We start from the raw sequence: 72,089 nt of genomic DNA on the forward strand, positions 1-72,089 counted from the left end.
AAAATTCCAAAAAAAAAAAAAAAAAATTGCAATTAAAAACAAAAAAACAAACCCTTATAGTGTAGCAGCATAGCAAACCTGTTGTGCATTTTGTGATACAAGCACCAAATTTGGCACAAATGTACATTAATATGTTGCGAACATTTTCAGATATTGGGCCACTTGAAATTCCGTAATTTTTTTTTTCAATTTTTTTCAAATTTCGTAATTTCAAATTTTTCGGGTGACACCGTCACAATTTCGGTCTTCGAGGCCGGCCGATATAGTGGGGCAGCTTAGCCCAAATATTCAAAAGAATTGTGCATTTGTGATACAAGCACCAAATTTGGCACAAATGTACATTAATATGTTGCGAACATTGTGTGGTCAGCAATGAAGACGAGAGTCTGAATTACATGTATGCAAAAGACCTTGTGAACCAGTGAAGCAAATACACGGGTAAGCATGAATTAAATGTAGGGCATGATATAATTTCCATGATGTTTACCTCTACACTCAATGGTGGAAGGAGGTAATGTTTTGATCCCAGCTTGTCTGTATGTCTGTTTGTCTGTTAGTCCACAAAATTCCAGACAAAGCTTGTAGTAGTGGTAGTTGTCAGTGGTAGTGGTGATAACAGAAATTGTTATATAGAACTGAACTTATATTATTATTATATGCAGAAAATAACTTCATTTCTATATGCCCTGCCGTGGACAGGTTAATTGGTTTATGCATTGAAGGGGTCACCCTGGTGTGCACTGCTGTGTTCTGCCTCACTGAGTTGTTCAGGTATGATGTACTCAGCACAAGCTTCCGGTCGGCCCGGAGGTGGGGGTGCGGGGCCTGTCACGGAACGTCAAAACAAACGGCCTGCCGGGGCCGCCCAAAAGTCGGGCGTGAGGGCGCGTCCACTCATGGAACGCCTCTCGCTTCCCAGATCGAGGGCCACGTGGTCAGGAGAACCTCGTCCCTTCCGGTCACACTTTGCCTATCGGCCGGCCTCGAAGACCGAAATTGTGACGGTGTCACCCGAAAAATTTGAAATTACGAAATTTGAAAAAATTTGAAAAAAAAAATTACGGAATTTCAAGTGGCCCAATATCTGAAAATGTTCGCAACATATTAATGTACATTTGTGCCAAATTTGGTGCTTGTATCACAAAATGCACAATTCTTTTGAATATTTGGGCTAAGCCACCCCACTATTAGGACATACCGAAGGGAGAGATATGTGCATACCAGAAGTTTGGCACGATTTCACAAAAGTTTGAGAAAGTAGTTCAGTGACAACACAAGACAACACAACACAACACAGGACAGGACAGACGCCTCTAAAATATATATATAGATATCTGTGCAGTGTCTGTCTTGTCTTGTCTTGTCACTGAACTACTCCCTCAAACTTTTGTGAAATCGTACCAAACTTTCTGGTATGCACCTATCTCTCCCATCGGTATGTCCTCAGGGTATATATATTTTTTAAATTCCATTTGGGGCGGGGGGGGGGGGGGAGGGGGGGGGGGAGGAGCGGGGGGAGGGGGGTAGGGGGGGGGAAATCTTTTTGGGAAATTTTTTTTAATTTCAACTTCAATTGTTTATAAATGTAATATCACGTATATTACAAATTCATTTGTGCATTATGATTGTTTGAATTATGATTGGTTTGTTACCTTGTTGGTAACAAGTAACCAACAATTACTTGTTGGTTTAAACCATGACAAAACAGCAACTCAGGTACAGTCATTTATCTATACTAGGGCATGCCCGTACTATATATAAGCTAGGACGTGCCCGTACGTGGGTGCCCGTTCCTTGCCAAAAAAAAAAAAAAAAAAAAATTTGTGTAGGGGTGTGTGTGTGTAAACATCCTAGGGCGTGCCCGTACGTGGGTGCAAAAAAACATGCGTGCAAACAACAACAACAAAAAAAAACTTTGAAACCACGTGGCAGTAACGACCACAGAACCCCCCTCCCTCTATTTACATGAATGGTTTGGTCCATTCGCAACGACCACAGAACCCCCCCTCTATTTACATGAATGGTTTGGTCCATTCGCAAAGCCAAAGCGAACGACCACAGAACCCCCCCCCCCTCTATTTACATGAATGGTTTGGTCCATTCGCAAAGCCAAAGCGAACGACCACAGAACACCCCCACCCCTCTATTTACATGAATGGTTTGGTCCATTCGCAAAGCCAAAGCGAACGGCGAACGGCTAAATCGCCATAGCTCGGTAAGTACTTGTCCGATTAATTTCAAACCTTGAAAAGGCACATCCTCGGGTCCCCAGCAATATACCTGGCAAGTTTCAAGTATATCGGACCGGTAGTTGTCGAGAAACAGCGGTCACAGACAAACAAACAAACGTACAAACGTACAAACGTACAAACGTACAAACGTACAAACGTACAAACAAACACACAGAGATAACTGGAATTATAGATAGATATCGACACATCTGGGCAGTGTCTGTTGTCACTGAACTACTCCCTGAAACTTTTGTTTCCGTGGTTGTGAAGTGTTTTTAACAACGTGGGGGTGGTTTTGGATCATGTGGTAATGAGGTATTTTGAATTATGTGGTGGTGAGGTGTTTTTAAATCATGTGGTGGTGAGGTGTTTAGAAATTAGTTGGTGATGAGGTGTTTTGAATTACTTGGTGGTGAGGCGTTTTGATTTACATGGGGGTGAGGTGTTTTGGATTACGTGGTGGTGAGGTGTTTTAAATTAGGTGGGGTGAGGTGTTTTAAATTATGTAGGGGTGACGTATTTTAAATTACATGGGGGTGAGGTGTTTTGAATTACGTGGTGGTGAGGTGTTTTGAATTACTTGGTGGAGAGGTGTTTTGAATTACTTGGTGGTGAGGTGTTTTGAATTATTTGGTGGTGAGGTGTTTTGAATTATTTTTTGGTGAGGTGTTTTGAATTACTTGGTGGCGAGGTGTTTTGAATTACTTGGTGGCGAAGTGTTTTGAATTACATGGGGGTGAGGTGTTTTGAATTATTTGGTGGTGAGGTGTTTTGAATTACTTGTTGGTGAGGTGTTTTGAATTACATGGGGGTGAGGTGTTTTGAATTACTTGGTGGTGAGGTGTTTTGAATTACATGGGGGTGAGGTGTTTTGAATTATTTGGTGGTGAGGTGTTTTGAATTACTTGGTGGCGAGGTGTTTTGAATTACATGGGGGTGAGGTGTTTTGAATTACTTGGTGGTGAGGTGTTTTGAATTACTTGTTGGTGAGGTGTTTTGAATTATTTGGTGGTGAGGTGTTTTGAATTACTTTGTGGCGAGGTGTTTTGAATTACATGGGGGTGAGGTGTTCTGAATTACATGGGGGTGAGGTGTTTTGAATTACGTGGTGGTGAGGTGTTTCGAATTACATGGGGGTGAGGTGTTTTAAATTACTTGGTGGTGAGGTATTTTTTTAATTTTGTGGTGGTGAGGTGTAATCGTCCCAAACTTCCAGTCTGCACCTACCCCTCCCGTATGTATGTGCTGAGGGGTTCTTTTTTGAATTTTATATATTTTTTCAATCTAAATCTTCAACCTAAATTGCTTATAAAAATGTAATACCACAAACACTACAAATAAATTTGTGCAAAATAAATGTTTGTATTATGATTGGTGTAAATCATGTCAACACAAAAACTCAGGTACAGTCATTATCCTCAGCTAAAATAAGCCCGTTCCTCAGTAACGACGCGTGGTGAGGCGAGCGCAGCGAGCCGAGCCAAGCTAGTATATACATATATATATATATTGTTGGGGATATGGGAATTGTGTGTGTAATTTGATGTAAATTTTCCCCTTTTGTATGCTGTAAATCTTGTAAATATCACCCTCCAATTGTAAAGATCCAAGGTCGCCCTTAGTTAATCCATCGCACACACGTAGCAAATCATAGATTCCCTCAGTAGTTATGTCCTTAGTAAATGTCAGTATAAGGTTCTGTGGTCCACTAATTAATTGCGTTGCATCAATTAAATAAGATAGATCCCCTTTTCATTCCCATTCCAAAAACCTCCATTTACAACTGCGTCATTGACATTCGCCTTGCCAACTACATTTGCCGCCATTAAGACGAGGTAATCTCGGGGAAGAAAGGCGTGTCTCCACCTCATCATCAAAGGGTGGAGCCAGGAGAGCCCGAACGACCAACCAAGGCTCGGGGGTTTGGCTTGAGAGGGCGGTAAGAGAACGATCGGGGAGGTTCGCGAAGGTTCGGGGGTGTGGTCAATATAACCCGCGGCGGGACGCCCCCACCTTAGATGAGATACGAGGGAGAGAGGAGATCAAACACGGAGCAGATGAGATACGAGAGCTGAGCTTTGACTTCACCACGCAGCTTTGACTCCACCATGCAGCTTTGACTCCACCACGCAGCTTTGCCACCGCCGCAGTTCGAACCGCAGCAGCTTGCATGACCGCAGCTTGGGCTTTGACGGCGGTGCCGACGTGGCCGCGAAGGAACGGCGGCTGCCCGCTCCCGGCCCGACCATGCTTCGGTCCGAGCTGGACCTTACTCTCCCTCCAGCCAATCCATCTGCAATTTCCCCATCGTGTGAGTCTGCCCGTTTGTCCGTCTTTCATGTTGTCTTGGGGTTTATAAGTAAGACTGTATAGGTAAGCTAATAATTGCACTGTGTCTCCTGCTCCTTCCATTGCCTTGTAAATCGTATTTCATTTCTTTTCTGCTTTAGTTGTGTGTAAATAATAATAAATATCTGTTCTTCCTACCTTGTCTTCTTCTTCACATTCGGTCGCTTTAGAGGTTTCCATATTGAGGGTACGTGGCGCGATTCGGCCAACGAATATAAATCGGGTCTAGTCTTGGTAAACGGCTCACGTCGCAGTTCGCTTCGCTCGGCGCAAATCATCCATTACGCTGCGGCCGTGGGCGGGGAGTATTTCCTTGCGTACCGGGAGGCGCTGGTATTTAGGTCATCGGATGGTTGGGCCTAATACCCTACCCAGCGCCGACCGGGCGTGACGTCATACCCCCGGGACCACGTCGGTCACTCATCAGCGAGGGGATTAATCCCCCCTTCTTAAAGGGAAAGGCCGATGCTGGGATCCGTAACAAGTGGTGTCAGGAGTGGGATTCGAACCTGGGACTAAATTTATTTCGCGCAAATTTTGGACACCAATTGTACTATTGGCCGTAACAATTGGTGTCGGGAGCGAGATTCGGACCTGAAGCGCGAATAGCGCGCTCAAAATTTCGAGCGGCCAAATTTTAGTTTATATCCAAATTTGAAATCGCGCCATGGATGATCAAGGCGACCGGATGCCGGTGGGGGAATTAGAAGAGGGGTTAGGGGTAACCCAGGACCACAGGGGGGAAATGGAGGAGGAGAGCAATGAAGATGTGGTTGCGGGGGTATCAGGTGTGCAAGATGGCGCCCTCGCGCACGTGGTTGCAGAGGCACAAAATGGCGCCTCGCATGAGCGCGCGGTAGCCGCGCCCGCTGCGCAAATAGGGGGAATTGATGTGCGGGACCTCACGGCGCAGATTAATGCAGCCATACTAATGGGGAATATAGGATTGGAAAACAGAATGGGGGAGCGACTAGGAAGCCAAATCGGGGGGCTCAACGGCAAAATCGGGGGGCTAGAAGCCAAATTTGAGGGTTTAGACAATACATTTGAGGGTTTAGACAGCAAAATTGAGGGTTTAGACAATAAATTTGAGGGGCTATAAGCCAAATGTGAGGGATTAAACAGCAAGGTGGGAGGAGTAGGAAACAGGTTGGGAAGCAAATTTGAGGGATTCGGAAGCAGATTAGGGGACAAACTGGGGGGCATAATTGGCCAAGCCAAATAAATTAATGAGGGGTTGGCGAGGGGGCAGGCCGCATATGAAGGAAGGGAAGCGGAGAGGGACAGAGACCGCAGGATGGGCAAGCAGGTCCCACGGGTGCACGAGGAGGTAACGCGGGTCGAGGAGCAGTGGTTGTGCGAAGTGGAGAAAAGCGCGGGTAAAATGACGGGTATAGAGATCGCGACCCGGGGTATGGGACAGCCGGCGACCGCCGAAGTAGAAGGAATTTTAATAAAGCCAGCGGACGTCAAAGGAAAAGTAGTGGGAATTGAAATTGTAGAGACCGGGGACTTAGAAGAGCAACAATGGGAGGGAGGAATGGAAATTGCTCAAAGTCTGAATACACATCCTGATGCCGTACTTGCTGATCCTTTTAAAGATTTGCAGGTGCGTGTGGAGAAAAGGATCCCAAAGGTGAGTCGTGCTGTGTATGGCGCTAAGAGGTTTTTCGGCAGAGTGTTTGGTGCGAAGAGAATTGTCGCGCGATTGGGATCGCGAAAGCACCCGGGCGTTCGTGGAAGGTCCTTTGTGTGCTGTGTTAAAGCGAATGGCACGCGTGTGAGGAAAAAGTGTGCGTCAAAGAGTGAGCGTGTTATAAAGGGTACGGAGTGTGAAACCGAGTGCGAGCGAGAATGCACGTCGAGGTGTACGGAGTGTGACACAGGGAGTGAGAGCGATACGGAGTGTACGTGCGAGGGTGAGAGTGACCCGGAGAGTGAGTTGGTGGTGGAGCGGGTGCGAGAATGCTCGCTTGGGATGAGTGTGCGAGGAAGCACACCTGAGTTGGTTGTGGCGCGTGTGCGGGAGGGCACATCGGAGTGCGTTAGTGGGTGGATGCAAGAGTGCACGCCCATGGTGAGTGTTACGGAGGACGTAACGGAGGAGAGGTGTGGACCGAAGTGTGCGAACGGCAAGTGTGCGCAAGAGGGTGCGCGAGAGGTGTGGTGTGTAACAGGGAGTGCGGTGGTGGAATGGACGGCGTGTGCGGGATGTATGAGCAACAAACGGAACGAGTGGTGTGAGCATGCAGAGGAGGCATCGACGTTGACCGGGGCAGCGTTTAGGGCAACGGTTAGCCGACGCGAGCACTCGGGGCGCGGTGCGCTTTGTTGGATGCTAGGCCCGGTGTGGATCGGTGCTGCATCGCTTCTCTTCGAAGCGTCGTTGCCGATTCGGGCCTGGCCCGGCCCTGCACGGTCGAGTCCGGGACTAGTCGGGCAAGGCGACCGGTCTGGTTCAAGGGCAAGTAGGAGGAAGCGGAGTGGTGCCCCCTTGGGGGGGTGGGGTTCCGACCGGGCAAGATTGAGCCATCGGGCCGGGGACCGCAAGGTGCCGCGCCGAGATGGTGCGTGGAATCTCGGCCCGACCAAACCCCCCCTTGAACCGAATGCCGAACGGACTCAACCTGCAGGCGACCAAACCACCCGAATTCATTGCTCGGCTGTGCGAAGCCGGACTTTGAAAATGTAACGACGCACCGAGGCTCAAGTTAAAGGACATTTGGTAGGAATAGGGAATTTGTGATTAAAAAAAAAATTTGTGATTGGTTGAAATTTGAAAGCAAAATTTATAGTGAAAGGTACCCGATGTGAGGGGATGGCAACTCTGCCATCCCTCACACAGGGGGCAAAGGAGCAATAGTTTTATGGGGTTTGGCAGTGAAAACTAGCCGAGGGAGGGTTTGGATAATGTATAGGAACCTAGAAATGACCATAGGTAACGGTAAGGTTAAGTAGCAACATTGGACAGGTAGTGGGGACATAGAGAGGGTAGTTGGATTATAATGACGAGGGAGCGCAATAATGTAAGGGGCGACCGGGAAGCGTGAGTTTTAGCAGGGCACCAGGTAGATTAGATGATGCCGTGTGAGTGAGAGTATTGATATCGAGCAAATGAGGAATTGCGGGGCAATGCTCGGGAGAGATGTGTGTGTGAGCGTGGGAAAATCTGGGTGCCTGAGGCAATGGTTTTGAGCATGGAAGTGTATGGATAGAGTATGAGGAACAATTGTGGTTGTGCATTGTGTTGAACGATTGAAGAAACCTGGGAGGAAGGAGGGTGCAGGTGGCACCAGGTGTGATTGCACAGGTGTGCAACTGAACAGGTGTATGGAGCAGTGTATGAGTGAGTAAGGGTGATTGAGTGTTGTGTTGACCAAATGGTCCAGGGAGGAAGGAGGGTGCAGGAAGCACCAGGTGGAGGAGTGATTGCACAGGTGTGCAAATACAGGTGTATGGAGAATGATTGTGTGGAATACATGGAGTATGGAATATATGAAGTATTGAATGGATGGTATGGTGTGAGTATGGTGGAAACTGTGGAGTGGAGTGGATGGCGCGGAGGTGTGTATGGGGAGGATGGACCCCATCATGAATACCCGGGGAGGGTAGTTTAGGAGTTAGGTAGAGGGAGTAGGTAAATTGTGGTTGGATATTGGCATCTGTGGTGCGTGGTGGAAGAATGGTGTTTGGATGGGTGCATTAGTGACGTGGAAATGGCTGGGCGTGTGGCCTGTTAGTGTGTGTAGTTGAATGGGCACTCCGCCACTGTTGGGATGTCGGTCAGGTGAGGCCGCAGGTGGGCTCTGGGAGCCGTTAGAGTTGTGGATGGGGCCCGAGGATCCGGAGGACGGACCCGGGTAGCCCAGTGCCAGAGAGGGCACCGAGTGGGGAGAGCGCCAGAGGGTCTTCCCCAGTTAGATAGGTAGGGTAAGGAGCAGGTAAGCTCGGAGGCAACTACAGTGGTGGAGGTGTGCAGGTGGGTAGACCTGCTGGGAGAGCCACACGACCCAGTCCTGAAATTGTGCAAAGGCACAGGGAGTTGAATCGGGGGAGTGAGACCCCAAATTGATGAAGCACCACCGTTTGGTCAATGGGAATTTGGTTCTTAAAACCGCATAGAGTAAGTTGGCTAATGGATTGGCAGGGAAAGACCCCGGGTAGTGTAAAGTGTGTTAATGTCATTTAGAAGATAGTTAGGATTGAAATCTCCTCGCACCATCCGCATCCACTCACCTGAGGTGACGCTACTCCGCACCATGCCAGGTTGTGATTATTTTTGTTGTGCAAATGTTTGGATTGTGAGATGCATCATGACATGGGTGTGACATTGTGCTTGTTGTTCCATCTCTCCCTCCTTATGAGGATTGATGATGAATTGGTGATGGCAAATTTTGGTCAGAGGGATTGTGGTGACGAATTTGGTATAGGGGAAATATAGTGAAGACGAGACGGTAGCAACGAATTTGTAAATGTGTAGATTTTTGTAAATATGGGGTAAGGGCAAGGGTAGAGTAGGTAACAAGGGGGGGGGGGGTGACATACGGTAGGGACGAGCTTTTCTCCGCTCAGTCTCCAAACGCACCTCACCTTGCATTGCCTTGTTTGATGTGTACCCTTGTGACCTTACCCCTCACTCACCTGTCTTCTGTTCCCCTGTCTCCCACCCGAGGACTGTGCTCTCTGGGCACTGAGGGGAGTGTGCGGGAGTCCGCCATGGTGTGCCAGAACTCCCGCAACCAGCATGCATTGCATTGATGCACCACTTATGGACTGCCGTCTGCGGCCAAGCACCACTTTATGGACCCCACGTTTTGAGGCCTGGCACCTCCACTGGAGCCGGCCACGATGGCCCAGGGCCTTGCTTGCGGACCTCGGCAAGGTGGCACCTATGCCACACAGGTGGACCACCCTTAGTTGGCCCCTGTGGCCCTAAATAAAAATGGACACGTTTTGTGCACTTCATTTTTATTTCCAAATAGGCCGCATGAAGAAAAGAATGAAAAGACGACATCAGGAAGAACATCGGCCCAGCAGGGAAGAGGAAGACCACCACTAGTTGTTGTCTTGTGTGTTGTTATGATGAACTGGTGACTGTTGCACCGAATGGTGCTTTTGGTGCTTTTGGTGATTGGTGCTTTGGTGTATTTGTGCTGGTGCATCGATGCAATGCATGCTGTCTCCTCCCTCCCAACAGGAATTTCTTTTTGTTTCCCCAAAATAAAAATCACAGGTCCTGGGTTGCGTTTTGTAAATAGTCACATAATGTCAATGTAAATAATGCTCCCCCATCGTTCATGTTTTAGTTTGAAAATAATTCCGCAATTCGGTTAGCTGTGGGTGTGAAACTGTTAGGCAGGGTGCAACGCAATTAGCGGGACATATTTATTTGTGTTTTAAAATTGTCGCACTCAGGGTCAGGTTAATTGTAGAGGGAATTACACCTACGTGTCACACTAAAGGTAAAATTTTCGGGCCGGGACGTCCCGTAAGGAAGGAGGGTGCAGTGTTGGGGATATGGGAATTGTGTGTGTAATTCGATGTAAATTTTCCCCTTTTGTATGCTGTAAATCTTGTAAATATCACCCTCCAATTGTAAAGATCCAAGGTCGCCCTTATTTAATCCATCGCACACACGTAGCAAATCATAGATTCCCTCAGTAGTTATGTCCTTAGTAAATGTCAGTATAAGGCTCTGTGGTCCACTAATTAATTGCGTTGCATCAATTAAATTAGATAGATCCCCTTTTCATTCCCATTCCAAAAACCTCCATTTCCAACTGCGTCATTGCCATTCGCCTTGCCAACTACATTTGCCGCCATTAAGACGAGGTAATCTCGGGGAAGAAAGGCGTGTCTCTACCTCGTCATCAAAGGGTGGAGCCAGGAGAGCCCGAGCGACCAACCAAGGCTCAGGGGTTTGGCTTGAGAGGGCGGTAAGAGAACGATCGGGGAGGTTCGCGAAGGTTCGGGGGTGCGGTCAATATAACCCGCGGCGGGACACCCCCACCTTAGATGAGATACGAGGGAGAGAGGAGATGAGACACGGAGCAGATGAGATACGAGAGCTGAGCTTTGACTCCACCATGCAGCTTTGAATCCACCACGCAGCTTTGACTCCACCACGCAGCTTTGCCACCGCCGCAGTTCGAACCGTAGCAGCTTGCACGACCGCAGCTTGGGCTTTGACAGCGGTGCCGACGTGGCCGCGAAGGAACGGCGGCTGCCCACTCCTGGCCCGACCGTACTTCGGTCCGAGCTGGACCTTCCTCTCCCTCCAGCCAATCCATCTGCAATTTCCCCATCGTGTGAGTCTGCCCGTTTGTCCGTCTTTCATGTTGTCTTGGGGTTTATAAGTAAGACTGTATAGGTAAGCTAATAATTGCACTGTGTCTCCTGCTCCTTCCATTGCCTTGTAAATCGTATTTCATTTCTTTTCTGCTTTAGTTGTGTGTAAATAATAATAAATATCTGTTCTTCCTACCTTGTCTTCTTCTTCACATTCGGTCGCTTTAGAGGTTTCCATATTGAGGGTACGTGGCGCGATTCGGCCAACGAATATAAATCGGGTCTAGTCTTGGTAAACGGCTCACGCCGCAGTTCGCTTCGCTCGGCGCAAATCATCCATTACGCTGCGGCTGTGGGCGGGGAGTATTTCCTTGCGTACCGGGAGGCGCTGGTATTTAGGTCATAGGACGGTTGGGCCTAATACCCTACCCAGCGCCGACTGGGCGTGACGTCATACCCCCGGGACCACGTCAGTCAGTCATCAGCGAGGGGATTAATCCCCCCTTCTTAAAGGGAAAGGCCGACGCTGGGATCCGTAACTATATATATATATATATATATATATATATATATATATATATATATATATATATATATACATATATATATATATATATATATATATATATATATATATATATATATACATATATATATATACATACAGGGTCCGTCAGGGAGGTGTGACGATTTTCAGAAAACTCGTACACAGTTATTTTTAGTCGAATTTCAATTTTTATTTTTTTTAAAGACTACATATATAATGCCATGTAATACACTGTAACAAAGACATTTAAAAAATGTAATTCATGTTTGAAAAATGACATCATCTAAATGGCGGCCGTTCTTGTCCAAGCATTCTTGCAGACGCGTGGAAAAGTTGTCCATAGACCTTTCAACCATGGCAAGTGGAATAGCTCGAATTTCTCTGGTGATGGCATCTGAAAGGGTCTCAAGAGTGCGTGGTTTTTCAATGTAAACCTTAGCTTTCAGGTAACCCCATAAAAAATAGTCACAGGGTGAAAGATCGTCGATCGAGGGGGCCACTCCACATCCCCACGGATTGAAATGAGGTGCCCTGGAAAATGTTCTCTTAATAAGGCCATTGATTCCCTTGAGGTATGGCAAGTAGCCCCATTTTGCTGAAACCAAACTGTAGGGAGGTCAATGCGACGTCGTCTCAATTCAGGCAGTAAGAACTCGCGCAACATCGAAACATAACGTTGTGAGTTGACTGTCACAGTGCGTCCACCTTCCTTGAAAAAATAAGGCCCAATTATGCCAAATCGGGCTATTTCGGCCCACACAGTGACTCACTCGCAGTGCAGGGGTCTTTGATGGAGTTCTCGCGGATTTGTTGCTGACCAATATCGGGAATTTTGTTTGTTTACACTTCCCGACAAGTGAAAATGCGCCTCATCACTCATGATGAGAACAGTGTCATCCCTCAGCAGTTCCAGCATTCTTTCTGCGAACGTAAACCGCCGTACGAAATCATTCTGCTGCAGTTCTTGAACCACAATGATTTTGTACGCGTGATAATGAAGGTCCAAGTGCAAAATTCGATGAACTGATCTGTCTGACATCCGTAGAGCGCGAGCATGCCGTACCGCTGACCGACGAGGGCTGGCCTCCACAGCTTGTCGAACCCTTTCGATGTTTTCCGGGTCCTAACGGTTCGATCACCTCCCCGAGCTGCTCCCGGCCTCACAGATCCAGTTGTCCTGAAGTTTTTTACCCACTTCAACATTGTGTTTCGAGACGGAACGGTGCCATGTCGACCAACATTGAAGTGAGTACGAAATCTGCGCTGTGTAAGCACCACCGAACTACCCGTTTGAATAAACGTCTCAACAACAAAGACGCGATGTTCAATCGTCCACAGCTCCATGGCTACTGAAATGGCGCCTAACAACGAGTAACGAACAGCCATCACGCATGCGCTAGACCCCCCCACCTGCATTGTTATACCCAATTCAAACATGAATTACATTTTTTAAATGTCTTTGTTACAGTGTATTAAATGGCATTATATATGTAGTCTTTTAAAAAAATAAAAATTGAAATGCAACTAAAAATAACTGTGTACGAGTTTTCTGAAAATCGTCACACCTCCCAGACCCTGTATATATATATATATATATATATATATATAACTGGTGTTGGCTTAACTGGTTAGGGTGGCTGGCTTAGGACCCTCGGTCCTGAGTTTGAATCCCGGTCAACCATTGAATTCACACCAAGTGGGGTTGACTCAGCCTGTCATCCTTCCGAGGTTGGCGAAATGAGTACCAGCTTATTGGGATGAATGAGACATTCGAGTGCCCAGCGTCGGAGTGGCGACCAGTCCCTGTGTGTCTGTCTGTCTGTGACAATGCTTCCCACCGATTGGTTGGACAGCTGCCCTGACTCCACCCACAATTATCATTTCGATGCATATTTAAGATGCTTCACGAAGAATATTATTAATTTACCATCATTGATTAACACAATTAGGCTTCTAATAATCACATGTTAAAAAATTACCAAGGACAGACAAAGGACCAACCGTAATAATCCAAGACCTGTTGGACATTCAGTTCCTGTTTCAATAGTGCTTTCCTCGTCACCTGCAATGGAATGAGGTAATGAATAAATACATTGTCGCGCAACTGCGATTAACATCAGAGTTGCGAAAGGCCGATTACGAGGCTTTAAACTCCCGAGGCGAAAACTCAATAGCGGATTCCAATCAAGCACTTAAACGCGTGGAATGGCGGGACACAGCGAAAGTCCTGCAACCTTACCTATTAAAATCAAACACCCAGGAAAACTGCGTTCAGATATATACCGAAAATAATACAAGGATTTCTTAATGAAAAGTAAAGACAGTGAAAAAGCACGCGCCTGTAATAACTCTAATAAGAAGCCTAAATTGGGATCCCACACACAACAGATATCAAACACAAAACGAGGGAGATGAATTATGAAAAGAACACATCACGTCGTTCAAAATGTACGCGGATGCGGGCTTATCTGGTCTTTCGTCGTCTTTGTGGCTGCCGTCCAACACCGCTCCTTCCGGCCTGATCGCACACCACAAGGTCCCTCGCTCCAAGTCCCACAAGGCCGAGCACCATGCACCAAAAGCACCACGCGTCGTCGATCTCCAACGCGAGCACAAACTCCAGAACCAAGAGGAATGGCGAAAAGGGGGAGAGAGAGCGCAGGTGCGACTGCACGCTATGGTTCAAATCCGAGTTCGCTTTCTCCAGACCCTTCCGAACTGAACTGGACTGAACTCACACTGGGACTGAACTTAGTTCAGTGCACCTCTGAACCACACTCGAACTCTTGACTCAACTCCCTCAACTCACCTGGCAGCCAACTGCCGAAAATGGCGTCCGGTGCTCCGGTGATCTCTGCTGATGACGTCACATTGGCGCACTCCTCAGCCAATCAGAGCCTCCCACAACTCGCCGGCTCGCCCAGGTCATGCCCTCGGCACCACGGCCGCTCCCGTCCCCGACTCCGTGGTCACCGCACGTGCTATGCGAGGTGGGTAGGCCTTTTGGAGGTGTAAATGGTGGCGGCCAATTGTGGCGATGTTTTTGGCCTGGTTTCCTGTCCGTTTCCTTCCGAAGTCATTGTAAGGGAAAGGAATTATTTATTGTTGTGCTAGGGACCTAACTAATGTTTATGTGGTTTGCAGTGCCATAATGGACAAAGGTTTGACTACTAGGTGAGACTCATCGGGGCGTTATCTTTTAATCCCTATCTAACTATCACACGAATCTCCTGGTAGATCCACAATTATACATATTATCCCGACAAACGCCTAAACATAAATAACTTATTACATGTAGAGTCCCTATCACGACAGTCGAATACCTACCTATACAGATCTACCTAGCTCTAGATTTTGCTCTACTCCCAGACATAACAATATGTTATGGCGATATAACAATTTGCCCTTTCGCTTTGAAAAACGGGAATAAAAGGGGCGAAGAGTGTTATGTTTGGTTGAGAACTTTATGTTGTGAGGGCGTCTGAAGACAGATTTCAATCTTACAGCCGCCATGTTGGTGCTCACTGCTCTGCGAAGGCAAAGACGTCTCGGAATGGTGATATTCACAATCGCCATGCACTCCCGATATGTGTTTCTTCATTTTAAAACGATCAAAGCGACAGTTAAAAGGGTTTTGAGCCGATAGGGGTGATAGGTGCTATGACCTTGTGAAGATTGATCTCAGCGATTGAGATAGCGGTCTGTTAACGTACCCAGCTAACATGACGTTGGGCCAACGTTGGCATTTGGTCAATTGGTCGCAAGCGCATTGTTGACGTCAAAGTGACGTTGTTTGTTGGTTGCAAACGCAACGTCTATTTTCCAATGCATTTTCCATTTTCCAACGGTGAGGCGACCATGATGGGCCATGACTTGCACATGGGCACACGTCTCTTCCGCATATCTCGAGGGATTGTGAGTTGGACAGGCAACCGTGATGGCTGGGGAGGGCTTTGAAGGCTTGGAGTGGGGAGAGGATTGACACTTTAGGGTTGAGAGGGGGTAGGTGAGGACTTGGTTTTCGGATGTGGAGGCTGACTGGTGTTTGTGAGAAGGGCTGGAGGAGTTGAGGGCCTGAAGTCACATTTTATATTCCGTGAAATTTCCACGTAATATGTAAATGTGTTGCATATCATGCTTCCTGATCCGGTGGCAGCCGGAAGTGACGAACAGGCAAGCAGCAGTTGTTTGCGTTGGAAAATGAAGGATTGACAGGGATCCGCAGGTCTCGGGTGTTTTTCCTTTATATACTAAATTGGTGATCACGGCAATGGACGGTCAAGGAGGTACAAATGGCCAACCATTCGCTGGGATCGATCAGCAGCGCCTGTCCATCCCGGTCGCTCAACCAGCTTCTTCCGTGGCAGCAGTTTCATGGTTAAGCTGCCGCCATTCTGGCCTGACGAACACATGGTTTACACAAGTCGTAGCACAATTTGACACCCGGAACATTACTACCGAGGCGACGTGGTTCAATTACCTTGTTGGATCCTTATCACCAGAATATGCGATGTAGGGGAAAGACATTTTAATACAACTTCCAACGAATACTCCATATGCAATTTTGAAGGCTCCGCTTATAAAGGTCACAACCCCTATCTGAGCACCACCACTTTCAACAACTCCTTACAATCAAGGCCATATGCAGCAGCTTCTTGGTGACCACCACGCCACCTTCGACCAGTCGCTCCTTTGAGTTGTTTTTGCAATCATTACCAACCCACATCCGCATGATTCTTGCAGCTAACGCAGATCTGGCACTACCAACGGCTGCGGATCTGGCTGATCATCTCATTGACACTGTTACATAGACCATGGCTAATGTGACACCGCAACCACAGCACGTCACACACTCCAATCCAAAATGGCAGACCTTAAGAAGCGCTTCCTGAAGCTTAATGTGGTGCAACGCCAGTCGTGCACTTCTTCGAGTGTCCCTGGTGGGAGAAATGAGAAAGACTATACCTCGAGCTACTATTTGCCTTCACCCTCTGTGAACACCCCAGCTTGGTGTTGGTACCACGTGACCTTCAGTGATAATGCTTGGCAGTGTAGAGCACCATGCTCGTATCGGCTGCTGGGCAAACGATGAGGCCGCCAACTAATGGTGATGAGTTCACCTGGGCCATATGCCAGTCAGTTGCTTTTCCTTGTGGATCGCACTAGCAGAACTCGTTTTCTTGTGGATACAGGAGCAGAGATGAGCATTGTGCCTCCGTCTGCTACTGATCGGAAAAATCGACAGACATATCCATTACATGCTGCTAACAACGGTGCTATTGCTACTTTCAGATAATGTCTCCTCCAGATTGATTTGGATTTATGTCTCTCATTCTCGTGGGTGTTTACTATTGCCGACACAAGATATTCCACCCTCGGTGCGGAATTTTTGCGTCATTTCAATCTCCTCGTCGACGTCAACCATCGCCGTCTATTAGACGCCTCGACACCTCGACAGATACCAACACAGCTTTGTGTTCTGGTACAGCATCCACCGTGGCGTCGCTAAACATCACCCGTCTTCCATCCACACCCACCTGCCCTTTTCAAAAAGTTATTATGACTTCCACTCCATAATGCGCTCATCAGCAACAATCCAGCCCATGAAGCACCAGATCATGTATAACATCGAGACCACTTGACCACTTGTTTTTGTGGTTGCTTGCCGACTATCACCCGATAAATTATGTATCACCCGCCAGAAGCTTCACTACATTTTTCAAATGCTGAAAACACCAGAGCGCAAGTACAGTGCCTTCGACCGGGAATTGTTCGTTGTATCCCTCTACATGAAGTAGCCTGGTGTTGGCTTAGCGGTTAGGGTGCCGGCTTGGGATCCTCGGATCCTGGGTTCGAATCCTGGTCGATCGCTGAATTAATGCCAGGGGGGTTGACTCAGCCTGTCATCCTTCCGGGGTTGGCAAATTAAGTACCAGTTCACTGGTAATTAATTCCCTGTGTGTCGCAAGAGGCGACAACAGGGTTGGTGGCAGGAAGGGCATCCGGCCATAACACAGTGCTTCAAAAAGGGGACCATGGTGCCCGAAAAAAGGCCAACCCCTGCTCTGCGGGGAAAAATGGCCTCTAAAGGTGGTCATACCTCTCCATCAAGTATTTCTGCCACTTCTTAGAGGCCAGGCAATTTTCTGTCCTGACTGACCACAAACGTTTCACTTTCGCTATGTCCACCCATTCGGACGCGCACTCTCCTTGCACACTACGCCAACTCGGTTATATCTCACAATTCACCACCGACATCCGACACATCAAAGGAATTGTTAACTCTGCAGCCGATTCTCTCTCACTCATCAAAGTTTTCCCGTTGTCTTCAACCAGTACACTGGCCATCAATTTTAAGGCACTGGCAGCAGCAGAACAGGAGGACACAAAGCTCTACAGTCTACAGTCTGCAGCAGGTTTACTTGCATTTCAAGAGGTATCAATCCCAAGGACAGACACTACCCTCGGATAAGATACATCAATGGGACAATCCTGCCCTTTCGTACCTGCATCATACACTCTTCACTCACTCGTGCACCTGGGAATTCGAGCAACCCAGCATCTTATCACTGTGCTAGGTCTGGCTACACATCAACGCAGACGTGCGCTGTTGGGTCAAGTAATGTCTTCAATGCAAACGCTCAAAAATCCAACGTCATACTGTTGCACCACTTGGTAGTTGTCGCACCATTTAGTATATTGTCGGTCCCCCTACCACCCTCAAATGGGAAACGCTATTTGCTGACTTGTATTGACCTCTACACTCGTTGTCCAGAGGCTACACCAACAGCTGACATCACCGCACCATCATCGCCAGGGCTTTTGTCCACGCCTGGATTGCACATTTTGGTGTTTCATCAAAGATCACTACAGATCATGGTAGCCAGTTTGAATTGGCTCTATTTTGCAAGCTGACTCGACTCATGGGTACCGACCATTTGGAAACCACCACTGAGCATCCAGCTGAGCATCCACCATCAACTCCAGTCTTCCCTGAAAGCACATGACAACTCTACACACTGGATGGGCTTGCTTGGAACGCGAGCTGCTCTGAAAGATGTCCCACTTATGCGTGTGGCACGACGCTATCCGGAGACCCTTGCAGCACCCATATGACGGACATTACAAGGTTCTACAAAGCTACGAGAAGACCATAATCATACTTGATATTGTCCTGTGATTGCCCTCGCTGAAGACCGGGAAATCACGGATAGCAATCGAGCTTACTTTGAGGCATTATCCAATTGATGGCGGATGATACGCGAGCAGGAAGAAGAAGAATACCGACTCACCTGTATGGGCCCCACGCAGGCGTCTTCACCCTGCAAAAAGGTAACTCAAACCGAGGCGGAATTTATGTACAAAAATAACACGGCTTTATTGCCGGGCCCCGAGAACAAGAACACAAAGATAAATCTAACCCCCCGATTGAGCGCTCCTACACACAGACTTGCACATGGACGAGGGAAGATATAAAGTAAAAGAAACTTGTGTTCTGTGTGGCACGGCCTATCTCTGTCTGCAGTGTGTGCGGGATCGTTAGGGATTGTCAGACTCCGAGCGCAGTCATCCGACATGACTCCGGTCGGCGGGGAGTAGGCCTCAACGCGTCCCCGTTCACCATGCCTCGACAAGGCCTCTCGCGCCAAACAAGCAAGCGGGCGTGCAACCCACTTCCTCAGCCGTGCAATGTCCTCCCGAATTCGGCATGAGGCTGCGATGCACCCAACGTTCGGGTCAGAAAGGAGAGAAGGTCGAGGTGAAGGAAGGTGTGAGGGCAAGAGGTCAGGACAGAGGAATTGTGAGGGCAAGAACGAGCAAGGTCCAGGCACCAACGTCTATCTCAACGAGCAGGGACGAGAGAGAGAAAATGTCGGTCTACTTCACTTTTTGTCAATGGTTCTTGACGTCATCTCTCTCTGCCAATCCCTCTCGGCCAACATTACGGGTTCAACCCTCCACCAATGGCCGCGTCACTTCCCTCTCATGCCATTCGTTCGATGGCCAATCAGTCTGTCGCTTCCCTTGCTCTTGCTTCACCACTCAGCTAGCTGCTTCTTGCTTTTGCCCTGACCAATTGCTGCCCCTCGTGGCGTGTCCATTGCCTGCCTGCTCGATGTGTGTCGCCATGCCAGCTGATGATGTGGCTGGCTGTGGTTGCATCGGCCGTGCCCCGAACTGGCTTTCGATGAGTTTTATAATAAGGGAGGAATTAATTAATGTGTGCGCTTATGGGGATGGATTCCGAGCTAGTGTCTATGTGCGTTGCCATACAGGACACATGGATTATCACAGGTTTGACACTGTGGGGAATTAGCATAAACCCTATTATATCTAACACAAAGCCATCCTCGTATGACCACAAAGATACACTTAATCCGAATAAACTGCCTAAACAGAACTTATTACAGGTGAGGTTCCCTATCACGACAGTCGAAGCACCTACCTATGCAGATCTACCTCGATCTATATATGCCCTACCCCAAAATTCATAACAATATTAACGGTGGTTGGGAGACAGTCTCCATAGCTCACTTGAAGCCAGCTTTTCTTGATGCAGCACCAGAGCCGACCCTTCCCACGATCGGTGATGTGACGTCTACGACAACGGTGCCCTTACCATCGCATACAACTCGCCTTACATGTCCCGGCACAATAGGCTATTTATGAGTCCAATTTGCTGCCAATCATTACTTGTTTTGGCTGTGACTTTTTGGTACGTTTTGCATGGACAAGCAACACCCATTATTTTGTTGTTTCCTGTAGTTCGAGCAATGCATTGGGAGGGGAAGTACATTAGCGGCATCATTTTGCCTTTAGTATGTAGTAAGTTGTTTGTAAATGTGTTGCATCTCGTGTTTCCTGATCCGGTGGTAGCCGGAAGTGACAAACTGGCAAGGAAGGATTGACACGGATCCCGCAAGTTGCGGGCGTTTTGCTTTTATATGCTAAACAAACAACACCAGTTCATGGGATTTTACCCTGAGGTCATCGTGTCATGAGGAAGGTTACAGCAAACAGGCTCAAGCAACATGATTTTGTTTGAGCGGTAAAACACAACGCAATATTTATTGTAATACATATTTACAATAAACAATGTAATAAGCAATGTAAACAATGTAATATGTAATGCATATATGTAATACACAAACCAATGTAATACATATTTGGATGCAGTGAAAAACGGGGGAAAACCCCAAAAGAAATACATTGCGTTTGAACTTATCAAGCATGCAGGACGTTTATTACATTTTTATGTGAGGCTTTCAAAATGGGCAAAGCGGCACGACAAATCTTGTTAATCATATCAAAGTTGACAGAAGCAGATATTGTAAATAAGTTTGTGTTGATGAAAGCGAGTGAATCAAATGTTGGAATAATGTGCCCCATTTTGGTGTTAATGTAGTGAAAATTCACGTGGGACGTACGATGCTCAATTACTCCGCGATGCTTCGCCAAAATATTATAAATGCTCATATTGATGACTTTCAATCAGATTCAATTTCATTATACTTACTGTGTGGCCACCACTTGGTATTTCAAACTCGTGGCATATCTTTGAGATGCAAATAACTAATAAAATGCTCACACGAGTATTAAATCAAATGCGTGTTGAAAAAGCAAAACCAAATGAAATATTATTCTTCTAAATGCGAAATAATTACAAAATGAAGGAAATGTAGTAACATGGGAAATTCAAAAAAATCAACAAACAACATACTCAAAGTAGTCCAAGACATGCCAATTTTTTCAACAAAAAAATTAATTATTCAAAAATTAACATTTATAGGGTACAAAGCTCCATATTTGGTGTCTCTGTACATTTTATTTATTTATATACAGATGTAGTGGTTCATGGAATATATATATATATATATTGTTGCGGTTTTGAGTTTGTACAGTGAGTTGAATAAAGGTTAAAATTTGCCCCTCATAGTTAGTCACACAAGCAACATGTAGCCTCGCGAAAGTATAGTTATGTCTTTGTATTTGTAAGCTTAGTCCTTTTCCATTGTTAGTTCTGCATTGAGTAGAGCCAAGAGAATAGGCCCTACTGTCACCGACAATCCAGCGTCTGTAGCCTCATGCCCTTTTGCGCTAACGTTGGTTCATTTTGGGCGAGTTAACACGAGGCAGGCTAGGAAGGTCGGGAGGACCGAGGCGGAGCGGCAGAAGCGCTGATGGTAAACACGAGCCGCATAATCAGAGCTCAGAGGTGGTGGTGGCAGCGTGGCGTCACAGGGCATGGTGAGAGGGTTGGAGAGGGATCCAGAAGGTTTGGGGGGCGTAGCTATAAAAACCCGCTGCGCAAAGCCCTCGAAAGGACTGGACCAGCGGTGAAGGATTTGCACGAGGACTCGCGCGGGAACGCTGTTGAACAGAGTACTCGCAAGTGGAGAGCGTCAAAGAACTCGCGTGCACTAACCAGCTCAGAGGATCGAGGAAGAGGAGTTGGCAGCGTGTGAGAACTGTGAAAGACACGCGGGCGAAGCCAGACGCGCATGTACCGATATACAGCGCATCTAAGTCGCACAAGTGAGAACGGCTGAGTATCGCCAGCCACGCTGAGAGTTCCGCCCTTTACCGTTACACCTCATCATCTGCCTTGTTCGGGAGACGCGCTATGAGGTTCCTGCCTTCGCCTGCTACCATCTTCGCGGGACGTGCTGGGGCCGTGGAGAGCAGGACTGGGACCGTCTCTGGGCGACCACGTCGACGCGTTGGGGAACATCTACCCATCTGCAATTCCTTGTGTGAGTGTGTAATGGGCCCGAGTCCAAGGAATAAGTTAAGATTGTCTAAGGTTGCTCTGTGTCTCTGCGTCCCTGATCATTGTACATACGTGTGGGAATAAAGAAACCTGTGTTCTTCCTTTCTTCCATTCGATCGTTCCTGTGGTTTATTCATTGGCTAAGCATGGTACGAATGGGATCGCTCCAATCGGGTTCCAATAACTAAATAAGATTGCACGGACCACATGGTACTCAATCCGCTCGGCGTACTCAAACAACACGTGGCTCATGCGAGGCTTGCTTCCTCGCTTCCGTGGCAGCGCAGGTACAGTCACGGGAAAAAGTAAGTACACCCCATGTAAAGTTTTGACTTTTTCAACATATTTCAACATACAGCTATTTGATCTTCATTTCAACAATATTGATAGATAAAGGTGATATAATATAACAAATATCATGAAACATTTACATTTTGTAGTCCATTGTATAATTTAAATAAACATAAATGCAAATTTCGCATGTGGAAAAAGTAAGTACACCCTTGGCTCTAATAGGTGGTATTGCCCCTTTTGGCAGAAACAACCTCAAGTAGGCGTTTCTTCTAACTGTCTACCAGTCTCTGACATCGACTGGGAAAAAATTTCGTCCACTCCTCCATGCAGAATTCTTTCAGCTGTGCGATGTTTGAGGAGTTTCTTGCATGCACAGCTCGTTTCAAATCCCCCCACAACATCATGATGGGATTTAGATCCAGGCTTTGACTTGGCCATTCCAGAACCATCCATTTCTTTCTTTTCAGCCATTCCTTGGTGGATTTACTGGTATGTTTCGGGTCATTGTCATGTTGCAAGGTCCACCTTCGGCTGAGCTTCAACCTTCTGACAGATAGCCTCACATTATCTTCAAGCACCCTCTGGTACAATGAAGAATTCATCGTGGATTCTATGATGGTGAGCTGCCTGAGCCCTGATGCAGCAAAGCTGCCCCAAACCATAATATTTCCACCACCATGCTTTACAGTTGGTATCAGGTTCTTGTGGTCAAATGCTGTCTTTGGGTTTCGCCAAACATGTCTTCTGGTACTGTGGCCAAATAGCTCGACCTTTGACTCATCTGTCCAGAGCACATTGTTCCAGAAGTGCTGGTCTTTGCCTCGGTGTTCATTGGCAAACTTTAGACTTGCCCTGATGTTATTTCTAGACAGCAAAGTTTTCCTCCTGGCACACCTCCCTTGTAGATCAAATTTGTGAAGCCTCTTTCTCATGGTAGACTCGTGCACTTTGACATCAACAGTGGCAAGAGCTACCTGTAGGTCCCGTGATGATATTCTGGGGTTCGTAGAGACTTCTTTCAGCATCTTGCGGTCTGCTCTCGGGCTGAACTTGCTGGTGCGGCCTGGCCTGAACAAGTTGGCAGTTGTTTGGAATCTCCACTTGAAGATGATCTTCTGGACAGTCGAATGATTGATTTCAAATTGTTTGGAGATCTTTTTAAATCCCTTCCCAGACTCGTAGGCATCTACAACCTTCTTTCTGAAAGCCTCAGAGAGCTCTTTTGATCTAAGCATGGTGACGCCGCACACTTCAACAACAAAGAGCAAACCAAACTAAATGTCTGAGGTTTAAATAAGTCAGGTTCCTCCAAGATCCTCTCTAACGATGTTCTAATCATTTGCACCTGAGCTGGTGCACCTGATTCTAATTTTAGGTATTTGAAGTAATGATAAATGTGAGGGTGTACTTACTTTTTCCACATGCGAAATTTCCATTTATTTTTATTTAAATTATACAATGGACTATAAAATGTAAATGTTCTATGATATTTGTTATATTATATCACCTTTATCTATCAATATTGTTGAAATGAAGATCAAATAGCTGTATGTTGAAATATGTCGAAAAAGTCAAAACTTTAAATGGGGTGTACTTACTTTTTCACGTGACTGTATATACGTACGTGCGAGACTTGGTCCTGAAACCCTACCTTGCGCTTGCCAGGAAGGGACGTGTCAAGCCTCGGTTCCGCCAAGCCCAGCAAGAACAAGGGGATTAATCCCCCCTTGGTAAGGGGAAGTAGGGCGGCGTAGAACCGTAGCAATATATATATATATAAGTTTTTATGCAAATATATATATACACACACAGGGTGGTCCAGAAACCCTGGGCACATTTTGAAGAACCATATCTGCAACAAACAACCAAGTTTATTATTGTTCTTTGGTGCAAAACAAAACATGATAGTAGGGAGATAATGGGGCTTCCAGGACACCCATATATTTAGATGGGACTTTTTCCCAAACTGCCCATTTTTCCCCCGATTACCGCGACACCCCCTTCTCCTTTTACATGTAAGTGAATGGGGGAGTCCTTACTTACCCTCCAAGGACCACGCGACATTCAAAATTCCTCATTGATCCTATGAATATTTGCTCATTTTCTAATTTTTTAAACAACTCCATTCTCTTATGGAACTCATCCCCATCTAGGATATTGATAAACTTTACATCAAGTACCTTTCTCTGTGCGTTTATAAAATGATATGTTTCACGGAGGGACCTGGTCTGTCCTCCTCCCGATCCACATACCATTTTAAAATTATAATATTTATTATCCGGTTGATAACCATCAAAGTTCTCATTCCACTCTAATATATTTTTCTTCCCGCCCTCCATTACCCCACTTAACAAATGAATACGTTTATCCGTCTTGAGGACCTTCTGACCCTCTCAACCTCTCGGATCTGGTATTTCTCACACTCATTATGTTTTCCATTTATATACCAAGGTTGATTACACCTCCACCCTTTAGTCTGGTTAATACTTGGTTCTATCATTTATTTATTTATAAAAAAGGCGGCGGTAGCCCTTAAAATCCCTAACCCCCCTTTTTAACTTATCACTTATATATATATATATATATATATATATATATATATATATATATATATATATATCTTATCACTTATATATATCTTATCACTTATATATCTTATCACTTATATCTTATCACTTATATATCTTATCACTTATATATCTTATCACTTATATACTTATATAACCATAAGGGAGACTATCAATTCCATTTTCTAAAATATATCATTTATCATCATATGCTCCTAGTGCTAGTTTATTTATCTCTTCTGAATATAATTCATGCTTATAACTCCTAATCCGTTTTATCTTTCGATATTGTTCCCCCCCACTCATCAAACATTGATAATAATGACCAAAATTTATACTTTCTTTAATTACATTTTTCTTAATCCCCTTGAGCTTCTGATCACACTTCTCCACATTCCCAACTCTATATTTATACGCATAGGCCTTTGCTCTCAATGCTATGAACTCACTCAGAATATTTCCACCAAGCTCATCCTTGAACTTTCCAATCACCTTTTTATTTTGATTCGAGAACAGCTGACTAGTAGCATCATAGTTGCTTGTATCATAGATTAAAGAATCAGCTTTCATATCATCATAGACGTCATCTGTCTTGATACTCAGAATGAAGCTGTCCGTATCCATATACATCAACATGACGTTATCATCATACTTTGTTTTCAAATTCTCATAATAATATTCATACATCAGTAGTTTTGATAGATCGAGAACAGTAGTACCAATATAAATCGGTTTATCCATCTCAATTTCTTCTTTCATCATATGAACAGCACAAAAGTTTTCTGTAAAGATTTCAACACGCTCAAAGCTCGGTCTGTTGATTAGTTTGGAAGTTTGTTCCCAGGAAGTTGTCAACTTGATATTTTGTCTCTTTCTAACATTTTCCATAGTCTTCCCAAACACCGCGTTATTCATCAACTTGTAAAAATCTTTCTCAAAGTCAGTCTTTCCAAGCGTTCTCTTTCGAGTGTTAAAATCAATATATTTCATTAACCAATAACTCTGTTTGAATTTCAGGACCCGATGAACTTTCTCAACAATTAGGCCATGTTTCACAAATTGTAAAAGATTTCTCTGATGTAGTACATAGTTCTTCTTATCAAAGAATGTTGTTAAAAGTTTTTCTGTTCTTGATCCCTTATCAAACGATTTCTGATATTCACTCAACCACTCTGGGTTTGTCAATTCTTTCTCACACCCGAAAGGAAGATCTTTATGTTTCTCAAAGAGTTCTTTTGGGTACTTTAGATCAACCTCCAGGAAATACCCTTCTTTCCTTTCATCCAACTCTTTTTGTGTTGATCTCAGAATATTTTCTAGAACACCCTCATGATCACTCTCCCATTTCAATCCTCCATAAGGTTGTGCTTGGGACATTGCCCACCCATAGAGGTTGTTGGCGTCATAATACATGAGATAGGAACTATCTTTCTTTGGATCATAATCTGGAAGATATTTGTTATTTGCTTTTGAATATCTTGATGAGCAGACTTGTGAAATTCCCCCTCTCTTTGCTCTCTCTATCATCAGGAGCATATCAACATCGGTTATCAAATCCAAATCTTGTTTAGTCATTTTTAGCATAGCACTCCAAGCAAGACCCGGTGCTGTGAAATAATGAGCAGGGTCCAAGCCATATCCAGAAAGACACACAGATCTAAATGCTTCGAATACATCTGCTAGAAGAAGGACATCAGTCTTGAGATAGAGATCATGATAATCACCCATATTATTGATATTATATTTTTTCCAAACATTTTGAGCATGTACATAATCATCATCTGAAACATTGCTATTATTTAGAATATTATAAAAATCTTCTTTTGAAGGAAGTTTCTTTTCACCAAATCTTTTAAATGAATCCATATAGTCGTACGGGTAAATTCCCTTTTGTGTTAGGAGTTCCGTATCCTCATAATTACTCTCCAAACATGGAAATTTTTTCAAATTTTTAACTAGGTTAGCAAGAGGACTAGCCATGAATTTATATGTATCCAAGAATCGAATTCTTGTAGTTGGTCTTGTTGGAATGATTTTTGTAAAGGAGATGTATTTTTGATCTGTACTTGGAATAGCACTGATACTCCCAGGAGTCTTTGACAACTCTTTAATAAACAAGTGTGTATCATAATGAGCGTTGTTATGAAGAAAGACAGGAATGAACGAGGGGAGTTTATAATTAATATTACAACTTTGATGAGCCGGACCTCCATATTTACCAGTGAGATGACAATGGTCTCTAACCTTTAGACCTTTACCAATTTTCTCCTCACAAATATGACAGACATTGTTTTTTATAAATTCTCTTTTTTCTTTACTTGTTAAGGACATTGGTTTATTGGTTTCTCTCATTATCGTGGTTAATCGAACACAGTCTTTTTCTAGTCGTTTCACAAACTCCTCTGGGGCATTTGAGCCTCTATACTCATCTAACTTGTATATTCAGCACCAACGGATGATTTGATATAATAACAAAATCCGCAAGGAGTATGTTTTTGATACTTATTTGTGTATGATTCTTTTGGATCTGGAGCCGCTGTTGCTATTTTTTCCAAGATACTCTCAAAATCAGCATATATCACAAAAGGATGTTTAATTGTTTTATTTTGATCTTTGAATGAAATTTTAGAACCAGGCTTTGGAAGTGTAATGACTGTTGCTTTCTCATTTGAACAATATTGTTTATGAGTATCCAATCTCTCCTGTGAATGAAATGTATTCAAACACCGACGACATGGATAAACTTTACATTTTCTAGAATAGACTTGTGATTTAATCAATCTTGAAAAGTTCTTGATATAAGCATAATGTTCAATTTCACCAGATCGGAAATACAAGAGGTCAACATGTTTTTCTTTCTCATCATCTGAGATTTGTAAAATCTGTACTTTATTATTTTCAGTCAACCCATAAACATTTATAGAAATATTATTTAACTTTTCAAACTTTGAGATATTATTAAGAGTCATCGGAAATTTCAAATTTCCCATATTCAATTCATTTTCATATTTCATATAATTGCTTACTCTTTCAGCATGTTCTTTTGCTGGATGTAGATGTGCTAGTACAGACCACAAGAAGCACTTGTTATCAGTATTCTGAATATTTACTATAGCATTTTTATCTTTGATGATTTTAGGAAGCTGAATATATGATCTTGCTTGTAGTGGATCAGATTTAAAAATGTGAACATCAACAAACAGAACCTTTTCAACAGTGAGACCGCTTCCAACAATAAGATCATCAATATTATATTCACTATATTTAAGCTCATTAAAGACCTGTTCTTTATTTCTATTATAATCATTTTTATTAAGTACCATGTAAGTTGTTGTATGTAGGTAAAAGTTAAATGGTGGATCTTCCTTTTTACGAAGAACCAATTTAGTCCCCAAATAATATTTACAACTTCCCATTTCAGATATAGTCTTATCAATCTGATCATCTATTCCTTCCTTTGTAAGATCAACAGCAGCTCCCAGAGAACGGGGGACTGGATCTTTGAAACGGAACAATCTAATTTAAATATTTCCTTTGAAAGCACCATCTAAATTTTCAATCTCATAATATGGAACTTGGTGTTTCTTTGTCTTCTCATGACGCTTCCAATCCTTCTTGAGGATGTAGTGTTGACAGCGCTCACAATAGACCTTTGGAAGAACCTTTGGTTTGAGATTCTTCAAATGTTTTTGAGTATCTAAGTGTTGATCATACCCACTTCTCAGAACCCATGTCTTACAAATCTTACAATACTTATTATCTTTACTCTTTAAATGTTTTTGTGTTCTATAATGTTTTTTGATATGTTTGTAGTTCTGCTCACAACTCTCACAGTAAGTAGAATTCGTCATATTTATATAGTAAAAAACTTCACTATTTACTAGTTATCTTTTACTTAAAATAAAACATGAAAAAATTGAAAACAAGAGTCAGGAAACTCAATTAAATTTGGGGCAACTTATTCATATGATTCTTGGTTAGGATGTGATATCTATAACTAGTCTTCTTCATATCCTTATCACAAAGATCACAATGTTTCATCTCTTCTTCTTTATAACCGTTAAGAACATTATCTAAATGGTGCTTTGTTTGTTTATGTTTCCTTTTATCAAGTACTCTAATTAGCTTATTACAAGGTTCACATCTTATCATATTTTTACTCTTATCAGATGTATTGATAGCATGTTTAATGGTCCTGATATGAATATCATATCGATTGTACTGTTTATCACAGGCGGAACAATAACCAGATTTCATGTTATTTATATAGTGAGAAACTTCATATTTCTTCATCACTAAACTCTATATAGTAATCGGAATCATCAATAAAACTACTCTCATAACTATCATTTGAGCACAAACTATTAGCATCATAACTATCATCTGAGTTCAATGAAATACTATCATCACTATCGTCCGAGTTCAATGAAATAGTAAAATCTTCACTGCTGTAATGACTCATATTTAATTAGCAGAAAAAACCTTTCCATCTATACCAATATACTTTCTTTCATTAACGGATTCAATCTCTACATTTTTAATATCAAAAGTTATCTTTAAATAATCTCTAACTATCATAGAACGAAATGACATTTCACCAGAAATATTAACATCATTCATTTTACTTAGATCTACACCCTTTGGATTATTAAAGTAAATACAAATTTCTCCACGAGTATTGTTGATGGACTTATCATTCTTTTTCAAAGTATCGTGGTCAATCACTTTTTCAAGCTTTGAATAAATTGCCAGGAGTAGAGGAGAAACTTTTGTTAGATTTACTTTAATGGATGTCTTTCCAGGTATAGTTAGAGCTCTTCCTTTAAATGAAATAGAGGGGCTCATGTTATTTTCCATAACTGGTTTTACCCAAAAATTTCCATATTTATCTTTGTTCAATTTAACATCTTTGACATATTTTTCTATATCTTTCACCGAAGTAGAGATTGATTGAAATTTGTCTTTTGTGCTTTGAAACATTGTATTTATTAATGAATAAACTTGCGTTTAGTTTAAGTAAAAATTTACCATATAAATATGATATGTTCTGAAGGATATTTAGAATTTCCAGACTCTCCATATGATAAATTAGAGAATTGTCCGGCTTGTGATAGAATAGGGCTTAATAATGAGGGTTCATATAAACAATGTATTTTCTGTGATTTAATTTTAATTAATGATAATAAAAAAAAAAAAAAAATATATAACTCTTTTAAATTAGAACCAAAAATGAATTACTTTACAAGATTAATAAGAGAGATGAATGTTAAGTATTGTGATGATAATACACCATTTCTTTCAAGGGAAGAGACTATTTGTATTGAGGAAATGTATAAGGGTTTAATGATATTTATTATTCAAAATAATTTTAATGGAAATGTTAATACAAGATACTATATAAATAAAATAATGAATTATTTTGAAATTAAACCCGAACTCAGGATAAAATATAGAGTTTCTAAAATAGCTCAAAAAAAGTTAGATGACTTGTTTTCCAAATATATAAATGAATGATTTTTTACCCGTTTGGGAAAATAAGATAAAATTTAATAACCATAAAAACATTCCAAATTCATTGAGATGTCTAATAGTTGGTTCAAGCGGATGTGGAAAAACCTGTTTACTTTTAAAGATGCTCCTTGGTCCTAATTTTTTAGATTATGATAATTTAATAATTTTTACAAAGTCTAGTTTTCAACCCGAGTATCAACTACTCTCACAGGGTTTTAATGCAGGTCTTAAAAAGGAAGACATTATCGGTTTATTTAAACTTCAAAACAAACTAAATGATTATAATATTGAAGATATAATACAATTATTTTGTGATACACAGAAATCAAAATCGAAACCAAAACCCATAACTTGTATTCTCAGTGATAATACGGATGATATACCTTCACCTCAAGATTTAGATAAATCAAAAAAGAACCTCGTCATCTTTGATGATTGTGTTAATGAGAGAAACCAAACAGTAATGGATAGCTACTATACAAGAGGGAGACATTCTTCTTGTAATTGTATATATCTTAGTCAATCATATTGTTGCGGAGATGAGGACTGTATTTTTTTTATTGTGTGCTGTATTATTATGATTATTGTTATTCTGCGCCCCCCTACCTCCGGAGCTGTGTAAAGGTGAAAGGGCATCCAATAATTAGTCCACAAGCATACACGTCAGCCAAGTAATAGAATACCCCTGTTGATAGTTATCTCTTATTCAGTGTTTTAGGGTAAGGCTGTGTCTCCCATTAATTGAAGTACTCCATTGCACCAGTGAAAGAGAATAGATCCCCTTTCACTCCCATCCCCAAAATCCCCATTTCCTTCACATCCCCTTTCGTCATTGCCGAGCCTCGATTGCCCATATTACATCCCCTCTCGTCATTGCCGAGCCTCGATTGCCCATATTACATCCCCTCCAAAACCACCATTGACCATGTGCTCGAGTCGGAGAAGAAAGGCGTGCCCGCCCGTCGTCATCAAGGGCGGAGCCAGAGGGTCACGCGACCAACCAGGGCCGAGGTGAGCACCCCGATGGGCGTGTCCAAAAGGCCGGCGGCTTAATCGCCGGAGGCGCTATAAAAGGCGCGCACGCAAGAAGCAAGGGAGTTGGTCGTGGAGAGAGTCGTGAGGAGTCAGTCAGTGGAGTCGGTGGTCAGTTGGTTGCGTTGGTTGCGGTGAGGAGTCGGTGGTCGTCAGAGGAGGGTCAGTGGTTGCGTTGGTTGCGGTGGTAAGAAGTCGGTGGTGAGAAGTGGTGGCGTCGAGTGGTCAGTGGTTGCGTTGGTTGCGTTGAGTTGTCGATGGTGAGGAGACACCAGGGCCAAGAGAGAGAAGGTGCCAAGGGCCATTACCAGCAGTTGCGCCACAGACGGCAGACGCGCCCTGAGCTGAGCCAGAGAAGCAGCTTTGGCTCCACAAGCAGCGTTGACTCCACCAGGCAGCTTCAACCCGTTACCCCGCGGGGACCAGATAGCGGTGGCATCGGTGGCCGTCGAGGTCCAGCCGACGTCCCGTGCGGGATCAAGCCCGAACCATCTGCCCCAGCTGAACCTTCCCATTCCTCCTTCCAACATTCATTCCATTCCATCCTTCTTGTGTACGTGAGTTTGTTCTGTTTGTTCTGTCCTGGGTTAATTAAGCTGGTATAAGTTAATAATTGCACTGTGTCTCTGATCCTTCTGTATATTATTTTATTATCTTTCCTTCTCCTTGGTTACTTTGAGCATGTAAATAGTAGGAATAAATTTAGTAGTATTTCCAACCTTTTTGTCTTCTTCTTCTTCTTCTTCACATCCGTGTCGCCTTTGTCTTTTCCCTATTGACTAGCTGCGGTGCGATCCGGCCAACGTTTGGGCGGGATCGGGTTCTAATCGGGGAGTAACTGTTCGGACGCGGTAATACCAACCGCTCGGTAAAATAACATCTAAAACCGCGTCTGTAACAATTGGTGTCTGGGAGTGGGATTCGAGGCCCGAACCAAATTTTTAAAAACGTCTAGAAAAAATTTGGTCAAAATTTGGAGCGGCCGAAATTTGTTTTGTTTTACAAAACCCGAATTTTGAAATCGCGCCATGGCTGGTCAAGGCGACGGGATGCCGGTGGGAGAGATAGACGGGGTAGAATCGACCCAGGACCTCGGGGAAATGTATGTGGAGGAAGGAGAGGAGGAGAACATTGGTAATGCGGTTGAGGGGGTATCAGGTGCACAAAATGGCGTGCTCGCGCACGTGGTTGAAGAGTCCCAAAATAGCGGCGCAGTGGAGGGCGAGCTCGCGGTGGCGGCTGGGGACGCTGGGCAAACCGGGTTTGACCTCAGATTATTCTTGACCCAACTGAATGCAAAAATGGATAGTATGGGGGGCCAAATGGGGGCAATGAGGGACGAAGCGAGGGGTACCAATGCCCAAATTGGGGAGTTAGACAAGAAATTTGGGAAGTTAGACAATAATTTTGAGGGGTTAGACAACGGGATAAAAGAGGTGAAAAATGGGTTAACGGGGGTGGAAAATAGAATGGCTGCCCAGGAGAATCAGATAGAGGGGATGAAAAATGGGTTAACGGGGGTGGAAAATAGAATGGCTGCCCAGGAGAATCAGATAGAGGGGATGAAAAATGGGTTAATGGGGCTAGAAAATAGGATGGAGGACAAATTGCGGGAGATAGGGGAGCAATCCGCCAGAGAAATTAAACAAATGGGAGAACAGATAGAGGAGGTAAAAATCGGGGTAGAAACCAAACTGGATGCTCAGAGGGATGAATTGGGACAGATGAGGGCGGCATCTACAAAAGAAAGGGAGGAGATGAAGGAGGAGATACGACGAGGTGTGGGTGAGGAGGTTTCGGGGCTACGCGAGGAGGTAAAGCGAGGTGAGAAGCGTATGGAGAAAGAGGTGAGAAATAATACGGCAAAGTTACAAGGGGGAATAGAAGATCTGACGGAGGAGGTGGAACAGCTGACGGAGGGACAAAAAGAACTAGTGGAGCAGGTTCAAAAGAACACTGCGGTACTAGGAGGGTTAAAGGCGACACAAAAAGAAATTAAAAATGACTTGATAGCGACACAGAGGCAATGTCAGATGGTGCGTGAGGAACTGACAATGAGGGTGGACGAGGTGACAGAGATAATGGAGACAAAGGACCGAGAGGTGAGGATGCACATAGAGACGGTCACGGTAGCCTTAGAGGACGAACTTGAGGAGACGCACCGAGAAATAAAAGAGGTTAAACAAAAATTAGAGGAAGTGGAAGAAGAGGTGAGTGAAATTAAGAAGGGACGGACAGAAACTAAAAGAGAAATCCAGGAGGAGGTGATGGAATATGTGCAAGGTCGGTGCTCAACTCATGATGTGATGCTCACTAACCGAATAAAGAGTTTGCAGGTGGCAAAGGAGGTGCGACGACGAGGTACAGAGGTGAGTGGCAATGTATATGATGTGAGGAAAGCTTCAGTCGGCTTGGGGATTGGTTTGGATCCGGGTGTTCGTGAGAGGCCGTTGGTGAAGTGTGCGACAGGTCTGGTGTGCGAAAAAAGAGGTGTGCGAGAATGTCCGACCATGGGGTGTGTGAGGAAAAAGTGCACGCCGAGGAGTGAGTGTGCTGTCAGGAGCGAGTTGGTCGAAGCGCGTGTGCGAGGGAGCACAGGGAAGCGCGGTGTGGTGAGTGTTACGGAGGAAGTAACGAAAAAGTGTGCGCAAGACGATGCGCGAGAAAGGTGTGTAACGGACGGGTGCATGGGGAAAGCGCATGCTGTCAAGAGTAAGGGAGAATGCACGCCTGTGGTGAGTGTTACAGAGGGTGTAACGGGAGAATGTGCGGGAGAGTGTGCGCGAGAAAGGTGTGTAACGGACGGGTGCATGAGGAAAGAGTGCGCTGTCAAGAATGGAGGTGAAAGTAGTGAGAGTGACACGGAGCGTGAGTTGGTTATGACAGGTGAGCGGGGATGTACACCTGGAATGGAAGGATGCACACCTGGAATGGTAGAGCGTGTGTGGGAATGCACACTTGACTTGGTCGTGAGGCACGTGGTTGGGTGTGCGGGTGAGAGCACACCTGTGATTGTCACAGAGGAGGTGACAGAGGAGGGGGCGCGAAGAGGTGTGTTGGTGAGGTGTGCGAGCGACGAATGTGTGCCAAGGTGTTCGGTGGTCAGGTGTGTGACCAAGTCTGTGGGTGGACTGAGTGTACCGAGGTGTGTAAGGAAAGGTACGAGGAGCATGGGAACAGCTGGAGGTATGAGCAAGAAAGGGGTAGCGTATGCATGTAAGCGTGCAGGTGAAGCATCGACGGTAACCGGGTTAGAGGTTAGAACGACTTATAGCCGAATCGGGCCCTCGGTGCGCGTCAGGCAGCTTCGCGTGCCGCGAGGACCAGCGGGGATCCGAACCACGGCGGTTTCGAAAGAACCGCCGTACGCGATCCACGCTGTGCCTCGCTTTGAACGTCCGCGTCCGGGCTCCACTAGGCGGAGCGGGCAGCCCGATAGGAAGGGTCGTCATGGCGACCACTTTCTATTGAGACGTGCCGGCAGGTCGAGATCGGGACATTGGATGGCTCCACGCCGAGGTGGTGCGTGGGATCTCGGCCCGGGTAAGCCCCCGTCCCTGCCACGAATGCGGGACGTATCCAGCCGCTGGCACAAAACAACCCGTATTCATTGCTCGGCTGTACGAAGCCGGGCTGTAGACGTGAATTGGCGCACCGAGAGGATGTAATAAGTAGACGGGTGATGAGGATAGTGTTTTGGCCCCGAAATTAGAAAAAAAAGCAAAATTTGATGATTGGTACAGTGATTGGCAGATGAATGACAAATTTTTGATTTGTTGGAATTTGGTAAGCAAAATTTATAGTAAGAGATGCCCCATGTGATGGGATGGCCAATCCACCATCCCTCACAAAGTGGGGCAAATGCGCACTAGCTTATGGGGTTGATGGCAGTGAAAACTAGCCCGGGTGGGTTAGGATATCGTGTGTAGGGATCTAGCGAAGATGACATTAGGTGACGTTAAGGTTAGTTAGTGACTGATACCTGTAGTGGGGACGCAGGTAGATTAGTGTGGATTATAATGATGTGGGAGCGCAATAGTTTAAAGGGACGACTGGGAAGCGCAAGTTTCAGAGGGGAGTAGTTAGATGAGATGATGCCGTGTGTTTGAGGATTGAACAGGTGTGATTGAACAGGTGTGATTGCACAGGTGTGCAACTGAACAGGTGTGTGGAGCAGTGTATGAGTGAGTGAAGGTGATTGTGTATTGTGCTGACCCAATGGTCCAGGAAGAGGAGGAGGGTGCAGGTGGCACCAGGGGATTGCACAGGTGTGCAACAGCAGGTATGGAGAATGGTAGTGTGGAATAAATGGAGTATTGGAATGGATGGTCGTGGAGTGAGTATGGTGGAAATTGTGGAGTGGAGTGGATGGTGCGAAGGTGTGAATGGGGGAAGGGTGGACCCCCATCACGGATACCCGGGGCGGGTAGTGTAAGTGTTAGGTAGAGGGTACAGGTAAATTGTGGTTGGATATTGGCATCTGTGGTGCGGGTGAAAGAATGGTCTTTGGATGGGTGCATTAGTGTTGTGGAAATGGCTGGGTGTGTAGCCTGTTAGTGTGTGTAGTTGGTTGGGCGCTCCACCACTGTGAGGATGTCGGCCAGGTGAGGCCGCAGGTGGGCTCTGGGAGCCGTTAGTAGTTGTTGTGGATGGGGCCCGAGGATCCGGAGGACGGACCCGGGTAGCCCAGTGCCAGAGGGCACCAAGGGGTGACAGAGCCAGGAGAGGGCCTTCCCCAGTTAGTTAGGTTAGGGTGAGGAGCTAGGTAAGCTCGGGTGGCAACTGCAGTGGTGGAGGTGTGCAGGTGGGTAGACCTGCTGGGAGAGCTACACGTCGCAGCCCAGAAATTGTGCGAGGGCACCGGGAGATGAATCGGGGGAGTGAGACCCCAAATTGAGAAGCACCACAGTTTGGTCAATGGGAATTGGTTTTTAGAACCCATAGTGTAAGTTGGCCAATGGATTGGCAGGGAGAGACCCCGGGTAGTGTAAAGTGTGTTAAAGTCATTTAGAGGATAGTTAGGAAGAAGGATCTCCTCGCACCATCTGCATCCACTCACCTGAGGTGACAGGTACTCCACACCATGCCATGTTTTGATTATTTTTTATGATGCAAATGTTTGGATTGTGAGACGCATCATGACGTGGGTGTGACATTGTGCTTTGTTGTTCCATCTCTTCCTCCTTATGAGGATTGATGATGAATTTGGTGATGGCAAATTTTGAAGTAGAGGGATTGTGGTGACGAACTTGGTATAGAGGAAATATGGGGAAGACGTGACAGTAGCGACGGATTGGTAATGTGTAGATTTTGTAAATATGGGGTAAGGGCAAGGGTAGTGTAGGTGACAGGGGGGTGACGTACGGTAGGGACGAGCTTTCTCACTTCGCCCTCCGTACGCATTTCGCCTTGCATTGCCTTATTGATGTGTACCCTTGTGACCTTACCCCTCGCTCATTGGTCTTTCCCCTTTTGTCTCCCACATGACCTGTGCGCCATTGGGTGCCGAGGGGAGCGTGCGTGGGTCGGCCATTGTGCGCCCGAAATTCCCAGAACCAGCTGTCTGCATCGATGCACCACATTATGGACCACATGTCTGTGGCCGAGCACCACCTATGGACCCCATGGGTTGGGGCATGGCCCCTCTGCTGGCACCGGCCATGAGGGCCCGAAATCTTGCTGGCGGACCTTGGCCACAGGGCACCGATGCCCCACAGGTGAACCACACGTAGTCGGCCCCTGTGGGCCATAAATAAAATAAAAACGGACACGTTAGGTGCATTCTTTTATTGCAAATAGGCCGCCAGCAAGGGAAGATGACAACACCAGGAAAATAATAATAACCAGCAGAGGGAGCCGAAGAGCAAGAGATCACCTGCAGGGTTAGGGGTTGTTGAATTTATTTTTGTTGAACACTCTTGAACAATGGTGACTGCACCGATTGGTGCTTGGGTGCTTGTATTGGTGCGTTTTTGGGTGCGTTCATGGTGCGTCGATGCAGAGCAGACTGTCTCCCCCCCAGAAAGAACAATCACAGGTCCTGGGTTAGTTTTGTCAATAAAAATAGCGTCATTGTAAATAATGCTTCCCACCGTCAGTGTATAGTTTGAAGACCATTCCGCAATTCGGTTAACTGTGGGCGTAAGTCTGTTAGGCAGGGTGCAATGGAGCAGCGGGACACATTTATTTATGTTTTAAAACTGTCGCACTCAGGGTCAGGTTAAAAATAGAGGGAACTACACCTACGTGTCACACTAAATAAAAGTTGTAGGCCCGGGACATGCCTAAGAGGAGGAGGGTGCAGTGTTGCGGAGATGAGGACTGTATTTTTTTTATTGTGTGCTGTATTATTATGATTATTGTTATTCTGCGCCCCCCTACCTCCGGAGCTGTGTAAAGGTGAAAGGGCATCCCATAATTAGTCCACAAGCATACACGTCAGCCAAGTAATAGAATACCCCTGTTGATAGTTATCTCTTATTCTGTGTTTTAGGGTAAGGCTGTGTCTCCCATTAATTGAAGTACTCCATTGCACCAGTGAAAGAGAATAGATCCCCTTTCATTCCCATCCCCAAAATCCCCATTTCCTTCACATCCCCTTTCGTCATTGCCGAGCCTCGATTGCCCATATTACATCCCCTCTCGTCATTGCCGAGCCTCGATTGCCCATATTACATCCCCTCCAAAACCACCAATGACCATGTGCTCGAGTCGGAGAAGAAAGGCGTGCCCGCCCGTCGTCATCAAGGGCGGAGCCAGAGGGTCGCGCGACCAACCAGGGCCGAGGTGAGCACCCCGATGGGCGTGTCCAAAAGGCCGGCGGCTTAATCGCCGGAGGCGCTATAAAAGGCGCGCACGCAAGAAGCAAGGGAGTTGGTCGTGGAGAGAGTCGTGAGGAGTCAGTCAGTGGAGTCGGTGGTCAGTTGGTTGCGTTGGTTGCGGTGAGGAGTCGGTGGTGGTGGTCAGTTGGTTGCATTGGTTGCGGTGAGGAGTCGGTGGTAAAGAGTGAGTGGACCAAGAACGAGTTGAGTTTTTGGACCAGACGAGTCGGACAAGGCCTGGCAAAGCACGCGACGTCCACAGCAGCCACAACAGCAGCTTGGGGGCCTGAACGGCGGTTTGGAGCAGGACCGTAAAGGAACGGCGGCTGCTAAACACGCCGGTTGAGCTGCAGGACCCCCTTGGACCTCCCTCTCCCTCCAGCCATCCACCTCCTGCCTTTCCACCCTTCTTGTGTACGTGAGTTTGTTCTGTTTGTTCTGTCCTGGGTTAATTAAGCTTGTGTAGGTAAGCTAAAGATTTCACTGTGTCACCTGCGTCTTATGTGCTTGTAAATAAACGTGACTGCTTTCTTTTTGCTTATGTGTGTAAATAGTCAATAAATTCAGTAGTATTTCCAAACCTTTCTTTGCCTTCGTTTTCCTCTTTGCATTCGTCGTTTCAGTCTTTTCCCTCATTGAGCAGCTGCGGTGCGATCCGGCCAACGTTTGGGTGGAATCGGGTGAGTCGGGGATCCTGTTAGGTCGCGGTAATACACCACCGCTCGGTCAATATAACATCTGTCCGCGATCTGTAACAATATTTTCAACTCCCTCGACGCTCAATAAGAAACAATGCCAATACTTTTATTTTATTTAAGTTAAATTCAATAGATGTAAATAATTTTTGGAGAGATAATTGCTCTACGTTATGTAGTAAAAAAGAATTTGAAAATTATATGAAACACACGATTGAAAAATATAAATATATTGTTGTGAAACAAGATGAGATATTAAAGGATGTATTTTTATTTTAAACATAATTACATATATAAATGATAACTATTATTATTAATCTTGTGGGTAAATCTGCTTCAGGAAAGAACTTTCATAAATCTAAACTCTTGAATAGTAAAAATGAAAAGATTGTAAGTTTTTTTTAAAAACACCCTATGATTCGTTTTGTGAGTACTACAACCAGAGCAAAGCGACCAGGAGAAGTAGAAGGGAAAGATTATTACTACATTTCAATGGAGGAACATATGCGATTGAGGAACGAAGGTCAAATATTTGAGGAGGTCTCTCTTGGTTCTACAAAATATTCACATTGTAAGAGTGAGTTAAATAAAGTAAAATCTAATGGTCTTGGGATTTTAGAAACTAATCCTGAAGGAATGAGACAAATTATTAAACAATTGTGTGGTGATGGAGTTAAGATTTTATCATTCGGTTTTGATATCGATGAGGAGACTCAACGCAAACGTATGAAAAGCAGAGATACAAGTATTAGTGAAGAAGAAATAACAACTCGTATTAATACCAATAAAGAATTTGATGAAATATTTAAAGAAAAGGATTTATTTCAACACATTTACTATAATGATGAAGAAAAGGAAAATTTTCCCATTGACCTTTACAATTCATTAAATGATATTTTTCAATACTAAATGAATGCCGAAGAAAGAGAACGAAAGTTTAAGGAACATCAACAATTAGTTTCAAAAGTTGTTAAACAACAGGAAGAGATAAAGAAGAAACGGAGACAGAAACTAACTGGTGAAGAAGCCTTTGAAAGAAAACAAGAGAAAATTTTTAAACCGCTTTTAAAAACTCAACACCCTACAGTTCCCACGGTAGAATTTACTCCGAAAAAACTTCAAATGCTCAAAGATTTTAGTCAGATAACAAAACAAGAACTTGGAAAATTAGAATATAATGATGAAGAATTATTTCAGAAACTTGAGGAGGTAAATCAACTCCCTAATTATGTAGTGGAAGCTCTTCAAAACAATGAATATTTGGCAGATTAAAAAACCAGAGCAGGTCTCATTCCAACAGAAGAACCAGCAGTGTTCCATCTTGTGGAAGAAAAGGTATTGATATTTAATGATGAATTGATGTTCTTGAGTTCTACTCAACCAAATGTTAAATTAACTCCAAGATTAATGTTTCTTCTAACAAACCCCGGATTCAGCGGTTCAAAATATTTTGAGGAACCACTTGATATGGAAAGAGAGGAAGATAGGGTATATATTGAGTTGCTAAATGCACTTGATTATGGAGTTTCTGTTGCTGGTAAAAGTAAAAAGAATGAGAAGGAGAAACATATTATTGATGCTTTAAGTAAGCTTGGTTCAGGTGTTAGTTTTCTTCCAAATGACCCATCACAATTAGTTAATAGGCTATTATTGTTGTTAGGTAGTAAGAAGGCTGGAAACAACAATTGTTTTAATGAATCCTCAGCCATTTTAGATCAGTTGATGAACATGAAAATAATTAATAAATGTCAATACAAAGATATTTTATTAGATATTAAATAAGATGAGAAGCACAATTCTTAGTTTTAATTTCACAACGAGCGATTACACAGCTTCATTCCCTTACCCACTACAACTTGACCCCCTTACCTCATATGAGGCATCTTTGTTGTCAATGGAAACTTACAATACCCTTTTTAATATCACAGAGAAAAACAACAAGTTTAGTTATAATCCAGGAAGTGGATATAAAACTATAACCGTTTCACCTGGAGCTTACGAGATTTCTCAAATATCTTCAGAAGTCTCTCGCCTTATGAAAGAAAAAGGTGATGAACCAAAAAATATTGTAATAGATATTCGAAAACACACTTCAAAATCAACTATTAAACTTAAAAATAATTATAAAGTTGATTTCACGATTGAAAATTCGTTTAGAGAGCTATTGGGTTTCTCTTCAAAAAAGATTGAAAATAACGGGACGTTTTACAGTGATAATGTTATCCAAATATCCTCCGGTATAAATTCAGTATTAATTCATTGTGATTTGATTGATGGTGCTTATAACGATGGAATAAGAACAAATACAATATTTTCATTCAGCGCATACTCAACCCCGATTGGTTATAAATTTAATATGGAACCAAAAAATCTTGTCTATTTACCTGTGTCAGGAAAAACCATATACAGAGTAAATTTTAGGATAACCGACCAAGATAATCGTATGATATCCTTTAATGATGAAATTATATCCATCAGAATTCACCTACGTGAAGTTTTTCAATAAATAAATAATGGTTATTGTGAGAAAACACGAGTTGGGAAAATATAAAATAATTACAGGGGAGGGCATGTACCTTTCACCATACTATACAAGGTATGTGGGTAAAGGATACTATAAACCTAAGAGACAACGAGGTGTAGGTCATCAATTTCGAAATAAAGGAGATGGGATAATTGATACTCTAATGGGTATTGGTTCAACCATCCTTAAACATAAAGACCTAATTGGTTCAACTGCTTCTGCCGTGGGTTCAGTTGCGGGTGCTATAAAGAGTATAAAAGATGCTCAAAAGGAGTCTCATAAATTACAAGCAATCAAAGAAATAAAAAAAGGTAAAACTCAACTATCTTCACAAGAACGACAAAAAAATCATTAAAATACTTGGGTCAGGGTTTCAACGATTTTAATACTATATAAATACAAGTATGGAAGCGATTGATAGTATCTATGATTTGGATGATACAATTATCATTTCAAACTCCACAAAAAAGGAAGACTATTTTAAGGTAAATGCTATAACAGGAACAGACTGGAATTCAAACGGAACAAAAAGTTTTGAAATAAATAATCAACAAACTTACTTGAATATAGCTGATAGTTTCTTGCTGTGTAAATTTAAATTCACTAAGGCTGCGAATAATACTAATGCTACACTCGTAAATGATTTCTTCTGGAAAATGTTTGATAGTGTTCGCCTGAAAATTGGAACACAAGAGGTTGAAGCGGTTGATTATGTCTCTGCTACATCTGAAATGATGAAATTTACACTATATTCGTTTGGTGATAGAATGGGTAAGGGAGCTGTTGAAGGTTTTATTCCTGATATGTCAACGGGTACAAACACAGACCCTGGTTATAGTCAAAGGAAGGCAATGTATAATGATGACACAAAACCAGAGAATAGTTTTACCGTAGCAGTACCTCTGAAAGGTATATTTGGATTTTGTGATTATGACAAAGTTTTGTATGGTCTTAAAATTAGATTTCCACTACAAAGGAATGATAATGTAAATAGGTTGCTTTTTGGGGTTGAAAATGCTTTTGGAGACAACAATAAATTTGTTATTAATGATTTGTGTTGGTATATCAGTGAATATACTCCTAATCTTAAAACGGAAGAGATGTTAAATAGAAGACTTAACTCAAAGAAACCGCTAAATGTATCATACCTTAAAAGAAGATGTCAACACGTTAAACTGGAACACACTACCTACACTTGGAATTTGGGTGTTCTTCAAGGAAAGCCACGATACCTCTGGCTCATTTTTAAAAAACCAGATGGAGAGGACGGTACTAATAAGAATAATGCGCTGAGTGATAATGCTAAGGTGAAACAACTTCGGGTTTCTCTTGATGGCACATTTTATCCTCGAGATAGATTGGAAATTGATTGGGAAAAAAATGATTATGCGGAAGCCTACAAGTCCTACCAAAAGGTGTGTGAAAGTAATGGTAATAATGATCCTATTTTGGATATGGTTGCGTTTCAAAAACTTTATACAATCTACGCAATTGACCTGAGTTCTCAAAAGGAAACTATAAAGTCTAATCGAGTGGATACTTCTCTATACATTGAAAGAGGGGAGAGTGAAGAGGTTAATGCATATTGTTTGCTTTTGGAGGAAACAGAATTACAGATTAATACAGATAATGGTGTTATGATTAATATCACATAGGTTTTTTCTCATAAATAAATGGTTGGGGTATATGTTAATCAAATCAATCTTAATAAATTAACATCTTGTATTCAAAATCAAAAGCCTTGTATTATTAATGTTAATACAATTCAAAGAAAAGGAGCTCTAAGAATTGATGTTTTACTCACACACACACAAGTAAAAACACTAAATGATACTGGTTCACTTAAAATTAAAATGACAAAACCTATGTTAAAGAAATATTCAATAGACGAGTCAAGAGGAGGATTTCTCCCGTTTCTAATTCCTTTATTTGCTGGTTTAAGTGCGGCGGGAGCATTGACTGGTGGTATTTCAGCAGCGGTAAAAACTGCTAACGAAAGGAAGGCACAACTAAAAGCTCAAAAAGAATTGGAAAGACATAACAAGGAGTTGGAGAAACAAATTAGTGGAAGTGGTGTAATTGTAGATTTTGCTCAAAAACTTGAAAGTCTACCTGATAAAGCTAGATTGTTGGTTGGAGATATGCTTTCCTCTATCGCTCAAGCGGGTGTTAAACTAACTAAACGGGGTAATAGATTGTATCTTTCTCATAAATAAATGGATAAATGGTTTAAACAATTTGGAAAGAATACAACGTCAAATATAGAACTAGCTAAGTATTGTAAAACACAAAAAATTGATAATGTGGTTATTTGTATGAGAGATGAATTAATACATATAAATAAGAATACAAAGAATATTATTATGAATTTAGACACACAGAATGGTTCTCATTGGGTTTGTATTCATAATAGTCAGGATAAATATTATTTTGATAGTTATGGTATGCCACCACCTGTTGAAGTAATACAATTTTTACAGAATGGTGTTTATCAAACATTTCAAGTTCAAGAAATTAATTCTAAATGTGGTCAATTATGTTTATATGTATTATTTCAACTCAACAATAATGAAAATTTTTATGATATTATTTTTAATCTAATATAAATGACTTATGTTGGAAAAGATGGTTCTATCTTTGGAAAATCCTCTCAGGATATTGATTTATCAAATTATTATACAAAGGCACAGGCTGAACGACAAAAATATAGTGTAAGTAAAAATATTAATATGAAGAATACTTATAAATTAATCAATTATCCAAACCCTACAGATGCGAATGACTTAATTAGATTTAGTGATTTATCACAATATATATTTTTAAAGAAAACAGCACGTTTTGTTAAACAAGTAAAATTTACAACCACAACACCTGGTTATACTGACCATACACCTTTCCTCATTGAATTTAACTACCTGCTTACAATTGAATTTTATAAAGAAGGACATATAGTTAATATGCGAATTAATAAATGGGGGTATGATATGCCTGATTTAGGGTATAATTGGTCTTTTTCAATAAACATAGAAGACCTACATGATTTTAATCAGTCTCGTAAAGAAGAATATTATCCATTTGGTGAGGATAAGGATTTATGTGGAAGTACAATTAATAAACAACAAATACATGGTTTTAAGAAAAGAAAAATATATGATAGTATGGCGATGGTTAGCATGACAAAGAAGGAAGGTCATGAGATAAGGATAGAAAGCCAAGGAATACAAACCAATTTGGTAGTGGGAAGATGGGGTGGTATTACCTGTCATAATATTAATCTCACATATATTTCTGATACATAAATGGCAGGAAGAAGACTACAAGAGAATTATAATTTTTGTATTCAAGGATACCTACAAGAAAAGGGTGCTCGGTATTACATACCTTATGATTTGGAGCATATACATGGGAATTTTGTCATAAAAAACTGGCCTTATACTGATATTTTTAAACCCACAAATAGAGACTTGTTTAAAGTATTAAATAAAAATGAACTTCTCAAAGTTATGAAATATAAAACTCTTTTAGAAATCGTCAACAAATCTTATTGGTATCCTATTATGAGAAAAATAATTATTGAGACAAGAATATCTCAAAATCCAGATGAGTATATGTATAATATTCTTTGGGGTTCAAACTCAAGGGTAGCAAGGGATGAGGAAGGAGTTGAAGAAGAGAAGGAGGAAAGGGAGAAAAAGAAGGAGGAAAGGGAGAAAAAGGAGAAGGAGGAAAGGGAGAAAAAGGAGAAGGAGGAGAGGGAGAAAAAGGAGAGGGAGGAAAGGGAGAAAAGAGAGAAGGAAAAGAGGGAGAAAAAGGAGAAGGAGGAAAGGGAAAAAAAGGAGAGGGAGGAAAGGGAGAAAAGAGAGAAGGAGGAGAGGGAGGAAAGGGAGAAAAGAGAGAAGGAGGAGAGGGAGCAAAGAGAGAGGGAGGAAAAATATAAAAAGATGGAAATCAGTGAGATTAATAAAAGATTGAAGGTATTACAGCAAATAAATCAAACTCAATGCACTGAGGAGGAAAATAAAGAAATGAAAAGTCTAATGGAAATATTATTTTCAAGAATAACGGCGTCAATGTCTTCACTTTCAGGGAGGAGATTTAAACGAGAAAGTGGTGAAGAAGAAGAAGAAGAAGGAAAAGATTATGTGGTTGATGATGTTGGTGTTATTGACTTTAGTTAGTTTTATTTGTAAATAAATGGAGGAGAGAGTGAAGGCATTCCTTAGGATTCTTTATCTATCTATAATTCCAGTAATCTCTGTTTGTACGTCTGTACGTTTGTACGTCTGTTTGTCTGTGACCGCTGTTTCTCGACAACCACGGGTCCGATATACTTTTAACTTGCCAGGTATATTGCTGGGGACCCGAGGATGTGCCTTTTCAAGGTTTCATATTAATCGGACAATTACTTACCGAGCTATGTCCAAAAAACGATTCAACCAATCAGAGAGCAGCGAACGATCGCGTGTGCCGAACGTGGAGGACACACTCTGCCTCGGATGGCACATTTGAGAGCGTATTCATTTATTTCACGTTTGCAAACTATGTTGGCGTTAAACTATGTTTTAAAACTAATAAAACCGAATTTGCGATTCATTCGCTTTCCTGCGCGTTTGTGCACGCGATGGCGATTTCTTTACCAAACTCCGGAAGCCGTTCGCTTTGGACCAAACCATTGCATGTAAATAGAGGGGGGGGATTGTCACCGTACTCGCAAGCCGTTCGCTTTGGACCAAACCATTTCATGTAAATAGAGGGGGGGGATATAATTTTAGATATAGATATAGTACGGGCAATGCCCTAGTGTTTTAAAAATTAAGATAGAAATGTATATGTTGAAAACCAAAAAGGTTTTGATCCTCTGTCGGAATTTTTCTGATAAATAAATATGAGTTATTGTCTCAAATGTAAAAAGAAAACTAAATCTAAAAACATCTCTTATGTTAAAGCTAAAAATAATAGAGTTTATCAAAAAGGAATATGTCAAGTGTGTGGCTCTAAAAAGTGCCAATTCATCTCTCCTAAAAGTGGAGGAGACATACAAAAGTTTCTCTCAGGAAGTAAATTTACAACAACTGGAATTCCAGGGGAATTACACCTTCCAGGGTATTCTTTCTGTGGTCCAGGAACAAACTTGGATAAAAGATTAGATGAGGCTGACAATCCTAAACTTTGGTCTAAACCTATAAATAGGGTTGATGAAGTGTGTATGAAGCATGATATTGCTTATGGGAATACCACTACAACAACAACAACAACAACATGCATTTTAAAGGCCATGTTCCCTGCTAGAGCGGGGGTTAGCCTTGCGGTCCCCATGACAATCTTCTCCATTTTGCCCTATTTTCTGCATCTCTCCTTGTTAACCCCCTTGCCCGCATATCTTCTTCCACTATCTTTAGCCAAGTCTTTCTCGGTCTTCCCCGTCCTCTACTTCCTTCTACATTAACTTCCATCACTCTTCTCAACCAGTCACTTTCATCCTTCCTCAATACATGACCAAACCATCTCAACCTGTTCCTCTTCACAGCATCAATCACAGGCAATATTCCCATCATCTTTCGCAATTCATCATTTGTCTTCCTCTCTCTCAACGATACTCCGCACATCCATCGAACCATTCGCATTTCCACCCTTTCCAGCCTTCGTTGCTGCTCTACGTTCATTACCCATGTCTCGCTCCCATAAATCATAACACTTCTCACACATGCAGCATACACCTTTCCCTTCAGCTTCAGCGACACTCTCCTCCTCATCAGCACGCCACTCAGTTCCCGAAACTTCTTCCATGCACATCTCACTCGAGCAACCGTTGCCGAGTCTGATCCACCTTCTCCATTCAGCATGTCTCCGAGGTAGCAAAATGTTTTCACACCTTCCAGCTTCACGCCGTCTCCAAGATCCAACTCAATATTTCCTCCATCTGCAGCTCCCTCTGTGCACACCTTACATTTGAATGTAGCTGCCACACTGGTTAATGACCCTCTCGGACCACTACATTTTTGATGAACCCACTCAGCACACATTGTACATTGAATGGAGTTCACTCCGACACCCTTCCTACACACAGCACACGGCCACTTCCCAGTTCTTTCCACCTCACCACATGCTTTACCACTTGCCATCACCTTTGTCTTTCCGATATTCACCTTCAGACCTTTTGTCTCCATACATTCCTTCCACTTGTTCATCTTTTCCTTCAGTCCATCCATGCTTTCCGCAATCAACACCAGATCATCTGCATACAACAACTCCCACGGTAAACCCTCCTTTACGGTCTGAGCCAGCACCTCCATCACAGCTACAAATAGTAGTGGACTTAGTACCGACCCCTGATGCACTCCCACCTTCACCTCAAACTCACCACTGTTCCCGTCCTTCGTCCTTACAGCTGTGCGTGCTCTTTTGTACATTGCCATCACTACTCTGATCAACCATTCCTCCCCTCCTAACTTCCTCAATGCCCATGTCAATACTTTGCGTGGAACCCTATCGAATGCTTTCTCCAGATCAACAAACCCAAAAAACAACTTCTTCCTCTTATCCATGTACTTCTCCTGCAACTGCCTCACAATGAAAAGCGCATCTGTCGTTCCTCTTCCTGGCATAAATCCAAACTGCATTTCGTCGATCTTCACTTTCTTCCTTATCCTCCTCTCCAACACCCTTTCCAATACCTTCATTCCATGCTCCAATAACTTTATCGCTCGGTACGAGCCACACTCCAGAGGGTCACCTTTCCCCTTGTATAGAGGGACGAGGGTACTCAGTTCCCAATCCACTGGAATGCGGCCTTCTTTCACCACCAAATTACAGATCTCTGTCATTCTCTTCACACCCCAACTTCCTGCTGCCTTCAACATATCTCCCACAACTCCCGTCGGCCCTCCCGCTTTTCCACTCTTCATTGCTTTTATCGCTTCCTCAACTTCCTTCTCAGTTATCTTCTCTGCCGGTCCTAAAACTGGGTTACTCTCTATGTTGCCATCCCATTCATTCTCTGTATTCAACAGCATTTCCATATATCTTTTCCATCTTCCTTTAATTCCATCTGGGTCGACAACGATTTGTCCCACTTCATCCTTCAAGCAACTCACCCCCATCACATCACACCTCTCTTTCGCTATCTGCTTTGCAATCCTGAATACTGCTTTCTGACCCTCTTCCGAATCCAAGCGTTCTCCGAACATTTTCCTACATGCCTCCTGCGCCTTTGCTACCCCTTTCTTTGCAGCCTTCCTGGCTGCCTTATAACTTTCATGCTCTGCTGTTTCTGCTCCCGTACCCTTCGCCTTCTGCCACTCTTTGAACTTCTTCCTCTTCTCGTCAATCCTCTTTCCAACCTCAACATCCCACCACCATGTTTCCGAGTGCCTCGGTGGTCCTTTTGTCCATCCACATACCTCACCAACGGCTCCCAACAGACTAGCTTTCATTGACATCCAACCACTTTCAAGCTCAACCACATCATCCTCTACCCTACTCAGCCTCTCTTTTAATGCCTCCCTTACTGTCACCTCTTTCAACCTCCACACCTTCATTCTCGGTTGGTACTTCACCCGCCGAGCTCTCCTCGCACCTTTCACCCTTATGTCGCAGACAACCAAGTGGTGCTGTGAAACAGCCTCCTCCCCCGGGATCACCTTTGTGTCCCGGAGGTGCCCTCTATCTCGCCGACGCACCATCAGGTAGTCAACGGTTGTCGTCGACCCACCTGACGTGTATGTAACAAGCTTATTGTCCTCTTTCTGGAACTGAGTATTACAAATCAACAAATCAGCTCCATCAGCAAACTCCAAAATCCTTTCACCTTCTCCATTTCTCACACCATATCCGTAACCCCCATGAACTCCCTCAAAACCATCCATACTCCTTCCCACATGTCCATTCAGGTCTCCTCCCACCACAACAACTTCCTCATCTTTCACGTTTTCCATCAGCTTCTCTATCGCACACCAGAACTTGTCCTTCTCTTCATCGCTTCGACCAACCTGCGGAGCATATCCCGAGATGACGTTCACCAAGAGCTTTCCAATCATCATTTTCACCATCATCAACCTATCACTCACTCTAGTCACACTCACCACACTGTCTACAAACTCCTCAGAAAACACGACACCAACACCATTCACGCCCTCCGGGCACCCTTGCCACACAAACTTGTATTTCTGTCCCTGCCTACCCTTCACCATTCTCACACCACTTCCCTTCCATCTCGTCTCTTGCACACAACATATGTCCACTCTTCTTCTGACCAATACTTCCACCACTTCTCCTGATCTCCCTGTCATTGTCCCCACATTCCATGTCCCAAACCTCAGAAACCGATCTCCACTTCGGGCTGCACCCTGCCCATATGTACTTGTGATTGTCATGGTTCTCTTTTTGAGGCAATGTTTTTATGGCCGGATGCCCTTCCTGACGCCAACCCTCTTAGTCGTCTCTTACGACACGCAGGGATACGGTGTACCTATTCTGACCAGGGTACACACTGGGAAACGTTTAAAACATGTAAATTCTGGGGGGGGGGGGGGGGGGGGTGGGGAGGCGTCAGCATCACGGCTGCGGTTTAAACATATTCCAACAATATCCAAACAGAACGATGAAAAAAAACAATCCGGGAAAAGTCTCCAAGTTTGGAATACCACTACATTGGATGAAAAACATGAAGCAGACAGAGAAATGTTATATAATTTGTCTTTGATACAAAATCCTACATTGAGAGAGAAAGTTGATCGGTTTATTGTTTAAAAAATGATAAGTGTCAAATTGAAACTTGGTCTTGGTTATTCACCCTCAAAAAACTATTAGACTCCAATGATGTCATCAAGGCTGAGGAGCTTTTGGCTAATGAATTACACAAACCTATAATCACAAAGTTTAAAAGAAGGAAAGTTTATTCTAAATACACCGACCACATATGGTCCGCTGATTTAATTGAATTGAATAATGACAGGGGATACAGGTATGCGTTAACCGTTATTGATTTGAGGAGTAGATTTGCCTGGGTTGTTCCGTTGAAAAACAAGAGAGGTAATACTTTAATGTTAGCCTTTAAGCTAATATTTGATAGGGATAAAAGGAAACCAAAGAAGTTATGGACTGATGAGGGAACAGAGTTCTATAACAAAATATTCATGAAATTTCTTACTGGGGAGGATATTAAATTATACAGCACCTTTAATGAAGGAAAGGCAGTTGTTATTGAGCGTTTTAATCGTACTTTAAAAGAAAAATTATATTAAAAATTCACACAACTCGGTTCTCAACAATGGGTGTATTTAATCCAGAATATTGTTGATAATTACAATAATACAGTTCATTCATCAACAAAATCAAAACCATCAGAAACATTTACAAAATTAAAATATGAAATGGGGATTAATTTGAAAAAACCCAAGTTCAAAGTTGGTGATATGGTAAGAATATACAAATGGAAAAGCCATTTTGAAAAAGGTTATACACAAAAATGGACTCGTGAATTATTTAAAATCATTGATGTAATGGATACAGTCCCTTGGACTTACAAATTATATGATATGAATGGGGAAGAAATCTTGGGTTCATTTTACTCACAAGAATTACAAAAAACAAAACTGATAAGCCATTAAACAACAACCATCCATATATTAGTGATAAGATAATGGGGTTGGGGATTTTAAGGGCTACCGCCGCCTTTTTTATAAATAAATAAATGATAGAACCAAGTATTAACCAGACTAAAGGGTGGAGGTGTAATCAACCTTGGTATATAAATGGTAAACATAATGAGTGTGAGAAATACCAGATCCGAGAGGTTGAGAGGGTCAGAAGGTCCTCAAGACGGATAAACGTATTCATTTGTTAAGTGGGGTAATGGAGGGCGGGAAGAAAAATATATTAGAGTGGAGTGAGAACTTTGATGGTTATCAACCGGATAATAAATATTATAATTTTAAAATGGTATGTGGATCGGGAGGAGGACAGACCAGGTCCCTCCGTGAAACATATCATTTTATAAACGCACAGAGAAAGGTACTTGATGTAAAGTTTATCAATATCCTAGATGGGGATGAGTTCCATAAGAGAATGGAGTTGTTAAAAAAATTAGAAAAGGAGCAAATATTCATAGGATCAATGAGGAATTTTGAATGTCGCGTGGTCCTTGGAGGGTAAGTAAGGACTCCCCCATTCACTTACATGTAAAAGGAGAAGGGGGTGTCGCGGTAATCGGGGGAAAAATGGGCAGTTTGGGAAAAAGTCCCATCTAAATACATGGGTGTCCTGGAAGCCCCATTATCTCCCTACTCATGATTACTCGTAAATGGATGTGTCATGTGACCACTTCAACACGCACAGGCATCACGTCATACGCAACAGGGTGAGGTGCATCACGTGATATGGATCGGGGTGAGCTTCACTCACTGTGCTGCACGCGTTTGTCTTTGCATTAGTTCAGTTCATTGTGAATTAGATGCCCTAATATGACGGAGGATATTGTGAGACAGAAATTTCGCGCTGTACGCTTGTATTCTGTATCTGGAAATTTGGCTGAATTCCTCATGGATGAGGATGCTGAAGAGCACTTACCTGCACATATCCCACCGGCAGTCGTCAAACCTGCAAAATATAACAACCGACACGGTTTTTAAATTGACAAAAAGAAACAGGTTTATGAAAGAAAATGCCAGTGACAAAGACACGCATGACAAACTAAATTCCTAAATGGGATGTCCCCACAACAGACACAAACACAGACGAGGGATAAAATAACGTTGGAAAAAATTAAGGTGTGTGGTTATTTCGTGCACTTGGCTCTGATTTCTGGTGTGTCTCTCAGGAATCGTCCAGGCCCCGGGCGCGCAGTCTGAATGCAGCTCTGGTGTTGGCGGGAAAGCCGCTTGCTCCCACACTACTAGGCCTCACTACGCCCTCGTTCACTAGGCCACGCTGCTGGCACAAAACAGGCCTTCCGCGCGAATCAAACGGCCCGTGTGCAGCTCGCTCCCCCAGCCGTGTCTGTCTTCGTCGTCCTTGGTGTGAAACTGCAGTCCTCGGTCTGCGGCTCTTCGACCCGCGACCACCAGCTCAATGCCGGAAAACGGCTGCCGGAATGCCGGAATGCGATGAAGACTCCCAGTGCAGAGAGCGAAACCCAACCGTCCGCTATCACTTTTGGAACGAGTGGCACAAGAGGGAATGTTTGCTCTCAATGCCCAGATGAACAGGGGAACGAGGAGGAGATGCCGGCCCACAACATTACTGCCAGACTCAAAACCTCGAGAAGGGGGGAGGAGAGGAGCAATCACGACTGTTCGCTATGGCATCCAGAACGAGAAGAGAGAAGATGTCCGCTGCTCCAACTATTTTACACGCCACTCTCTGATGTCATCGGTCGTGCTTCGCCAATCAGCGAATTGCTTCTTTCCAGTCCTCCCTGTCAATCACAACCCTGACAACACACTGCCTTCCTGGGCATGGCCCCACGGACCTGCCTGCTTTGATGTTGCTATCCATGGTCAATGTAATTAGCAGCAGCGCTCAATGTCCTGGCTTCCTGTAGGTTTATTTTAGGGCGTTTAAATGTGGGATTCTGGCTATGTGTCTAAGGTGTGTTGTCAAAAGGAACAAAGGAATAGATGGAGGTAACGATGTACAAGGGATACATAATCCATAATCCATGTGCTAGTTAACATAAAGCACTCCTCGTAATGGGGACGAAGGTACACCTTAATCCGAACACATGGTCGACCGGATCCCTACTTATTACATGGTGGTTCTTCTTCTTCATGACAATCGGAGCACCTACCTATACAAATCTACCTGGACTTAAGTAATCACTGCCTACCCCCCTACAAATGTAACAATATAATTAGTCAAATTTAGAAAGCAATCCAGATGTCTGTAACACTTTGCAAGTAAGTTTTGGATCTTAGTAAAAATAAGCCTCAGTGTCATTAATATTTTTATGCAAATAAGGTTGCAGCTTCAAAGAAATCCACGAACACGTGGTCCCATGGTGGCCATGTCTAGCAAAGATGCATCTTCATATTGTATAGTAGCCAGATGGGTGGCTGACTACCAGCATTGGCCTGAGTCCCTTGAAGGTGATTCCTCCCATGAGGGAAGGACAACCATTACATGTGACCGACCCACAACCTGTTGTCCAGGTTGTGGCATTAATCATGGAGGTTCACATGTCAAGGTCGTCAAAAATATTCATACAACTTGGCTTTTCTCAAGGCCGGGTTTTCACATGCATATTTAATGTCTCAGCAAGAAAGGACAACCAAAACCCCAGCATTCATGATCGCTAGCAACAGCTGCTATCATGGCAGGGGCTTTGAAAAAACGGATCAACTCGGGTTCAGCTGATTTTATCACGAATCTGGTAAAAGGTGACGAAACATCATTTCATCAACAAGATTCTAAATCCAATTTGGAATTCATGTTATGGATGCAGAAGCAATCGCTGCCTCCTGAGAAACATTGCACCCAACCTTCAGCTGCCACGATCATGGTCTCGATTTTCTGGCATGTTAAGAGAATCCTGCTTGCTTTACTATATGCCTCAAAAAGTACATTCACATCAGAGTCTGGCCTCATGTTTATATTTGCCTATTTGCAAAATTCTGGCAAGCCATAGTGGAGGAAAGCCATGGGATGTTTACCAAATAGTGTACCTCCTTCACAGCAATGCATAAGGCCTGTGTTATGCAGACTGCCAATCGTTACTATGACTTTGGTCAGCTGAAACGACTCCTGCCTCACCCATACAGTATGGAACTAGCCCCCAGTTGCAGGTTTTTCTCAACATTTGAAGACGTGAGCCACTCATGTCGAGAAACTGAATGAATTGTCAGAAGGTGAAACTTACAGGAGTGTGTTCCCTTTTTTGTGGGGGAGGTCTAATTAAGAGGTGTTCCATAGTTAAATGGTTCGAGGGTAATTTATGTTCCAAGATGGTTTGTGATCAATGTTGTCAAAACCACCTGTGGTGAAAACATGCTTGACAGCCAGAGGAGGCACCACCACACCAACCTGCTCCCAGTGAGCAATGAATGAATTTGTGATGTCTGTACTCAGCACTCTCAAACGGTCGTACAAGATGCACAGTCCTCTTTGATGTAAAATATCTTAGAGTAGAGATTCACGGCCAGTTGGAAGATGTACTTTCATAGCCATATACAGTGAAGCTGATGTTTCCCTATCCCTGGTGTGACGTGGAACACTGTCAGGTTTCTTGAATTTGCGTTCAACAGAGTTGAAGATGATCTGCTGCCCAATGGAAAGTTACAACCTTGGACTTCTCAGATCCAGGAGGTGGCTGATTGATACCTGGTCCATCAAGAAGCGTGTTCAAGAATGATTTCCTCGTGGGTGGGATGGATTCAGTTCACATGAGGTTGAGAAGGAGCCTTTGAAAGCCTGCTTCATGTGGAGATAATCTCGCCAGAGGATCTTGGCTGCTTTGTGGAGGGTGGAGACTTCAGTTGATGTATTGTCTTTCATATTAGCTACAGCTCTGGATAGATCCTCCTCGAAAACAAAAGACCAGAAACGGTTCATTTTTACTTCCTTGATGTCAGGAACCATGCGCTCAGTATCCTCTCTAAGGCGTGTTGTATTAGATTTGATGTCGGGAAAACCGAGAGCAGCAAGGGGCTTGCAATAGAGGGTCGTCAAGTGAGCCATTGCTGGCGACTTCCCTGAACCACGGTTAACTTCAATGAAGTCAAGTAACTCGTTGAGAACATGTGCTCGCATCACCTGGGTGTTATGATTCTCAGTCATGTCACATCCAACATTCTCCACCTTCCTGTACAGCCGAGTCAGGCACGCGCGATGATAAACAGCATTAATAGCGATCAAGTCACCAGCAGAAAGTTTACACAACAGACATTTGTCGCCTAACACTCGAGCACAATCCTGGACTTTCTTATCCAAGCCAAGAATAGCAGCCTTCCTCAGCTCTTTCTTGTTGCCCACTTCGTCACAAAAGAGACATGGAGTGTCGACTGGTTTGCTGAAACATGTAGAGGGTGAGGGTGAGGCCTGCATAATGGACCTGGCATCACTGTTCATGCGGCGAGTTTTCACTGGGTTAACTGACTCATGTCTTTGATGCTTATTCTTTGCTCTACACTTTTTGATTGTTGAGAGCATTCCTGCAAGATTTGTGCCACACGACTTGATTAAACATCATCAGCTGCACTACATTCTGAGTACTACCACCACCACCACCACCACCACCACCACTGTTATCTACGACTACAAAGTCAGGCAGCTCCCCTAATTCCTTAAGTGTTCTGGGCCCTGTGCTTTTTCTGGTCTTCATCAATGATCTCTCTGACTCTTGAAAATCCTCTCTATCTCTTTGCTGATGACTCTACTCTCTGCCTCACCATTCCTCATCTCCTCAGATCGGCAGTCTGCAGCCTCCTCACTCTCTGCAGACCTGGACAAAATCACAGACTGGGCAAACAAGTGAAACATGTCTTTCAATCCTGAAAAATCTCACACTCTTACTAGGCCTCTCCGAAAAGACCGACTGGACAATGCTCCCATCTACTTTCTCAACAATCCTCTCCAAGAAGTTCTGTCCCTCAAGCTTTTGGGTCTCACTATCTGCCATGATCTTTCCTGGGAAAACCACATTTCCAAGCTGGCCTCCAAATCTAGTCGCCGACTGGGCATCCTCCGTCATGCAAAGTCCTTTCTTGGCACACCTGGGCTCCTCACCACATACAAGGCTTTCATCCGCAGCTCAATGGAATACTGTTCCCCCCTCTGGGCCGGTGCTCCTGCCTCACACCTAGCTCGTCTTCATGCTGTTGAAACCAAAGCTTTCAGAATCGTTTGAATCTCCCGCAATGAAGCTACATCTGGGGCCTTTCATTCACTCACCACAGGCAGGTTGGTGGTCTTTCTGTCTTCTACCGACTCCTATCTGGCCTAGCTCCCCCAGGTCTATCTGTGGTCTATCTGTGCTCTATCCCCCAAATATTCCTACAGGTCACACAAGATGTGCCAGTCACCCTCTTCTGGTGAAATTGCCAAAATCAAGACTCTCTGCTCACCTTCACTCCTCATTCCTCTTTTCTCCCACCTCTGGAACAAATTCCCTCATTCTCTTCAATCCCACTCCTCCCTCTGGGTCTTTAAAACAGCTGTTCACCACCATCTCTTATCTTTTCCCATCCAAAACCTTGATATTTTCTACCCCCGTTAATTCACCCCAGATCCACTTTTTTTTTGAAATCCCGACTTCTTTTTTTCCTGGAAGTTCTAGCAGTGTCCATGTGTTTTATACCTACCCCCCTCCCTCCCCGCCTTCCCATGCCTCCTCCCCCCAATCCCTCTCCCTCCCACGGATCTTCCGCTGTCCCTGTTCTCTGCTGTTGTACTTGTGGGCTTCCCTCTCTCTCCCCATCTTGTCTCCCGCTCCCTTTATTGTATTCTTTGTGTGTCCGTTTGTTCTTTTTTGTGATTGATGTTAGCTCTTTCATGAACCTCGATCTTGTATACAAAAAAAGAAATAAAATTTCCTGGATATTGTCCACAACTTATTTGTAAGTAGCTGTAAGTCTTTGAGTTGTTTCTCAATTTTACAGATGATGAGGGATCCATAGTTGGTTTATTTCTTTCGTCTGATTCACATATGTAACATAAGCTCCAGTCGCGAGTGCCCATGCTAGCTGGCGTGGTTTTACAGTTGAGAGTATTCATTTTGGATTAGTCGCTTTGAGTCTGAAACGTAGAAACGTATGTAATGGGTCATTTGCAGCAAATATCAGCATGAGAAAGTCTAATTTGAATGAGAAAATCTCATTTCCTTTCTCATAAATGAAATGTTATCAAAATATCCCGAAAGCTTGTTGTCATTAATTTTATAAAAATGTCGAATTTATGTTTCATTTACCTGACTTTACCTTTAAATGCATCCACAATGCAGAAGTGATTCCAGAAATGAGTTAGGTGACCTCAAATTAGCTGGGAAACATGTATCATAATAGTTTCTATGACAAATGCTTCCTGGGTTGTAGGTCGGCCATGTTTTCCAAGATGGCCGATAGCAGCCATATTTCATTTTAAGATACAACTTGTATCTTTGGATAATTTTGGTCCTATGGCCCTAAGGAACTTCCATGCCAAAGGGGACCTTTGCATCATGACTTGAAGTCAAAAAGCACTTGGCATGTCCACTAATTGTACTCGTATTAGCTCTTCCACGAGCCTCGACAATGTATAATGTTTGCTATCCTGGAGGACGCAGCGCAGCCAAATCTTCTAGCTTAACAGATACCAACATGTGTGGTCATTGATGGAATGGCTGCAGTTCAGGCTTTGGAATAGCCAAAGGAAGTCAATATTTTAGGAAATTATTCTGAAACTTTTGCAGTTGCAATCAATTCATTTTTCATGGACCCTACACTTGTGTAGATGTAGTGCTTGCCTGCGACAAGGACCACTCAATTAAAGATGCCACCAGAAGGAGGTGTGTTGGAAAGGGAGGAAGTGTTATATGGGAAATAAACAACCTCATGCTGCCTGAACAATGGAAATCTTTCATGGATCTCTCTTGCTATGTCCCTCAAGACGGAACCCCTGCAACGAGCACCTTCTACTGGCAAGAAGGAAGAAATTGGTTGTCAGTGGTGGAAATGATAGTGTGGCTGCATATATAGATTTAGGTAGATCTGAATAAGTATCATGCTCCGGTTGTCGTGGGTAGCTCGAACCATCTCAATGTAGAGGACCTGTCCAATAAGTGGAGGACCTGTCCAGCCCGAATGTCGGATTAAGTGTATCTTCGTCCCCATTACGAGGAATGGGGCAGGATAAGTAGAATAAGGGCTAAGCTAATTCCCCTGTGTGTCAGACCTGGTGATCATTCCTTTGTCCCGAACGCTTACTCATCTACCAGTAGGAACATGGACCATCTTTGTTCTACACAAGACACGCTGACACGCTTATGGTCCTGCATGCCTCAGAGGCACGGCCAAATAGATATGAGCGAATGAATGTCACAAGCAGTGATACTGATGTCCTTTTGTTATTGCTTGCTTTCTGTCCTCAAAGGAGCTCTGGATGAAAGCTGGGACATAAAAAAAAAAAACTCGACGTTACATTGCTGTCCACAGTTGGAGTGTCTTGATCGGATGTCAGAGATAACATTCTGGGCGTTCGTGCTATTTATTGCAGGATGTGACACCACAAGGTAATTGGCAGGAATATCAAAGGAACTGCCCAACACAATTCTTCAAAATACAGATTAGACACAGTTTATCAGACAGAATTAAGAAACAGTATTTTATGATTTTCCAAAAGTGACGGCACCTTCAAAGTGGTCCTTGTGTAATCCTTAAGTTTGAGATATTAACATCAGGTTCAATAAATCACGGTGAGAAAAAAAGACATTAAGCTTTAAAAGCATTCCTCTCAGTGTCGAGTACTCTTTATATAACTTGGTTATTACATTTCAGCATTTCTCATTGATGTTTTCCATATCGCCCTGCATCCAAATTATTTGAAATATATTATGACTATCGTTTCAAACATATAGACTAGACATTAAAATGTGTCAGAAAGTATTTTCAATGCATAGAATACGTTAGTTTATTAAACAGCATGGCTGTTGTAACATATATATATATATATTATTTATATATATATATATTGTTACGGAAACGGAGTACGGCGCTCCCCCTTAGCGGGGGGTGGGGGGGGTTAATCCCCCTTCTATTTGCACTGGCCGTCTCCGATCCTGAGGCTACCCCGCTCCTCCGTGGGGTAGGATTGGCCCAGGCGATCGGTCAAAGGATTCCCGTACGCCCCCGGCGAGCCCTCCACAAAGCTGGTGAGCAACCCCGTTCGAGACCACGGGCAAGATGTTATTTGCCGAGCGGATTAGCAGCCCGCGGCTCGAACCATTAACAAAGACTCAACCCGATTCTAAGCGTTGGCCAAATCGTGCCACAGGTGTTCAATGTGGAAACCTCTAAAGCGACCGAATGTGAAGAGGCAGATAGGGTAAAGAAAGAACACAGGGATTTATTAATTATTTACACACAACCAAAGCAGGGAAGAAAAGAAATGTAATTTACAGGGAAATGGAAGGAGCAGAAGGACACAGAGCAATTTCTAGCTTATCTATACAGTCTTACTTAAACCCCAGGACAACACAGACAAACAGACGACAATCAGACTTACACGAATGGGGAATGAAGGCAGGAACGAATGGCTGGAAGGGGAGGAAGGTTCAGCTGGAGCTTGCTCCCGCACGGGACTTCGGGCTGGACATCGACGGCCACCGATGCCACCGCAATCTGGTTCCTGTGTAGCAGCGGGTCGAAGCTGTGTGTCGAAGCTCAACTCAACTGCGGTGGACTCAGCTGCGGTGGACTCAGCTGCGGTGGACTCAACTGCGGTGGACTCAACTCGTCTGCTTGGGTCACGCATCTGCCACATCTGCCGCGTCTCTCTCATCTCTCCGAAAAGGCTTGCGCGGGCGCTTTTATAACGTGCCTCCAGATCAATGCTCGCCACGCCCGGGATGGTATCTCATGAACCCTGGTTGGCTGGTGGGGGCTCGCTGGCTCCACCTTTTGATGACGATTGGCGGGCAACGCCCTTGATGTAGCTCCTCCCCCTTCTTCTCCGAGGCTTGACCACGCCGTAATGGCGGCAAATGCAGTTGGCAATAAATGCAGTTGGAAAGGGAGGCTTTGGGGGAATTTGAAAAAGGGGATCTATCATATTCGATTCGGTGCAATGCAGTGTCAACTAATGGGCAACAGAGCCTTAAACTGGAACACATAATAAGGAAATAACTATTTAGAAGGGTATATGATTTTCTACGTGCAAGCGATGGACTAACTAAGGGGATGACCTTTGACCATTACACAAATTGATGGAGGTATTTACAAGAATCATTGCAATTGACAGAGGGTGATATTTACAACACAGGATTCTCAAATCCGCAACACTGCACCCTCATCCTCCAGGCACGTCCCGGGCCTATAAAACTTTAACTTAATGTGGCACGTAGGTGTAATTCCCTCTGCAATTAACCTGACCCTGAGTGCAACCGTTTTAAAACACAAATAAGTATGTCCCTCTGCTGCATTGCACCCTACCTAACAGATTCACGCCCACAGGATAACCGAATTGCGGAATTAATTCTCAAACTATACATGAACGGTGGGGAGCATTATTTACAAGTGACGCTAATTGTATTTACACTGCAACCCAGGACCTGCGATTTCCTTTGGGGGAAACAAAAATAAAATCCTGTGGGAGGGGAGGAGACAGCATGCACTGCATCGACGCACCAGCACCAATAAACATCAAAGCACCATAAAGCCCCAGTCAGTGCACAGTCACCACAGTTCAAATAAAAAAACAAACTGCTGGTGGTCTTGCTCTTCGGCTCCCTCTGCTGGCCGTTGTCGTTCTTGATGTTCTCAACTTGTTCTTCTTGATCTTCTTATTTGTAATAATAAAACAAAAGCACAAACCGTGTCCATTTTTATTTATGGCCCACAGGGGCCGACTATGGGTGGTTCACCTGTGGGCTTGGTGCCACCTCACCGGGTCCGCAAGCAAGATCTTGGGCCATCATGGTCGGTCCCAGCAGAGGGGCCATGCCCCAACCCGTGGGGTCCATGAGTGGTGCTCAGCCACAGACATGTGGTCCATAAGTGGTGCGTGGATGCAGGCAGCTGGTTGCGAGGATTCGGGCACACCGACGCGCCCCCCCCCCCCCCCCCGCATGCTCCCCTCAGTGCCCAGAGAGCACGATCCTCGGGTTTGGGAAGGAAGACAGAGAGGGCCGGTTAGCGAGGGCAAGGGCGCAAGGGTACACATCAAACAAGGCAATGCAGAATGAGGGGCGCATGGGAGCGAGCTGAGAAAGGTTCGTCCCTACGTACGCCCCCCCACATGTGACCTACACTGCCCCCCTTGCCCCTCCCCATATTTACAAAAGCCTACACATTTACAAATCCGTCACTACGTCTCGTCCTCCCCATATCTCCCCTAATACCAAATTCATCCACAATCCCAATTTCTAACCAAATTTGCCATCACCCAATTCATCATCAATCCTCATAAGGAGGGAGAGATGGAACATCAACACAATGTCACACCCACGTCATGATGCGTCTCACAATCCAAATTTTGAGTGCATTAAGCGCACTTCGGGTCCGAATCCCACTCCTGACACCAATTGTTACAGAAACGGAGTACGGCGCTCCCCCTTAGCGGGGGGGGGGGGGAGGGGGGGGGGTTAATCCCCCTTCTATTTGCACTGGCCGTCTCTGATCCTGAGGCCACCCCGCTCCTCCGTGGGGTGGGATTGGCCGAGGCGATCGGTCAAAGGATTCCCGTATGCCCCTGCCGAGCCCTCCACAAAGCAGGTGGGCAACCCCGTTCGAGACCACGGGCAAGATGTTATTTGCCGAGCGGATTAGCAGCCCGCGGCTCGAACCATGAACAAAGACTCAACCCGATTCTAAGCGTTGGCCAAATCGTGCCACAGGTGTTCAATGTGGAAACCACTAAAGTGACAGAATGTGAAGAAGCAAAAGGGGTAAAGAAAGAACACAGGGATTTATTAATTATTTACACACAACCAAAGCAGGGAAGAAAAGAAATGTAATTTACAGGGAAATGGAAGGAGCAGAAGGACACAGAGCAATTTCTAGCTTATCTATACAGTCTTACTTAAACCCCAGGACAACACAGACAAACAGACGACAATCAGACTTACACGAATGGGGAATGAAGGCAGGAACGAATGGCTGGAAGGGGAGGAAGGTTCAGCTGGAGCTTGCTCCCGCACGGGACGTCGGGCTGGACATCGACGGCCACCGATGCCACCGCAATCTGGTTCCCGCGTAGCAGTGGGTCGAAGCTGTGCGTCGAAGCTCAACTCAACTGCGGCGGACTCAGCTGTGGTGGACTCAACTGCGGTGGACTCAGCTGCGGTGGACTAACTGCGGTGGACTCGGCTACGGTGGACTCAACTGCGGTGGACTCAGCTGCGGTGGACTCAACTGCGGTGGACTCAACTCGTCTGCTTGGGTCACGCATCTGCAACATCTGCCGCATCTCTCTCATCTCTCCGAAAAGGCTTGCGCGGGCGCTTTTATAACGCGCCTCCAGATCAATGCGCGCCATGCCCGGGATGGTATCTCATGAACCCTGGTTGGCTGGTGGGGGATCGCAGGCTCCACCTTTTGATGACGATGGGTGGGCAACGCCCTTGATGTAGCTCCTCCCCCTTCTTCTCCGAGGCTTGACCACGCCGTAATGGCGGCAAATGCAGTTGGCAATAAATGCAGTTGGAAAGGGAGGCTTTGGGGGAATTTGGAAAAGGGGATCTATCTTATTCGATTCGGTGCAATGCAGTGTCAACTAATTGGCAACAGAGTCTTAAACTGGAACACATAATAAGGAAATAACTATTTAGAAGGGTATATGATTTTCTACGTGCATGCGATGGACTAACTAAGGGGACGACCTTTGACCTTTACACAAATTGATGGAGGTATTTACAAGAATCATTACAATTGACAGAGGGTGATATTTACAACACAGGATTCTCAAATCCGCAACAATATATATATATATATATATATATATATATATATATATATATATATATATATATATATATATATATATGTATATATATATATATATGTATATATATATATATATTGTTACTGATCGCGGTTTAGATGGTATGATGGGCCGAGCGGATGGTCCAACCGCGACCGTTACAGGATCCCCGACTCACCCGATTCACCCAGAACTTTGGCCGTATCGCACCGCAGCTGCCCAATCTGGGAAAAGACTAAAACGATGAAATGCAAAGAGGAAAAGGAATAAGACGAGAAGACGGACAGAAGAGTAATTGGATTTATTGTACACACACAAGCAAAAAGGAGCAATCAAGTTTATTTACAACACATAAGACGCAGGTGACACAGTGCAAATACTAGCTTTTACAGACTTAATTAACCCAGGGACAGAACAAACAAAACAAACTCACGTACACAAGAAGGGTGGAAAGGCAGGAGGTGGATGGCTGGAGGGAGAGGAAGGTCCAAGGGGGTCCTGCAGCACGATCGGCACGTTTAGCAGCCGCCGTTCCTTTGCGGCCCTGCTCAAAACCGCCGTTCAGGCCCCAAGCTGCTGTTGTGGCTGCTGTGGACGTCGCGTGCTTTCCCAGGACTTGTTTGACTCGTCTGGTCCAAACCCTCAACTCTTTCTTGGTCCACTCACTCTTTACCACCGACTCCTCACCGCAACCAACGCAACCACTGACCACCACCACCGACTCCTCACCGCAACCAACGCAACCAACTGACCACCGACTCCACTGACTGACTCTGACTCTCCGACTCACTCAACGCTTCTTGCGCGCGCGCCTTTATAGCGCCTCCAGCGATCAAGCCGCCGGCCCTCAGGACACGCCCATCGGTGTGCTCACCTCGGCCCTGATTGGTCGGCACGGCCCTCTAGCTCCGCCCTTGATGACGATGGGCGGGCACGCCTTTCTTCCCCGACCCGAGCCTCGTGGCCAATGGTGGTTGAAGAAAACCGCCCAAAATGCAGTTGGCCATTGAAATGATATGAAAGGGGATCTATTCTCTTTCACTGGTGCAATGGAGTACTTCAATTAATGGGAGACACAGCCTTACCCTAAAACACAGAACAAGAGATAACTATCAAACAGGGGTATTCTATTATTTGGCTGACGTGTATGCTTGTGGACTAATTATGGGATGCCCTTTCACCTTGACACAGCTCCGGAGGCAGGGGGGCGCAGAATAAACAATAATCATCACCAATTTACCACAATACAACACAATCAAAAAAATACAGGCCTCATATCCGCAACACTGCACCCTCCTCCTCTTAGGCAGGGCCCGGGCCTACAACTTTTATTTAGTGTGACACGTAGGTGTAGTTCCCTCTACTTTTAACCTGACCCTGAGTGCGACAGTTTTAAAACATAAATAAATGTGTCCTGCTGCTCCATTGCACCCTGCCTAACAGACTTACGCCCACAGTTAACCGAATTGCGGAATGGTCTTCAAACTACACACTGACGGTGGGGAGCATTATTTACAATGACGCTATTTTTATTTACAAGACTAACCCAGGACCTGTGATTGTTCTTTCTGGGGGGGAGACAGTCTGCTCTGCATCGACGCACCATGAAAGCACCCAAAAACGCACCAATACACACCCAAGCACCAATCGGTGCAGTCACCATTGTTCATCAGTGTTCAATGCATGTTCAATAAAAATAAAATCAACAACCCCTAACCCTGCAGGTGATCTCTTGCTCTTCGGCTCCCTCTGCTGGTTATTATTATTTGGTCTTCCAGATGTTGTCGTTCTTTTGCTTTGCTTACTGGCGGCCTATTTGTATTAAAACTTGCACCCAATGTGTCCATTTTTATTTATTTTATTTATGGCCCACAGGGCCGACTACGTGTGGTTCACCTGTGGGGCATCAGTGCCCTGTGGCCAAGGTCCGCCAGCAAGATGTCGGGCCCTCATGGCCGGTTCCAGCAGAGGGGCCATGCCCCAACCCATGGGGTCCATAAGTGGTGCTTGGCCACAGACATGTGGTCCATAATGTGGTGCATCGATGCAGACAGCTGGTTCTGGGAATTCCGGGCGCACAATGGAGGACTCACGCACGCTCCCCTCGGCACCCAATGGTGCACAGGTCATGTGGGAGACAAAAGAGACAATTGAGCGAGGGGTAAGGTCACAAGGGTACACATCAATAAGGCAATGCAAGGCGAAATGCGTACGGAGGGCGAAGTGAGAAAGCTCGTCCCTACCGTACGTCACCCCCCTGTCACCTACACTACCCTTGCCCTTACCCCATATTTACAAAATCTAACCATTTACAAATCCGTCACTACTGTCACGTCTTCCCCATATTTCTCCTATACCAAATTCGTCTCCACAATCCCTCTATCCAAAATTTGCCATCACCAAATTCGTCATCAATCCTCATAAGGAGGAAGAGATGGAATCATCAAAGCACAATGTCACACCCACGTCATGATGCGTCTCACAATCCAAACATTTGCATCATAAAAAATAATCAAAACATGGCATGGTGTGGAGTACCTGTCACCTCAGGTGAGTGGATGCAGATGGTGCGAGGAGATCCTTCATCCTAACTATCCTCTAAATGATTTTAACACACTTTACACTACCCGGGGTCTTTCCCCGCCAATCCATTGGCCACTTACACTATGGGTTCTAAAAACCAATACCCATTGACCAAACTGTGGTGCTTCTCAATTTGGGGTCTCACTCCCCCGATTCATCTCCCGGTGCCCTCGCACAATTTCTGGGCTGCGACGTGTAGCTCTCCCAGCAGGTCTACCCACCTGCACACCTCCACCACTGCAGTTGCCACCCGAGCTTACCTAGCTCCTCACCCTAACCTAACTAACTGGGGACAGTCCCTCCTGGCTCTGTCACCCCACTCGGTGCCCTCTGGCACTGGGCTACCCGGGTCCGTCCTCCGGATCCTCGGGCCCCATCCACAACAACTACTACCGGCTCCCAGAGCCCACCTGCGGCCTCACCTGGCCGACATCCTCACAGTGGTGGAGCGCCCAACCAACTACACACACTAACAGGCTACACGCCCAGCCATTTCCACAACACTAATGCACCCATCCAAAGACCATTCTTTCACCCGCACCACAGATGCCAATATCCAACCACAATTTACCTATACCCTCTACCTAACACTTACACTACCCGCCCCGGGTATCCGTGATGGGGGTCCACTCTTCCCCCATTCACACCTTCGCACCATCCACTCCACTCCACAATTTCCACCATTCTCACTCCACGACCATCCATTCCAATACTCCATTTATTCCACACTACCATTTATTCCACACAGCCACATACACCTGTTGTTGCACACCTGTGCAATCACCTGGTGCCACCCACACCCTCCTCCTCTTCCTGGACCATTTGGTCAACACAACACGCAATCACCACTACTCCCTCATACACTGCTCCACACACCTGTTCAGTTGCACACCTGTGCAATCACACCTGTTCAATCACACCTGTTCAATCCTCACACACACGGCATCATCTCAGCTAACTACTCCCCTCTGAAACTTGCGCTTCCCAGTCGCCCCTTTAAACTATTGCGCTCCCACGTCATTATCATCCACGCTAATCTACCTGCGTCCCCACTACAGGTATCAGTCACTAACTAACCTTAACGTTACCTAATGTCATCTTCGCTAGATCCCTACACACGATATCCTAACCCACCCGGGCTAGTTTTCACTGCCATAAACCGCATAATCTAGTGCTCCTTTGCCCCCCACCCGTGAGGGATGGTGGGTTTGCCATCCCACCACATCGGGGAGGTCCTATCAATTTCGCTCGTCCAAATTCCAACCAATTAAAAATTTGTCATTTACTGCTAATCACCGTACCATCATCAAATTTTGCTTTTTTTTCTAATTTCGGGGCCAAAACACTATCCTCATCACCCGTCTACTTATTAGGTCCTCTCGGTGCGCCAATTCCCTTCTAAAGCTCGGCTTCGTACAGCCGAGCAATGAACGCGGGTTCTTTGGTGCCGGCGGCTGGATGCGTCCGGCACTTGGTGCAGGGACGGGGGCTTACCCGGGCCGAGATCCCACGCACCACCTCGGCGTGGAGCCATCCATTGTCCCGATCTCGACCTGCCGGCACGTCTCAATAGAAAGTGGTCGCCATGACGACCCTTCCTATCGGGTTGCCCGCTCCGCCTAGTGGAGCACGGACGCGGCCGTTCCAAGCGAGGCCCAGCGTGGATCGCATATGGCGGTCCTTTCGAACCCGCCGTGGCTCGGATCCCCGCTGGTTCTCGCGGCACGCGAAGCCCGGCACGCACCGAGGGCCCGATTCGGCTAAAGTCGCTCTAACCGCTAACCCGGTTACCGTCGATGCCTCACCTGGATGCTTACATGCATACGCTACCCCTTTCTTCCTCATACATCCAGCCATCTCCCTGCTCTTGGTCGTACCTTCTCTAACACACCCAGGTACACTCATTCCACTCACAGCCTTGGTCATACACCTGACCACCGAACACTTTGGCACACATTCGTTGTTCGCACACCTCACCAACACACCTCTTCGCACCCCTTCCTCGGTCACCTCCTCTGTGACAATCACAGGTGTGCTCTTACTCGCACACCCAACCACGTGCCTCACGACCAACTCAAGTGTGCATTCCCACACACGCTCTACCATTCCAGGTGTGCATCCTTCCATTCCAGGTGTACATCCTCGCTCACCTGTCACAACCAACTCACGCTCCGTGTCACTCTCACTACTTTCACCTCCATTCTTGACAGCGCACTCACCCTTACTCTCGACAGCACACTCTTTCCTCATGCACCCGTCCGTTACACACCTTTCTCACGCACACTCTTGCGCACACTCTCCCGTTACATCCTCTGTAACACTCACCACAGGCGTGCATTCTCCTTCACTCTTGACAGCGCACTCTTTCCCCATGCACCCGTCCGTTACACACCTTTCTCGCGCATCCTCTTGCGCACACTTTTTCGTTACTTCCTCCGTAACACTCGCCACACCGCGCTTCCATGTGCTCCCTCGCACACGCGCTACGACCGACTCACTCTTGACAGCACACTCACTGGTCGGCGTGCACTTTTTCCTCACACACCCCATGGTCGGACATTCTCGCACACCTCTTTTTTCGCACACCTGACCTGTCGCACACTTCACCAACGGCCTCTCCCGAACACCCGGATCCATAGCAACCCCCAAGCCGACTGAAGTTTTCCTCACATCATATACATTGCCGAATATTTCGCCACTCACCTTGGCACCTCGTCTCCGCACCTCTTTTGCCACCTGCAAACTCTTTATTTGGTTAGTGAGCACCTCAGCATGATTTGAACACAGACTTTGTACATATTCCATGACTTCCTCCTTTATCTCCCTCGTAGTTTCCCTCCGTCTCTTCTTAATTTCACCCACCTCTTCTTCCACTTCCTCTAATTTTTGCTTCACCTCTTTTATTCCCCGGTGCGTCTCCTCAAGTTCGTCCTCTAAGGCTACCGTGACCATCTCTATGTGCATCCTCACCTCTCGGTCCTTCGTCTCCATTATCTCTGTCACCTCGTCCACCCTCATTGTCAGTCCCTCACGTACCATCTGACATTGCTTCTGTGTCGCTATTAATTCGTTTTTAATTTCTTTTTGTGTCGCCTTTAACCCTCCTAGTACCGCAGTGTTCTTTTGAACCTGCTCCACTAACTCCGTTTGTCCCTCTGTCAGCTGTTCCACCTCCTCCGTCAGGTCCTCTATGCCCCCCTGTAACCTAGCCGTATTATTTCTTACCTCTTTCTCCATACGCTTCTCACCTCGCTTTACCTCCTCGCGTAGCCCCGAGACCTCCTCACTCACACCTCGTCGTATCCCCTCTTTCATCTCCTCCATCTGTTTTGTAGATGCCACCCTCATCTGTCCCAATTCATCCCTCTGAGCATCCAATTTGGTTTCTACCCCGATTTTTACCTCCTCTATCTGCTCTCCCATTTGTTTAATTTCTCGGGCGGATTGCTCCCCTATCTCCCGCAATTTGCCTTCCATCCTATTTTCTAACCCCATTAACCCATTTTTCACCCCCTCTATCTGATTCTCCTGGGCAGCCATTCTATTTTCCACCCCCGTTAACCCATGTTTCACCCCTTCTATCCCATTGTCTAACCCCTCAAAGTTCTTGTCTAACTTCCCAATTTGGGCATTTGGGCATTGGTACCCCTCGCTTCGTCCCTCATTGCCCCCTCCATCCTATCCATTTTTGCATTCAGTTGGGTCAAGAATAATCTGAGGTCAAACCCGGTTTGCCCAGCGTCCCCAGCCGCCACCGCGGGCTCGCCCTCCACTACGCCGCTATTTTGGGACTCTTCAACCACGTGCGCGAGCACGCCATTTTGTGCACCTGATACCCCCTCAACCACATTGCCAATGTTCTCCTCCTCTCTTTCATCCACATACATTTCCCCGAGGTCCTGGGTCGATTCTACCCCGTCTATCTCTCCCACCGGCATCCCGTCGCCTTGACCAGCCATGGCGCGATTTCAAAATTCGGGTTTTTGTAAAACAAAACAAATTTCACCGTTAATAATTTCGAGCGCGTGAAGCGCGCTTCGGGTCCAATCCCACTTCCCGACACCAATTGTTACTGATCGCGGTTTAGATGGTATGATGGGCCGAGCGGATGGTCCAACCGCGACTGTTACAGGATCCCCGACTCACCCGATTCACCCAGAACTTTGGCCGTATCGCACCGCAGCTGCCCAATCTGGGAAAATACTAAAACGACGAAATGCAAAGAGGAAAAGGAATAAGACGAGAAGACGGACAGAAGAGTAATTGGATTTATTGTACACACACAAGCAAAAAGGAGCAATCAAGTTTATTTACAACACATAAGACGCAGGTGACACAGTGCAAATACTAGCTTATACAGACTTAATTAACCCAGGGACAGAACAAACAAAACAAACTCACGTACACAAGAAGGGTGGAAAGGCAGGAGGTGGATGGCTGGAGGGAGAGGAAGGTCCAAGGGGGTCCTGCAGCACGATCGGCGCGTTTAGCAGCCGCCATTCCTTTGCAGCCCTGCTCAAAACCGCCGTTCAGGCCCCAAGCTGCTGTTGTGGCTGCTGTGGACGTCGCGTGCTTTCCCAGGACTTGTTTGACTCGTCTGGTCCAAACCCTCAACTCTTTCTTGGTCCACTCACTCTTTACCACCGACTCCTCACCGCAACCAACGCAACCACTGACCACCACCACCGACTCCTCACCGCAACCAACGCAATCAACTGACCACCGACTCCACTGACTGACTCTGACTCTCCGACTCACTCAACGCTTCTTGCGCGCGCGCCTTTATAGCGCCTCCAGCGATCAAGCCGCCGGCCCTCAGGACACGCCCATCGGTGTGCTCACCTCGGCCCTGATTGGTCGGCACGGCCCTCTAGCTCCGCCCTTGATGACGATGGGCGGGCACGCCTTTCTTCCCCGACCCGAGCCTCGTGGCCAATGGTGGTTGAAGAAAACCGCCCAAAATGCAGTTGGCCATTGAAATGAAATGAAAGGGGATCTATTCTCTTTCACTGGTGCAATGGAGTACTTCAATTAATGGGAGACACAGCCTTACCCTAAAACACAGAATAAGAGATAACTATCAAACAGGGGTATTCTATTATTTGGCTGACGTGTATGCTTGTGGACTAATTATGGGATGCCCTTTCACCTTTACACAGCTCCGGAGGCAGGGGGGCGCAGAATAAACAATAATCATCACCAATTTACCACAATACAACACAATCAAAAAAATACAGGCCTCATATCCGCAACAATATGTATATATATATATATGTATATATATACTGAAACGCAAAAGAAACTTACCACCTTTGAAACCTTTAAATATCAACAATAACACTGCGTGTAGTAAATGTGTGAACTTATTTGTGGACAATAGTGTCCTCACTGTCAGACAAAACGGTCACGGATGGTCACTTGAACCTTCAATGGTCACTTCATAGCACAGCTGTTGAACAGCCGTTTTGACTGTCAGTGATTAGCCAAGGGGTACGGGATGATTTTAATGAGCTGCACGTGATGTCTTGATATTGGCTTTAAAAAGGCCAGTGCAAAATGGGCATTTTGACCGAAAAATTTGACCATTTTGACCAACTTCAAAAGGACTGAAAACGCAAAAGAAACTTACCACCTTTGAAACCTTTAAATACCCAGAACTGAGACCTGAGACCACCCAGCACTCTCCCCTGACCTGAATCCCATGGAGCACCTGTGGGATGAGCTTGGGAGACGCGTAGTTGGCAGGGCCAGGACATGGGCAGAGCTGTTTCAGACATTGAGGACTGAGTGGGACAGAATCCAGCAGCAATCCATCCAAAGACTGGTAGGCAGTATACGCCGACGATGCACTGCCTGTGTCAAAAACAATGGTGGCCACACACGCTATTGAAAGGGGACTGACTTTGCACCCTGTGCTGTTCTGTACTGTAGAACAAACTGATGAGATGGTGTATCTTGGTCAAAAACTTGACATGTCATCAATAAAATGCCAATGTTTCAATTAGCAATTGTTGGTTTGTTTTATTTTGAACTGTTACAATTTTATTACATTTCAAACAAGTGGTAAGTTTCTTTTGCGTTTTCGGTCTTTTTGAAGTTGGTCAAAATGGTCAAATTTTTCGGTCAAAATGCCCATTTTGCACTGGCCTTTTTAAAGCCAATATCAAGACATCACGTGCAGCTCATTAAAATCATCCCGTACCCCTTGGCTAATCACTGACAGTCAAAACGGCTGTTCAACAGCTGTGCTATGAAGTGACCATTGAAGGTTCA

This window comes from Myxine glutinosa, chromosome 9 (genome assembly GCF_964187855.1).
Source record: "Myxine glutinosa chromosome 9, kmMyxGlut1.1, whole genome shotgun sequence".
Classification (NCBI taxonomy): Eukaryota; Metazoa; Chordata; class Myxini; order Myxiniformes; family Myxinidae; genus Myxine; species Myxine glutinosa.